Here is a 72,089-nt window from a genome sequence, read left to right as displayed (position 1 = left end):
CATTAACAGTTTTATATCTTTCTTGATTGGAAATCAGTTTAGATATTCTGGTTATTATTGTGGAGATTGATCAGCTCATCTTTTACTTTGTTAATTTTTTTATGTTCTCTTTCAAAGGGCAGTGCATAGAGCTCAGAGCTTGGAGTGAATCTTCCCGAGTTCAAATCTGACCTCAGATACTTAATAATTATGTGACCACCGACAAATCACTTAACCCTCTTTGCCTCAGTTTCCTCATCTGTAAAATGAGCTGGAGAAGGAAATGGGTAACACTCCAGGGTTTTTGCCAAGAAAACCCCAAATGAGGTCACAAAGAGTTGGACATGATTAAAAACGACTAAACAAAAGCTCAGTGTGAAAAACATTCTGGATCCACACCTCATTCATTTGGATGGAACTAATTCTTTAAGTATCTCTTCCAGATTTTTCAGTTGTATTGTACTGATTCTTCCTTTTTACTTCCAACCCCCTATCTTCATCATTTTGTTTCCAATCCATATATGGTTTCCTTCACCCACTACTAGTTTTTGGAATATCTCAATAGAACAATGTCATTATCAATCAAATATTCTCCCTTCTCACTTGGGCACATCTTGAACTATCATAAGCCATATCTCATCCTAACTTTGGAAGGTCTCCCAAAGTGTAATATATTGTCTAGAAAGATAGCGAGTTTCTTCTTACTGGAGGCGTTTAAGCAAAGGCTGATTGAGAATGTTGTAAAGGAGATCCTTGTTCAGGAAGGAGCTGGCTTTAGAAATCCTTTGCAGCATTGAGACTCTGGGACTACCTATGATGTCTTCCTATTTTACAGATGAAGAAACCGAGGGCTAAGCAGGGTAAATGAGTTGAGCTGGTATTCAAATACAGGTCCCCTGACTCAAGGTCCAGGGCTTTCTCCAAAGTTACCAGTGTCTACTTAGTTGTCGAATCAAACAGTTTTTTCTCAATCTTTATCCTTCTTGCAGCCTCTAACATTATCGATCACCCTCTTTTCTCTGAGTTTTGGGGATACTGCTCTCTCCTAATTCTCTTCCTCGCTATCTGAACTGTCTTCTTTGTTGTATCTACATTCACATCATGTCCAATAACCATGAGATCACTCGAGGATCTGTCCTGAGTGCTCATCTCTTCTCCTTCTAAACTCTTTTGCTTGGTGATCTCATCAATTTCCATGGATTTAACTATCATTTTTTAATGAAGGATTTTTACATCTATTTTTCCAGCCCTAAACTCTCTCCTGACCTTCAGTCTGTCATCGCTAACTACCTATTGGACATCTTGAATTGGATGTCTTTTAGACATCTTAAAATCGACTTGTGGGGGCAGCTAGTTGGTGCAGTGGACAGAGCACCAGCCCTGAAGTCAGGAGGACCTGAATTCAAATCTGACCTCAGACACTTAACACTTCCTAGCTGTGTGTCCCTGGGCAAGTCACTTAACTCCAATTGCCTCAGGGAAAAAAAAATCAACTTGTTTTAACTTGTTTAAAATAAGACATTGTCTTTTCCCTAAAACCTTTCCCTATTCCTAATTTTCCTTTTATTGCTGAAGGCACCACCATCCTCCCAGCCATCTAGGCTGACAATAACAATAATAGCACCTAATATTTATATAGTATCCTCTATACTTCACTCCCAACTTCCATGTCCGCTCAGTTATCATATCCTGCCATTTCTATCTTGGTAACATCGTTAGTATATACACCATCCCTCCTTCTCACCTCTGAGATTGTCACCACTTTGGTCCTCAGGCCTGGACTACAGCAATAGTCAAGTTTCTCCTCCATTCATATATCAAAGTGGTTTTCCTAAAGTCCAAGTCTGATGATGTCACCATCCCCATCACACTGCACCATCTCCCAATGGACAACCTCCCTTGGCTCCCTATTAATTCCAGGATCCAATATGAAATCCTATTTGGATTTTTATGCCTTTTATAAGTTGGTATCTTTTTTTAATAATTATAACTTTTTATTGACAGAACCCATGCCTGGGTAATTTTTTACAACATTATCCTTTGCACTCACTTCTGTTTCCATTTTTCCCCTCCCTCCCTCCCTCTACCCTCTCCCCCAGATGGCAAGCAGTCCTATACATGTTAAATATGTCACTATATATCCTAGATACAATATATGTGTGCAGAACTGAACAGTTCTCTTGTTGCACAGGGAGAATTGGATTCAGAAGGTAAAAATAAGTTGGTATCTTTCTTACTGTTGTTAAGTTGTTTTAATCATGAATGACTTTATGACCCATTTGGGGTTTCCTTGGCAAAGGTACTAGAGTGGTTTGTTATTTCCCTTTCCAGTTGATTTTACAGATGAGGAAAATGAGGCAAACAGGGTAAAAGGACTTGTCCAGGGTCACACAACTAGTAAGTGTCTGAGGCCAGAGTTGAACTCAGAGAGATGAATTTTCCTGACTCCAAGCCTGGTGCTCTATCTACTGCCCTGCTACCTTTCTACTTTTCCAATATTCGTGCACCTTATATCTTTCTCCTGCCCTCCTTCCTACTGCCACATGTTGTTCTATATTAACCAGCCTAGTCGCTATTACTCATTCAAGATACTCTCTCTCAACTTCATGCATTTTCATTGGCGATCCTCCATATTTTTCCCCTTTGTAATTAATCAATTATTTATTTATTTTAAAAGATATTTTTGAAGCTTTTTATTTTAAAAACATATGCAAGAACATATTTAACATATATAGGACTGCTTGCCATCTAGGGGAAGGGGTGGAAGGAGGGAGAGGAAAAATTGGAACAGAAGCGAATGCAAGGGATAATGTTGTAAAAAAATTACCCTGGCATGGGTTCTGTCAATAAAAAGTTATTATAAAATAAAAATTTAAAAAAAGAAAGCATATATAATAATAATTTTTAAAAACATATGCAAAGAGAATTTTTCATCACTGACTTTTGCAAAACCTTATGTTCCAATTTCCCTCCCTTTCTCCCAATCCCATCTCCTAGATGGCAAATAGTCCAATATATATTAAACATGGTAAAAATGTATGTAAATCCAGTATGGCATACATATTTATACAATTATCTTGCCACACAACAAGAATCAGATCAAAAAGGAAAAAATGAGAAAGAAAATAAAATTCAAGCAAACAACAACAAAAGAAGTGAAAAATGCTATGTTGTGATCCACACTCAGTTCCCATAGGCCTCTCTGCCCTCTATATCTTGAACTCCCTCTCTTCTCATCTCTGCCTTCTAGTTTTTCTGATGTCTTTCTAGTCTCAACTAAAATACCATTTCTACCTAAAGCCTTTATCAGTCCTTTTTAATTTTTGTGCTTTTCTCTATTAATTATTCCAATTTATCTTGTAATAAATTGTTCTCATATTTAGTTGTTTGCATGTTGTCTCCCCTGTTAGGTTGTTCATTCCTTGAAATCAGTGACTGTCTCTTGCCTTTGCACTTAGCATAGTGCCCAGCATGTATAAGGTACTTAATAAATTCTTTCCACTATACCATATTGCTTTCCATATTCCCTAATATCATAATTATTTACTTAGGTCTTCCCTTGCTGAGATTAATAAATAGCTTAAGAACAACAAGTTCTTTGTATTCCCAATAGTTATCTTTGTATTCCCAGTATCAAATATGATGCTTTGCATGGTAGTAGAGAATTTGAATTCAAATCACTGGGTTTTAGTTTCCTCTTCTGTAAAATGTGAGTGCTAAGGTATAAAATGGATAATTTTGTTTGCATTAATTAAAAAGAATTTGTACAAATAGAACCCATGTAACCAAGTATTAGAAGGAAAGCAGAAAGTTCAGAAAAAAATTATAGATAGCTTCTTAGATAAAGGTCTTATTTCTTAAACAGATAAAGAACTATCTAATTTGTAAGAATATGAGTCATTCCCTAATTGATAAATGGGGAATATGAATAGGCAGTTTTTTGATGAAGGCAGGATATGAACAGGCAGGGTTTTTGGGGGTTTGGGTTTTTTTTGCTGAGGCAATTGGGGTTAAGTGACTTGCCCAAGGTCACACAGCTAAGAAGAGTTAAGTATCTGAGGTCATTTTGAACTCAGGCCTTCCTGACTTCAGGGCTAGTGCTTTTTCCACTATGCCACCAGACAGTTTTTTTTTTAATGAAGTAATCAAAACTATATTTAGTCATATAAAAATGCTCTAAATATTATTAATTAGAGAAATGCTAATTAAAACAACTTTGAGATGTCATCTCATACTTATCAAATTGGCTAAAATGACAGATTCCTTTTAGTTGGGAGAATTACTAAATAAGTTGTGATGCAGTTAAAGGTTCTGATAAAGGTCTCATTTCCAAAATATATGGAGAACTGACTCTAATTTATAAGAAATCAAGCCATTCTCCAGTTGATAAATGGTCAAAGGATATGAACAGACAATTTTCAGATGATGAAATTGAAACTATTTCCACTCATATAAAAGAGTGTTCCAAATCACTATTGATCAGAGAAACACAAATTAAGACAACTCTGAGATACCACTACACACCTGTCAGATTGGCTAAGATGACAGGAAAAAATAATGATGAATGCGGGAAAACTGGGACACTGATGCATTGTTGGTGGAGTTGTGAACGAATCCAACCATTCTGGAGAGCAATCTAGAATTATGCCCAAAAAGTTATCAAACTGTGCATATCCTTTGATCCAGCAGTGCTACTACTGGGCTTATATCCCAAAGAAATACTAAAGAAGGGAAAGGGACCTGTATGTGCCAAAATGTTTGTGGCAGCATTTCTGTAAGAAATGACCAGCAGGATGAATACAGAGAGGCTTGGAGAGACTTACATGAACTGATGCTGAGTGAAATGAGCAGAACCAGGAGATCATTATATACCTCAACAACGATACTGTTTGAGGATGTATTCTGATGGAAGTGAATTTCTTTGACAAAGAGACCTAACTGAGTTTCAATTGATAAATGATGGACAGAAGCAGCTACACCCAAAGAAAGAACACTGGGAAACAAATGTGAACTATTTGCATTTTTGTTTTTCTTCCCGGGTTATTTTTACCTTCTGAATCCAATTCTCCCTGTGCAACAAGAGAACTGTTCGGTTCTGCAAACATATATTGTATCTAGGATATACTGCAACATATCTAACATGTATAGGACTGCTTGCCATCTAGGGGAGGGGGTGGAGGGAGGGAGAGGAAAAAGCGGAACAGAAGCGAGTGCAAGGGATAATGTTGTAAAAAAAAAATTACCCTGGCATGGACTCTGTCAATATAAAGTTATTATAAAATAAAATAAAATATTTTTTAAAAAAAGAAAAAAGAAAAACATAGAAAAGAGTTGCATGAAATAATAAAAAGTGAAACGAGCAGTACCAAGTCAGTATTGTACATAGTAACAGAAATTTTGTCCTAAGAACAACTTTGAATGATTAATTCATCTTGAGTATCATAATTAAACAAACCAATTATAACAAACCATTGAAGGAAGATGCTATTTACCTCTGAAAAAGAATTGATATACAGAAGTCTGTATACATAAATACACATACATACACATACACACACACGAAACACATTTAATTGTAGTCTTCTGTAAGTGGGAAAAGAAGAGAGGAAAGTATACAGAAGAGAACAAAAGAAAACAGAAGAAAGCATAGAAAGTCAGGGTAGCTTTGAAAATAATGTCTATTTTTTATTACATAGTTGGGTTTTTAAAAACTGAATAGTGTGAAATAGAAATGCATGTTTATATTATATGTTGAATCCTCTCTATTTTTGTATTATGTACATAAAGATGTTCTTTTTTATGTTTAAGTTAAAAATGAATCAAAAAATTAAAAAAAATTGTAGAATCTTAGTCCTCGAAAGGATACCAGAAGGCAGCTAACTCAACTCATCCTTGACCAAGAGCCCTTCTGCAACATTCCCAATAAGTCAGGGTGGAATGGGTGACCTCGACAATCTCTTCTAGCTCTAGTTCTATGATTCTATGCAGAAGGTATCTAATACATGTTTATGGAATTAAACGGAATCTAGGCACTCCACTAGATGATGACAAGATGGAGGTGAGAAGACGGTTTCTTGTAAGCAAAGGTTGGTTCCTGAGTCTAGATGGATTTCCTGGGCCAGTTGGCTAGCCAGAGAAAGACAAGAATTCTTGGGAATGGGATGGAGTCAAGCTGAAGCTGAGGTTGTGGCTGGAGCTGAGGGTCCCTGTAGACTCTGGAGCTACCTGTCTGGTTAGCTTGATTAGCTGTATTTCCTCCTCTGGGGACGTGACCTGCTCCTCGAACACCCCAAACCACAGTCTCTGCCCCCGCACCCTCCTGAAATAGCATAAACAAGTCCATCTGCTCTCCTTTTGTCCCCAACCCCCCACCTTCCTAGGCTTCCTCTCTCCACCCCTTGCCTTGACTATTACCAGTGATGCGATCTCTCCATCTCTGTTGCCCTTGAAAGCAGTTATGGAAACCTGCATTCTGTTGCCATGGATAGAGACCTGGCCTTGGGGTCAACAAGACCTGAGTTCAGGTGGGGCTTGTGACACATACTGACTGTCTGACCTTGGACAAATCCAGGTCTTCACTGAGACTATCAGTTGCAAAGAAGAAATTTGCTTTTACATTAGTGAGCTTGCTCATCTAGTAGTTCTCTATTTCAGTGAAATCATGATCTGTTGTTATTCAGTTGTGTCCAATTCTTTGTGACCTTCATTTGGGGTTTTCCTGGCAGACATACTGGAATAGTTTGCCATTTCTTTCTCCAGCTCATTTTACAGAAGGGAAAACTGAGGCAAACAGGGTAAAGTGACTTGTCCAACTCAGCTAAGTGTCTAAAACTAGATCTGAACTCAGGATTTGAATTCACTCTATCCACAGTCCCATCTAGGTCACAAAGCTAGACCCCCTATCCCATAATAATAAAAACAACAACAATAATAACAGTATACATTTATATAGCAGTTTAAGATCTACAAAATGCCTTACCTATGCTATTTCATTTGATCCTCACAATAATCTTAAGATGCATGTCAATCATTATTTCCATTTTACATGTGAGGAACCTAAAGTTGTGAATCCCAGTCCTTCTATTTAAAAGAATCCATGAATCCATATGTAGATGTAGCCAGATAGTATCATTTTAATCACAGAATCACAAAATGGGAAGGCAGATCAGAGAATAATTGATTCTAAACCAATCAGTTCCTAGTACATGTAAATCCTTAATCAATTCCTCTCGCTTGCCTCTCAGCCAAGTAGTGAGCAAGAGTTTGGAGACTCCAATTTAGCCAGCCTCAGCTAAAAAGAAAGATATTTAGTTTAATATAGATACATGTTCTCTGACTGAATACATAGTATGCTTTACCCACATATAAGTTACTATTTTATAAGTGTTTCCTGTGTAGCTATTAAAGGATAATGGAGCTTTAAGTATTACCAAATTCATAGCAGTTTTTCTGTCAATGTGTAGTTTTTTTAACTTAAAAAAAAGTTTTTTGTTGTTAAAAAGTATTTTAATTATGTCCCTCTCTCTCCTCTCCCCATTGAGCAAATTTTATAAACTTAATAAAGACTCATCGCTGCAAAATCCAGCAAAATCAATTCCTACTGGAGCGTTGTTGAAAATGTGGGGTTCCCTGCTGCATTTCAAGTTCATTGGCTCTCTGGCAGGAGGGAAAAGCATGGTTCACCTTCTTGCTCCATTTTCTTTCTTTCGCATTTGTGGCTTTTTATTCAGTGTCTTGACCAGAGTTCTCTTATCTTTGAAAGTTGTTTTTCTCTATGATATACATTATTTTCCTTGTTGGGCTCACTTCCCTCTGCATCAATTCATGGGAGTCTTTCTGGTTAATTCTGATTGTCCATTTTATTTCTTATGGCACAATAGTGTGCCAATACATTCATGGGACAGCCAGATGGTGCAGTGAGTAGAGACTGGACCTGGAATTGGGAAAATCTAAACTCAAATCTGATCTCAAGCATTCACTAGCTGTTTGATTTTGAGCAAGTCAATTGATCTCTGTTTGCCTTAGTTTCTTCATCTATAAAATGGAGATAATGATAGCTCCTACCTACTATGATAGGATAAAATAAGGAAAGGATCAAAGGATATAATAATTGTAAAGCCCTTAGCACACTGCTTTGCACATAGTAAGTGCTATACAATTATCCCTTCCCCACTGCAACTTTGCTTATTGTGGTTTCTATATTGTGGGTGAGCATAAGAAATTAAATGGGAATTTTGGGGAGCTTTGCAAAAGTCACAGACAAGATTCAAGGTTTAGTAGATGATGCAGAAAAAGTTTAGAAACTCAGATAAAGGCCTCATTTCCAAAATATATCAAGAACTGACTCAAATTTATAAAAAATCAAGCCATTCTCCAATTGATAAATGGTCAAAGGATATGAACAGACAATTTTCAGATGATGAAATTGAAACTATTACCACTCACATGAAAGAGTGTTCCAAATCACTATTGATCAGAGAAATGCAAATTAAGACAACTCTGAGATATCACTACACACCTGTCAGATTGGCTAAGATGACAGGAAAAAATAATGATGAATGTTGGAGGGGATGCAGGAAAACGGGGACACTGATGCATTGTTGGTGAAGTTGTGAACGAATCCAACCATTCTGGAGAGCAATCTGGAATTATGCCCAAAAAGTTATCAAACTGTGCATACCCTTTGATCCAGCAGTGTTTCTATTGGGCTTATACCCCAAAGAGATACTAAAGAAGGAAAGGGACCTGTATGTGCCAAAATATTGGTAGCAGCCCTGTTTGTAGTGGCTAGAAACTGGAAAATGAATGGATGCCCATCAATTGGAGAATGGCTGGGTAAATTGTGGTATATGAATGTTATGGAATATTATTGTTCTGTAAGAAATGACCAACAGGATGAATACAGAGAGGCTTGGAGAGACCTACATGGACTGATGCTAAGTGAGATGAGCAGAACCAGGAGATCATTATACACTTCGACAACGATATTGTATGAGGATGTATTCTGATGGAAGTGGATTTCTATGACAAAGAGACCTAACTGAGTTTCAATGGATAAATGATGGACAGAAACAGCTACACCCAAAGAAGGAACACTGGGAAACGAATGTGAACTATTTGCATTTTTGATTTTCTTCCCGAGTTATTTTTACCTTCTGAATCCAATTCTCCCTGTGCAACAGGAGAACTGTTCGGTTCTGCAAATATGTATTGTATCTAGGATATATTGTAACATATTTAACATATATAGGACTGCTTGCCATTTTGGGGGGGGGGGTGGAGGGAGGGAGGGGAAAAAAACGAAACATAAGCGAGTGCAAGGGATAATGTTGTAAAAAATTACCCTGGCATGGATTCTGTCAATACAAAGTTATTATTAAATAAAATAAAATTTAAAAAAAAAGTTTAGAAACTCAGAAATGAATAAATATGTACATAATATTATATAATGCTTTATCTGCTAATACCATAACAATTCAGACTTCCAGCACAAAGAGAGTGCCAAAAATTTTTGTGCAACTTTCCAGATCTTGGAGATACCATGCCTCTAACCTCCATGATGTGGAAGGGATAAATGTATTATTATTATTATTGAATACCACAATTTGCTTACCTATTCCTTAATAGGATACTATTCCCCCTTGGTTTCCAATTTTTGTTTCCCATGAAAAGAGTTGCTATAAATTTTTACACACAAAGATCCTTTCCCTTTTCTGTGAACTTTTTTTGGGGGTAATAATAACAATAGTTACCATTTTATAGCACCTACTATGTGCCAGGGACTGTGCTAAATGCTTTACAAATATGATCCCATTTGATCCTTTTGTCATCTTTATCATTCTGATAGGTATGAAGTAGAACTCAAATACTTTAATTTTCATTTCTCTCATTATTAGTGATTTAGAACAGTTTTTTCATTTGGTTGTTGACAGCTTGGGTTCTTCCTTTTAAAACTGACTGTTCATACTTTGTGATCATTTATCTACTGGAGAATGGCTCAGTCCAATGAATTTGAATCCATTTCTTATGAATCTTGGAAATAAGATTTTTATCAGAGAAACTTGACAAGGTTTCCTCACCCCCAGTTATTATTTCTCTTCGATTTTTCATTATGTTAGGCTGTTTTTTTTTTTTAACAAAACAAAAAACTTTTAAAATTTATGTAGTCAAAATTGTCTACTTCATCTTAGCTAATTCTCTCAGTAACTTGTTGGTTATTAATTGTTCCTTTATCCATAGATAATGAAAAGTAATTTCTTCTCTAAATTGTTCACAATGTGGCCTTTTATGTTTGTGTATTCGTTTGGAGCTTTTCTTATGGTATAGTTGTGTTTTTGGTCTAAACTGAATTTCTATTAGACTGCTGGTTGGTTTTCCCAGAAGTTTTTGTCTAATAGTGAACTCTTCCCCCAGAAGCTGGGGTCTTTGGATTTGTCGAATATTCTGCTACTATTTGTTTGATTCTGTATTACCTAATCTGTTCCCTGATTGACCTTTAAAAAATACTAAATTATCCTAATGATTATTGTGGTTTGAGATCTGATATTGATAGGCCCCCTTCCTTCCCACTTTTTTTTTCATTATTACCCTTGAGAGTCTTGGCCTTTTGTTTCTCTATCTGAATTTTTTTAAAAATTAGCTCTATAAAGTATTCTTTTGATAATTTGATTGGTAAGGTATTGAATAATTAATTTTAGTATATTGATTTGATCTACCCATAGTCAATTAATCTGTCTTTATTTCCACAAATAGTATTTTGTAGTTAATTTCACACCATCCCTGAAGTTAACTATACTTTAATGTGAATCTTGATAGGTACACTTTTAAATACTTCATAGTTTCTCTAATTATTTTGAAAATAATTTCTCTTTCTAGATCTTTTTGCTGTTTTGTTGGTTATATATTGGAATGCTGTATTTCAAGTGATTTCTCATTATTTTTCTAGCATTCTCTAGGTACAGCATCAAGTCATTTGCAAAAAGCAATAATTTTATTTCCTCTTTGTCTATGCTTATTATTTCAATTTCTTTTTCTTATCTTATGGCTATACTGAGTATTTTTATGACCAAGTTAAATAGTATTGATAATAAGGGATATCCTTGTTTTATTCCTAATCTAATTAGGAAGATTTCTTGATTTTTGCTATTAGGTAAAAATTTGCTGTTTTAGATAAATACTACTTATTCTATTAAACAAAGATCCTTTTATAGCTATGATTTTTGGAGTTTATAATAGAAATGGACTTTGGACTCTGTCAAAAGCCTTTTTGGTGATTGTTGATTTAACCATATGTGTTTATGATTTATATTTAAGATGGTATATTATATTTATAGTATTCCTTATGTATGAATCATATATTGCATCAACCCAGCATTTCTGGCATAGACTCAAAATATAGTTTCTCAATCAACATTCACCAGTTTTACAGTGGACATTATGTGAAAGATGGCAAAATTTTTGAGATTATAAAGAAATTGAGTCATAATGATCAGAGCTATAACTTGGGATGGGCAACTAGGGCTTTTTCCAGGGTGCCAAAATGTAGATGGTGTTGATAGCATTTGTGTCCATTAAATAGGTGAAAACAACTGAGATTGAACCTGGTTAAAAAGAATTCATTAAAACAGACAATTATCAGCTTTTTAACCTTAGTAAATTTCTTTTCCTTCTTTGAGCATGGTTTTCTCATCCATCAAATAAGCATGTTAGATTAAACTATTTTAGCAGCACTTATTTCCTTTTCTGTCTTCTCTCATAACCCAGTTGAGCACTAGACTTGGGTAGGGGGACTTGGGGACAGGTAAAAGATTCAAAGTGGAGTGGAAAAGATTGAGTGACTGGTTAAGTTGAATGGTATTGAACAATAGTTTTGCCTTAGAGAGTCTCATCTGAGGACTGGAACTAGGATTTCTTTGTTAATGATGGATGATTTGCATAACTAAGAAACAAACCACAGTCTCCCTCTGGGGGTTCAGAGAAGAAGGGGTGCCCAGTATCTCAGTAGAACTGAGCTTGTAGGTCCATTTAAAACCCATCAGTTGTCCGATACATCCTGTGGAGTTCCTTGCCTCCATTCCTTTCCTACCTCTCTCTTGGGAATCCTCTCATAAAACCAACCCCTTGTCTCTGAGTCAGAACTCAGACTAGAAATGAGAGTTGTGGTTTTCAGCAGAATCATCTCCCCACTTCACTTCCAAGTGTATACGATTGTGGGGGGACCCCAAAAATTCTGAGGAAGACTTCTTAGTCCATCTCTGAGGAAGAAAATAAAAAGAATGTTAGGAACCAACGAAGACAATTCTGGGGCAAAGGGAGATTTTTAATTCAGCTGAACTTCCTTGTCTATCAAGTGTGAGATGGACCCTCAGAATCTCCCTGGGACCGGCTCTTTCTGTCCCACCTGATCTCTACTTACTACTTACGAAATTTGCCTGAGGCTCAGGCAAAAGCCTAGCCCAGGCCAGTGGCCAGAACCTAGAGCTCAGAGTCCAGAACCTAGTCTAGAACCAAAGCAATATCTAGAACTTGGAGCCTAGAGTTCTGGCCATCTAGAATACAGAACCCAGGATCCAGGGATCTGAAGTTAGAGCCCGGTCTTTCACAAACCCTAAACTAGCTTAGCTCAGTGGTAAAAACATACAATGATGAACCGAGGGATGCTTCTTCCCAGAGAGGAAAAAGGCATAAAAGGAGGGGGCTGGAGAAAAGTAATCAGCTGAAAAACTAGGAAGAGTGTAGAGGGAACCACAGGTTCTCATTTGTCCCAGGTGGCAATTAATCTGTCTTCAAGTCCTAGATTTATAACCACTAATAACCAAAGGTGAATAGAAAGTGACTCAGCCTTCAGAATCATCTTTATAGTCTCCCTCCCTCCCCATAGGGAATCAGCTACCAAGCCCATCATTTCCACCTTCAAAATCAGGATCTCAGAGTTGTGATGGCCTTTGGGGACTTCTAGTCCAATTTATACTACCAAGAAGCCCCTCTATAGCATTAAACAAATGACCATTTTTGTCTTGATTCTTTTGCTTCCTCCTACACTTGACTATCACCCTAGTCCCAAACTTAATCACCTATTCTGGACCTTTGTGACAGTCTCTGAATGAGTCCCCCAGTCTCTAGTCTCTCTCTTCTCCAATTCATCCACTATGGGCTACTGGAATGACCTTCCTACATCCCAGCTCTGTTCCCATAATATCTCTGCTCCATTTTCAGTGGTTCCCCATCGCCTATAGAAATCCGGATCCAGGCTGGCATTTGAGATCTTGCACAACCTGAACTTTTATGTTTGAACTCCACCTGCTCCTCTACATAAATCCCAGCTCTTCTGCTTTAGCTGTGTGTAGGTAAGTAATTTCATCTTGGTGGGCTCCATTCTCCTTTGTGATTCATTATCTTCAGTAAATGTTTGGTTTGTATAGCTATTTTATATATCTATATTTACATGGGGTTGTATAAAAAATTAGGGGGAGAAGCGATTTAGGGAAAAGAGGGAAAAGTTTAAGAACTAAGTTTTAGTTTGTTACAAGTTAAAAAATAGACTAGATGACTTCTAATTTCTCTTCCCACTCCAAATCTTCTTAGGATCCAAACTCACGTTTGTCACACATTGGCTTATGTGGATGCTTAGACTATTTCCTTGTTAAAATCCTCCCAGCATGGGGTCTAATCTCATTTTCTCTAGGAAGTCGGCTAGGGCAGCTAGATAGCACAGTGATAGCACACTGGATCTGGAGTTCAAATCTGGCTTCAGACTTTTAATAGCTGTGTGTTCCCAGCATCCTTATTTGACTCAGTTTCCACACCTCTAAAATGAACTGGAGAAGTAAATGGCAAACCACTGCAGTATCGCTGCCAAGAAAACTCCAGAGGGGTCATGAAGAGTTGGACAGGACTGAAACCACTGATCTAAAACAGCCAAAATGAGGAAGTCTGCCTTGGAGGAGCCTCCCTCCCACTCCCCAGCCTTTACATCTCTCTCAATCCTAGCAGATATCTCACCACCTCAGGCCTATACCACATTATTTCCTTAAAGTCAGATTCTTATGTGTCACCTCTTCTCCAGGGACCCTCTAGTTTGGGTTGTTTGGGTTGTTCAGGTTTAGAGAAGGAGTAAAGCAAAGACAGGGGAAGATACTGTGTTCACTTTAGGAAGGACATCTGGAGAATAACAATCACAATAGTGAAGCATCGTAGAGTCCCTAAAGTGGGGTAGAGAAGTCATTCCTCCTTCTGAAGGGCTGTCATGTGCAAGAGGGATTAGGTTTGTCCTGCAAATTTAGGTTCAATGTTAAGAAAAACTTCCCAACCCTTTGAGACATCCCAGCAGGGAATTGGAGGTCTTCATCAGAGACTGGATAACCAGTATTATATATGGTTTAGAGAGGTGTGTTGGAGGGCATGGGTTGGACTAATTACATCTGAGATTCCTTCTAATTCTAACAATTTATGATTATGTTTTTGAAGCCCAATATAGGAGGGGAAATTGAAGGGGGGAAGGAGGGAAGGAAGGAGGAAGGAGAGAGGAGAAGAGAATGAAGAGGAGAGGGAAAAGGAGAGAAAGAAGAAGAACAATAACAATATTAGAACAAGAAGAAGAATTAGAAGAAAAAGGAGGAGGAGGAGGAAGAAAGATGGGGAGTGAAGAGAAGGAGGAGAGGATAGAGAGAAAGGCACCCAGAAAGAGACAAAGGTAGTGGGAGAGAGGGAAAGGGAAAGAAAGGTGAGGGGAGATGAGAAGAGAAAGAAAGGGAAAGAGGAAAGAAAGTTGCTAGCTCTATAATCCCAGTCCAGGAAACAAAACCTAGACTCAGACATATAGTCATTGGAGATAAAAGAGAAAAGAGAGGTTCTAAGTAGGTTCTAGAGAGCTGTGAAGCCCTTCTTGAGATGAAGAGTGATCCACAGTTATTAGATATTTTTGTCTCCAACCCAAGATTTCATTAGTGCGAGCGAGAGACTCCTGGTGAGGAACCTGCTTCCACTGTTGCTCCCTCAATAAATCATCTGCAGTTTATAATCTCAGAGAGCTATTAGGGACATTGAGAAATTAAGTGACATGCCTTCAATCACAGACCCACTGTATATCAGAGGTGAGACTGGAACTCAGGTCTTCCTGATTCAGAAGCTAGCTCTCTATTATCCCTGTACCACCAGTTTACAAAGCAGGGAAAAGAGGAGAGGGGACTTATTTAAGGTCTCATTTGCTGATGGCAGAGCTGAGACAGAATCTAGGTACCGTGGCTCTTTTATATCATTGTCTCTTCTTTTGCATATTTTAAACGGGGATTCAATGTTCCAAAAATACAAGGAGGTTGGGGTTTCAGACCCCCAAGGTTCAGATCTCTCCTGATTCTATCATTTGCCCCAGGCTTCTCAACCCATTTGAGGAAGAAGAGTGGAGGCTGGAATTTCTCAGGCAAGTAATCTAGGTATTCATGGATTCTAAGTGAGGTTACTCTAGATAGCCCAGATGATAGAGCACTGGGCCTGAAAAACCAGAGTTTAAATCCAGCCTCAGATACTTCCTAGCTGTGTGACCTTTGTCTGCCTTAATTTTCTTATCTGTAAAATGGAAATAATAGCACCTTCCCCTCCCCCCCCCAACCCAGTAGTAAAGACTGAAAGAGAACATATTTGTAAAGCATTTAGCGCTGTGCTTGGTACACAGCAGATTTTTAATACCTGTTCCCTCCCCTACTGCATGTATATAGACATATATGTGGACATTCATTGCCAATGTTCACAATAAAACAATCCCATATCAGCATCTTGTGGTCACAACCCCAAGTCACTTTTCTTCTCAAAGCCTCAGTTTCTTCCTCAATAAAAGGGCTGAAGTTTGACTTTTTTCTTGCTTTCCCAGCTCTAAACCATAAGCTTTGTTTTTGCCTAATTATCTGTATATGTGTGTTTGTGTTTACACCCATACCTTCTATGGCACATTTGTACACGCTTGTCACAGGCGTACTGGAGCCAGCTTCAACTGAGTCGGTTGTTAAATTTTTCATTGTGATTGTTTACGCTTAGGAAATAAGCAAAGGCTAAAAAGAAGGGCTGGATTTGTAGTTTTGCTTATTGTTCAGATTTAAATATATGAAGAAAAGTTTAATAATGCAAATTAAACTTCAAAGTGTACTTGGAACTCTTGGAGACTCAGCTGTTAAATAAACATTTACTATCATACCACTGGTCCGTGTGCATGCTTGTCTATGCCCCGGGGGGTGTTTCTGGGTACATTTGGCTCTTTTATGTTGTTGTCTCTTCCTTTACACATTTTCTAGATAAGTTTTCATTATGGATGACACGTATCTCTGTGTTCCCAGGGCGCCTGCTGGGGTTGGAGTGCACATAGTTGTCCCATGAGCACACAAACATGTTCCTTCACAGGGTCTTCAGGAGGCCAGGGTTCTGTGACTTTCCTCACCAGATGAGCCACCCACTCCCCATAGTTGGTCACAGCCCTGAGCTCAGGGTCACAACAGGGATCAAGGAAAGGGCAGGACTCGGTCCTCGAAATAGAGTCGAGTCAGGGATAGGAATAAGGGGAGAGGCTTGGGACAAAGGTGGGTCCTCAGGCCCAATGGAGGGTGGGAGAAGATTAGAAAGCCCAAAGAGAGAGCTTGTTTAATTAGAACAATGGGGCCACCCCTGGGGACCCACATGGGCCCCAGGCCTCAGAGATCCACGTCACTCCCTCCCCCAGCCAGCTCATATCTGTAAATTCTGAGAAATGTTGTCATCACTGTCCTCCTACCACTACCCCACCCTCTCTACACCCCTTTTCCAGCTCCACCATGATTTCACAGCTTCTCCCCCTTCACCCTACCAACCACTACCTCTAGACCTGAGAGGAGGATGGTGTTTCCTGTTTTATTCACTCTTGGCCAAACTGACTGTCATCCCAGATGACACACAGGCAGACCAGTTTAGAAACTCTAAAGTTTCTAGTATCCCAAGCCTCAGTCACCTACCTCTTTCTCTGAGCTGACATCCCTCAGTTTCCCTATAGGTTCCGTTGTCTTCAAGCAGACCTTCTTCATCCTTCCTCTGGGCTTTGGCTAACCTCACACCCAAAGTAACCTTGCTTTGGACCATGGGCTCTCCAACCCTGCCTGGTCTTTTAAGACTTAGCCATGTCCAACCTCCTGGTGTAGAAACTCCCTTACCAGAACAGAATATAGGACAGAAACGACTCTGTATCTTGGAGTCTTAGAGAGATGCTATGGCATTGAATGGGTAAATGTCTTGCAGCAAAGTCACAACCAGAACCTACCTGTAGGTAGCAGGGCTTGAACCCATTTTTTCCTTACTTCCAAACAGGTCCTCTATCTGCTACTCATTTGCATGAATATTAATATTAATATAATTAATATTGAGAATATTAATGCCAATCATGACTAATTTATATAGCACTTACTATGTGCCAAACACTGTGCTAAGCACTTTACAAACGTGATTTCATTGACAACAATTTTGGGAGACAGATGCTATTATGAGCCCCAGTTTTCAGTTTAGGAAACTGAGGCCCACAGATATTAAGTGACTAAAGCACAACTAGTAAGTGTCTGAAGGAACTCAATTCTTCCTGTCTCCAGGCCCATCTTTGTATTAATTCCCACCTGGCTGCTGGAGAAATCCTCAAGAGGCTTAACAAATCCTTGTTGAATTTAATAAATCCTTAATTGAATTGGAACTGAAGACAAAGTTGGAGGGGGAGATCTCTAAGAAGGTCTTATTGGCTGACTTAAGATCCATTGACTGGACCTCATCCAGCAGGATCTGACCCAGTGGCTCTGTCTCGGGCCAGAGGGTATCTCCATGCCCTTCTGGTCCGGGGTAGGGAGAGGCATGAAAGAAAGCCAATGATTCTGTATCTTTGCTGATGATTTTCTCCTGGCTTCCAGGCATCCCTTCCCCCCACGAATATAGACCACTATAACCTGGTCTCTGTCATAGACTCTTTCTTTCACTTTTAGTGTCCCTGCAGCACAGGGCATCTGACAGGGGGTTAGATGATGCATTTCCTCATCTCTGGTTATAGGTATTGTGCTTCTCGAGAGGGCAAACTGAGTCAGAGATTAAGCGAATTGCCCAGCATCACACAGCACTTGCGTATCTGAGATTGAATTTGAACTCAATTCCTCCTAACTCCTGGCCCAGCCCTCTGTCTACTCTAGCCTAGTTGCCCCTAAGTATGTGTAAAAAGGAGAAATCCATGGGAGGAGGACTGTTCAAATGTAGAACTCCACAATGATGGAGATTACTCAGTGTTTGGCATCTGGTTGCTATCTGGCTCACAGCCTGGCATTTGCCAACAAAACCCACTTCCCTTGAGCAGTCAGCATCCCCCCCAGGAGGTGACAGGGGTCAGACTCCATGACTTCCTCAGAGCCCCAGAATCCTCCTTAAAAACAACAGCAGCTGCCATTCTATTTCGCCAAGAATTTTGTAGGCTAGTGAAGCCTATGGATCCCTTCACAGAACCTGGCTGGTTTTTTTAAATGCATAAAGTGAAATATAGAGAAAATACAAAGAAGCAAAAATCTATTGAAACACAGTTATCAAAATATATGTATTTTTCAAAGTTCACAGACTCCCAGCTCAAGCACCATCTGTAAGGTTTGCAAAATGCCTGCAAAATCCCAACTGATTTTTTACCATAATCCTGTGAGGGAATTATCCCCATTATACAGATGAAAGTGGTGAAGATTTAGAGAGGTAAGTGGTCACATGGCAGAAGAATGGGATTAGAACCTAAGGCTCTGCTAACTCCCAGATGAGTGCCCTTTCTACTATACCATGCTTTTCCCCTATGTTAACCCAATGAACATCTTTGGTAGGCTGGGATTGGGGGACCCATCTATCAGGAAGACATTCAGCCTTGAGGGACTGATTGCCTTGTCTGGGACAGAATCTGAATTGTTGTGCTCCAGGGAAACCTTGTGGGGGAAAGAGGGAATATGGTAGGTCTCCTTTTGCTGGCACACCTATGGGAGTCATTTAGATTTCTGCCTCCTCATTCTATTTTTCTCTCCTCTATCTGCCATCCCCACCATTCTCAGGCCCCTTATCCTTCCCCTCTCTCCCTTATCAGGGAATCTCAGAGGGAACTGGAAGGACTGTCTTCCCAGTCTGCCAGAACCCGGGATTTGATCCGAAGTTTATGGGGCAGAGAGGACTGAGCTGTAGTCTTCCATTTGTCCACAGGATGAGGGTAAGGTGTTCCAGAGGATGGTGCCCCAGAAGCAGACTTTGCCACCAAGGGTCCATCATCATTACCCAAGACCCAATGCCCAGAACTCTTTTCCTGCCCAGTTGGCACTGGTGGCCATGGCCCCCACCTGGGTCCAGGGTCCAGCAGAGGCAAGTGGGTGGTATGCCCACCCAGCAGGTGACAGCTGAAGAAAGCTGGGGAGCAGGCAGCTGAGTCTAGATTTTTGGGGTCTGGAACCAATAGCTCATGGGAGAGCCCTGGGGAGTCCAAACCCATCATCTTGTGGGAACTACCAGAATCCCTCCAGACCAGCTCCTTGGGCCCTGAGCTGCCTGGCCTGAAGGAGTCTCCACCTGGTTGGCCCAGTTTCCCCTCAGGACTCCGGGAAGCTGACCAGGGGCACCGCCACAGCAAGGCCTGGAGGGTATGGGGGGTGCCAGGGCCCAAAAGGCCAAAGTGAAGCTTGAGAGCCATCAGTTCAGCCCGCAGCAAAGCATTCTCCTCCTTGAGAGCGGCCAGTCTTCCTTCCACAGCCACATCATTCAAGCGCCGCTTCTCCCGAGATCTCTTAGCTGCCTCGTTATTTTTGCGCCTCTTCTCCCAGTATGTGGTATCTTTCTTCTCTTCCGGCATGAACTCTCGCTGGCGTCGGGTGGCTGGCATGAAACTACTTCTTTGATTTCCCCGAAGGGTCTTGTTTTTGCCTTGTGGCAAATCCATGAGTCTCAGGAGTCCCAGATCCATGATTCCTGCCCAGGGAACTAAGGGACAAGGATGAAATCAGTTACCCAGAATGATCCTGACTGTGATGTAGAATCACAGCCTCCAACCCCTGATGTCAGACCTGCTGCCCAGCTTCAAGATCCCCACTTTTCTTAGGATGAGCCGAGTGCTTCTTTCAATAAGCCCCTGCCCTAGACTTTGTCAGTTCCACACTCCCCCCCAAAAAAACCAATGGATAAGTTTGCTATAGCTTGAGAAATACAAATTCTTAGCAGATGATATGGTCAGGAAATGTGTGATAGCTATTTTTTTTTTCTGGCTAGTGACTAAAAAAAAGAGTCAGAATAGGAAGAAAATAAACCTGTGATAATAAATGGGGTAAGTCTCTAAAGATGCTTCATGATTTTACTGGTCAGATTAATTGAGGTTTAAACTGAAAATGAAAGTGGCAACAGAAGTTAAAAGCCTCAACCCCATTCTTCTTGTCATTAGGCAGATTTTATTGCAGTCTTTTGGACTATATCTCCTAGAATCCTTTAGGAGATGATATCAACTGGGAAGTACTTCTGGATGACAGCAGGGATGTTGGAAAGAGTTAATTGGACATGAACTGAAGGAGGAGAATAGAAAAGACATTTCCAATCTCCTAGAGTTTCTGAGGCTCCTTCTCATTCCATAGAAACTGAATTGTCTTCCTGACCAAGACAGAACTAGACTTTCAAACTTCGATGTGGTCGCATTTAGATGCTTTTCCCCTTCTGTATCAGGAAATAATGATTGCACACCTGAAAACTCAGAGATCTGGGATAGGGGCTTATCATATCCAAGGTGCTTTCATTGTAAATAGTAAATAGTAATGATTGCTAATATATAGTACCTACTACTATATACCACTATTACTACTAGTGTGCTGAGCACTTTACAAATATTGTAAAATGAGCGATAGTGCTATTATAACCCTCATTTGATAGATGAAGAAACTGAGGCAAACTGAGGCAAATGGAGGTTAAATGGCTTTCCCAGTCACACAGCTACTAAATGTCTAAGGATGGATTTGGAATCAGGTCTTCCTTCCACTAGGACCAGCTAGGACTCTCTGTAACATTTAGCTGCCATCCATTGCCAGATATGTTCCTGATATATCTTTTTATTATTAGCCAAGATTGCATTGTGTGCTGATTTAGCACTGTACATCAGGGACAAGCTAGACTCACAACCCTTCTTTTTTGAATATGGAAGGAATTTTTTGAGAAATTAATAATGTGAGTGCCTGCTGTTTATTGTATTTATCTTGTGATTCTATTTTAAGCAAATGTCCTTTTGCATTACTATGATATGAATTTTTTGTCCCTCTAGGAAGCTGAGATTAAAAGGAAAATGGGAGCCCCTGAGCAACAGAATATGAACTGAACAGGTCTTACGTATCTGCAGTCGGTACATAGGACTTCAATATGACATTGAAAGATTATTGGTAGAAAAGGTTCCCAGTAAACCGCTGAAGAAAATAATTGGGACGAGAGCCAGGAATATGACTTAGGACTTTATATGTCTGTTCACCAGTGCTTAGAATGTGACAGCTTGGTGCTGTGAAACATTTTTTAAAATTTTCTTTTCTCTAGAAATATATATATGTATATTATATATATATATATTTTTTTTAAATATAGTTTATCCAGCCTAAAACCTTTTTCAGACTATTCTCTCTAGGAAAGTGGAAAGAACAAAAGTTTAGGTCTTCCATTGAAATGGAAGTTTGGTAATAACCAAACTTAGCTCTTGTCTAGATAAAATCATTGCCTCTCTAACCCATGAAGTGATTGGCCCCATGCTCTACCTAAGAACAATGTTTGCTCTTTTGGAAATTCAAGGTTAAGATATTGATCACAAAGCAAGAGCTCTTAAGGGGAAGTGGTCCAGAGAGGAACTGAGTGGTGACTATTCTAGAATGTTACTGTATTTAAATGTTATAACTGTCTCCTTTTTCAGCATTAACTGTAAACGTTAACTCAAATTGCCGTGGGGCAGAAAGTCACGTGAGAGTACAAGAGGGATCATACCAATTTGAACATTCTCTCTAAGTCAGAAATGACTTGGGTTAATTTTAAAATAAACAAAATACTTTTGGCAGATATAAGCCTAAATCACAAATTATATTGTCTTTTTTTCTACATCAGTTTAATAATGCTATGAGACTCAGATACTGACACTTAGAATAAACCAGCAGAAACCTAGGACTGCTTCTCTTGGAAAGACTTGTTGTTTGTCCTTCCTTCTTGACGATGAGCGTGACTTAAGGGCGGTAATAACGTGACTTGAAAGTGACTTGGATTTAAGTGAGTTAGAACTGTGCAAAGTCATCTGCCACAGTTTCTCTTCAGAGACAGTCCAGTGACAGGTTTTGGATCGGGATGATTAGAGATGGCCCTGGATGCAATGGGAGACCTTGGCCTTTTTAAGGTTAAGGTCTTCAATAGATCTCAGTTTGACTAAGGCAACACCCAGTCAGTGATTTTGGTCCCCCAGCCTTACCTCAAAGTACTAAGGGTCAAAGTGCTCCAGAGACTATTGAGGACGAAAAGATTACTTTTGCCCGGGGTGGAGGAAGGAAGAGGGTAGGGAATCCTTCACGGTAGAAGTGGAACCTGGCTGATATGAAAGACTATTATAGGCAACAAGTAACAATCTATATAAAAACAAAGTGGTGTAAGGATCAAATTAATTAGAAAATTTAAAGAGTTTCATTAATTATCTTTTATCTAAATAGATTATTGCATTTAAGCATTAAAAGCAAATTAAATCAGGGAGCATCTAGTTTGCAGTCTGATCTATCTGGAAGAAAATTATTATTGTTTATAAAGCTTTTAATTTTCAAAAATATGTATGGATAATTTGACAACATTGACCCTTGCATAGCCTTATATTTCAGATTTTCTCCTTCCCCCTACTCTCTCCCCTAGATGGCAAGCAATTCAATATATGTTAAACATGTTAAAATATGTTAAATCCAAAATGTATAAACATATTTATACAATTCTCTTGCTGCACAAGAGAAATCAGATCAAAAAAAGAAAATAAATGAGTAAGAAGACAAAATGCAAGCAAACAACAACAAAAAGAGTATGAATGTTACGTTGTGATCCACACTCAGTTCCTACAGTCTCTTTCTGGGTGTAGATAGCTCTCTTCATCACAAGAGAGAAGAAAATTATTAAAGAAAGCTAAAATGATAGGCCAGAGATGGAGGAGAAAAAAAGGAAAGATTTATATAGTGCTTACTATATACCAGGCACTGTACTAAGTGCTTTTTCTTTTTTTCTTTTCTTTTCTTTTTTTTTTTTAAACAAATATCATCTTATTGGATCTTTATAACCCTGGAAGATAGGGGATACCCACCAGTACAGGAATGTTTAAACAAATTATGGCCTATGATTGTGATGAAATACTATTGTGCTATAAGAAATGATGAATTAGAAGATCCCCAAAAAACCTAGAAAGACTCACATGAACTGATACAAAGTAAAATGAGCGCAACTAGGAGAATTCTGTACAAAGTAACAACAGTATTATACATGATCAACTGTGAATGACAACTGTTCTCAGCAATACAATGATCTGAGATAATTTCAAAAGACTTATGATGAAAAATGATATTCACCTATATATAAAGAACTGATGGAGACCAAATGCAGATTGAAGTATACTCTAAAAAAATTTTTGGTTTTCCTGTTTTTTTTTTTTTGCTGTGTTTTTTTTCATAACATGACTAATATGAAAATACATTTTGCATGATTATATATATATGTGTGTGTGTATATATATGTACATATATATATAACCTATATCAAACTGCGTTCTTTTTCAGTAAGAAGGGGAAGAGAGAATTTGGAACTCCTAATTTTAAAAATGTTTAAAATTGGTTTTACATACAATTGAGGAAAAATAAAAAAATTTAAAGTCTCATTCTCATTTTTTTAAAAAGAAAGACTGTCATAGGCAACTTAGAGATGAGGTATCTTTTAAATCCTTGTAAGGTTTTTGAAGGGGACTTATTCCAGTTTTGCTGATCTCTGATTGGGTTCATAAGACCTGACATTTTGAGCAAAAGGCCAAGTCTCTCAGATACAATAAGGAGTAATTTGTGAGTATCTGTTCATGTCTGTATAGACGGCCACCTCAGCTTGTGTGTCATATATAGCAAGTCTTATTTATATTATGGCGATATAAATCCATCTTTGAGCAGCTTTAAATCACCTACTGCTTGGGACCAACGTAATTTCTGTCAGCACCAGGATGCTGGCAAAAGAGTTGTGTCTAATCCTGTGATTCCAGGTGATGGGTAAGCTCTCCTTCCCTTTTCTTTTCTTTTCTTTTTCTTTTTCTTTTTTTTTTTTAGCACTGGACAGTAAATCTGGGGCACAGATTGCCCAGGGCTAGTGGTTCAGTTCATAAATAAGAACTTAATTGTTCCTTCACTACTCAGAATCCCACAAACCCCATGATTCTCCAGAAATGATGCTTGATAATTTTCTATGTATTGTGATTTGTTTTATTGTCTGTCAATGTGCTCTGTGTTTAGAGATATAAAAACCTAAAATAATAACTAATCTTAATCTTCCACAGCCAGATAGCTCTATAGTTAGAGTTCTGGGCCTCCTATCAAGAAGATCTGAGTTCAAATTCAGTCTTAGCTACTTCCTAGTTATATGACTCTGGACAAGTTAATGAAATTCTATGCCTCCATTTTCTCAATTGTAATATGGAGATAATAATAGCCCTTAATTTCTCAGGGTTGTTGTGAGGATCAAATGAGATAATATTTATAAAGTGCTTGGCAGAATGCCTGGCCCATAGTCGGTTAATAAATTCCTCCTCTCTCTCCCTCCCTTCCTTCTTTTTTTCTTCCCCTTTTTTCCTTCTTCCCTTTTTCCTTCTCTTCCTCCATAGTAAAGGAGTCAGTGACCACAAGATCACAAAGATTCCCTCCCCTTCTCCCTGGAGATCTTGACGTCTAACTCTAGAAATCCTGCTGGCTAAAAATTTTAGAATGCTTGATTTGTTGGTCAATGGATCCACCTTTATGAGAATGACTAACCTAAGCAGATCCTCAGCAATGGGAAATGGGGCTAAAGACAACAACAGCACCAATAAAACACCGGATTTACTGCCAGAAGTATAGAGTTGGACTTGGGCCTCTGCTGGTCAGTAAGGAACTTTGAAAATAGATCCTCCACTATGAACTAAAGAGTATCCAATTTGGGAAAAATTGGAGGAACCTCAGACTGAGGAATGTAGAATAGAAAAATGTCCTTGTATCTGGAGAGGTTAGCATTTCTCTCATACCCACAAGAGAAATGAAATGTTCACATTTTTTTGAACAAAATGATTTGTTAAAGAAAAGGATCCTTGCTTAATTTAAATTAAGTGTACTCTGAATTTTTGTATGTGTGAATGAGCAAATGAATATCGAGAGTAATGAAAATGTTGATTCCTTGTGTTTTGTATGAGTTGGTATTATCTGTTCAGAAAAAAAGGGGGGGCAACAGTTTATAAGCTGAACTGAAGCTGGTTTCAGAGTTTTTCTTTTACTCACTCAAAAATAGTAAAGACAAAAAAGAAAAGTGCTTTTGAGTTTGAAGTTTGAGGCTCAGCCTGATCTGCTGGTTCCGAATTTTTCCTTTTTAACTCCTTTCCAGTTCGGAAAAAATGAGGCTTAATTTAAATCAAAAGGCAAGTAATTTGGGGAGGAAAGCGAAGCAAAATTTCATCTTCTAAGTTAAGTTTACCTAACCACAGCAGACTTTCCTAAATAATTTGATGAAATTTAATTACATAAACAAATTAGAAGCAAAATCACCTAAAAAGCAATTAGAATATGCCATGCGTTTTGATACTCTAAAGTAAGAAACTAAATTGGAAACATTTTCTGGGGCAATATTTCAGCCGAGATCATTTAAAATAAAGTTTTGCAATGAATTTGAAATGCATTTTTTAAAATGGTCTAATTTGCGAAGAAGATTAAAGAGAATAAAATGAAACTAGAGTTGAAAGGAATTTGAAAAATGAATTGAAAGCAAGAAGTGGGAGGTTAAGAAATTGATGGCATTAGAAAGTGAAATATTGAGTCAAAATACATAAAGAGAAATGCAATTCAGTGATTTCTAAGACTCAGAAGAAAAAAAAAAGATAAAAAGAAAATTAGAGATAGTTCACACCAAAAACACCTGCAGCTCAATTAAAGGGAATTCACTGCTGGATACAATGGTATTAATATATGAAAATGAGTTTTAGCTGGCTATTTTTGGATAAAGCTAAAACTGTAACTTTAGCTAGAATGTACATAAAAACCTAGAAACAGATCTTTAGTTGAAAGAAATCATTGTCTTTATGACAGGAGACTTCTGAATCAATTCTAGGTAAGTATGCATTATGAACCCCCATGAAAACTCTCCTCTCCACCAAAAGAACAGTATATACTTCACCAAGATTATGTGATAATCAACTGTGATGGACTTCGCTCTTTTCCACAAAGGGGTGATTCAGATCAATTCCAATAGATTAGTGATGGAGAGAGCCCCCTACATCCAGAGAGAGCAGTATGGAGACTGATTGTGGTCCATAACATAGTATTTTCACTTTTTGTTGTTTTTGTTGTTTGCTTGCTTAGTTTTTTTTTTCCCTCTCGTTTTTTTTTTTTCTTTTTGACCTGATTTTTCTTGTGCAGCAAGATAAATGTGGAAATATATTTAGGAGAACTGCATATGTTTAACCTATACTAGATATCTATATATTACTGTCTAGGGGATGGGGGAATTTAAGGAGGGAGGGAGAAAAATGTCAAACACAAGGTTTTTCAAGAGTGAATGTTGAAAATTATCTTTGCATATAATTTGAAAAATAAAAAGCTATTATAAAAACAACAACTTTCCTCACTGAGACAAGTAGAAACTCTTTAGGGATAGAGCATGGTCTGAAGTCCAAAATTTCTTGAATGACCAGCTGTGGGTCATGTATGGGTCACCTTACTCATCAGTGTTAGTTATATAGTTTGAGGAGTCAAAAATTCCTTCTGACCTACAACCATGGTGTTTTAGCTGAAGGTTCTCAGTTTGGAAGTACAGAACATCTACTTACAATAGTAAGGACCATGAGAAAGGTGAATATAGTACTCAGTATTCCAGTATAGAAACTAAACTCCTCATAGGAGCTTAGTTGGTTCAGAGTAAATACTTCTTGAATAATGCTATATATTTAGTATGAAATATAGAATTAGTGGAATTTCTCTTCTTTACAATCACATCCAGTAGCAATGAACACAATTTTTTGAGATGTAGATGCAGTTACAGTACTTGAGAAGAATTATTGGATTCAGCAAATTATAGCTAGCATATTCTTCAGATGAGAATGATAGACGTATAAAAAGATTCAATAGTCTATTCCCACTTAAGGCAAATAAGGAATCCCACTAAATAGTTGTATTATTTGAATTTGCATTGAAATTTCCATTGAGCTGAAATCAAGATCATATTTTATATAATCATAATTTCAAATAATGTGAATTCAGATACATTTTAACACTTCACAGGATTTGGTGATTGCACTAATAATATGGCTTCAGAATAAGTCATCTCTAATAGCTATAGCTAAAGAGACCAGAATGTCTTCTTGATAGTTAACTAATAGGACAAATTTCCAATGGCCTTTAAACTGGAACAAATTGATCCCAGATCTGCATAGCCTTCTGGCTACTGTTAGAGAGTAAAAGGATAAAGAATTAAGTGTTTGAATATTGATTTACCTTAACTAATGTCATGTGATCCACTTTTAAAGCATTGAGAATAGTCTTTGTCATCTCACAATTTTGCTGCATTTGATGTACTAAAGCAAAAGCAAAAACGAAAAAAAATATTTGGACCAATAAGAGCAATGTAAATTGGTATTGATTAGCAGGTATAAAAGTAAAATCTTAAATTACTAAATATATAAAATATTTTAAACTGTGCAGCAGCACAAAAGGGGGATTATGGAAACAATTGTTAAAATTCATCTTTTTAATTTGTCTAGAAATATTAAGAAATATAATACATTCCACCTAAAACATTTCCCAGACTTTTCCCTTATGAAAAAGTATAAGGAACAAAAGTTAAGGTATTCCTTTGAACTCTAAATAAGAGTAATAACCAAACTTAATTCTTATTGGTAATGATAATATGATCATTACCTTCCTAACCCCTGAAGTGATTGATCCCATAAACCATCTAAAAACAGAGCTTTCTCTTTTGAAATTCAAAGTTAAGATCATAATTATAGGAAAGAACTTTCAAGTGGAAATGGTCCAAGAAGGAAGTAAATGGTTACTTCTGGCATCTTACCATCTTTTTATATATTATGATCTTTTTGTTCAAAATTTCTATAAATGTTATTTCAAATTATCTAGGAATAGAGAATCATGTAGTAGTGCATGGAGACCATGCCGGTTAAATAATTAGATTAATCTTAAAAGGAATAAAATAATTTCTGGCAAGCTAGAGCCTAAATTGCAAAGTACATCATTAATGTTATTCCCTCCCTCCTTTTTGTTAGTACTGAGAGGTAAATAAAACCTTACAAATCTCTGAGGATTTACAGAATATGATTCATTATTAGAATATAGCCTTTGAAAGGATATATATCTTGTTTAAAAGACTTTAAAAGTAGGATATGAAGGTATTTCCTAAGAACATTATTCATGTGCACCTAAGAATTACTCGGTGTATTGGAGCAGTGCCATTGTTGTTGATATTTTCATTGAAGTAGAGTTTAGGAAGCTGCAATTTCAGATCTTTGGGAGAATAGCAGGTTGTCAATCCTTTAGGATTTCTAATGCTATGACTTTCATTTTTGTTTTCATTCAATAAAATGCAATCTAAACTAAGTATGTATGAGTAGGAATTTGAGGTCCTGAGGAGTCAGAAATGAGATGAGAATCTTAGAGGAGCTGAGGGCTGAGCTAGTATAATGAATTATTCATGCCCTTATATTATTCTACTATTCAGAAAAACCCACAAAAGGAGGACCTGGATCAAGGAGATGTCTTCTACACCTGTGTATGTAAAGGGAGGCAATTATATCAGCTAGATCTTGAAGTGCTATCTCATATTTTATGCAGAAGTTGCACTTTGATTAACTATTGGAGCCCCACCTCTGCTCTTAATGCTAAAAAAAAAAAAAAAAAAAAAAAAAAAAAAAACCAGGTGTTCCTTGGGAAAGGCAACATATTTTAAAGTCTACTCTCATGATGGAGAGGAAAGCTAAGGAGTACATGCTGATCCTGTTTTTGTCAAAAATAAATAAATAAATAACCTGTATGGGGAAGTGGACGTGATGGAAACTTTAAGAAACTATTACCGTCCCATCATAGAGTTTGTAGTTCATAAGGCAGGGGTGGTATGGGCTAAGAAATAGAATGTGGATCTGTGAAAAAGATGATTAGGTACATAAAAAACAGTTATGTGTAGTCAATGACAATAATTACCTAATATTTGATAAAATCAAAGATTCCAGCTTTTGGAATAAGAACTCACTATTTGGCAAAAACTTCTGGGAAAACTAGAAAATAATAGGAGACAAAGTAGGTACAGACCAACATCAGTCCAAAAATAAGGTCAAAATGGATGCATGATTTAGACATAAACACCATAAACACCATAAACAAATTAGAAGAGCAAAGTAATAGTCTACTGTCAGATGTATGAGGAAGGGAAGAATTCATGATTAAACAAGAGAGAGAATATTGTGAAATGTAAAATAAATAATTTTGATTTTATTAAATTATAAATAAATGAATAATATATTACCGTTAAGATTATATAATTTCAATTTGTCCAGAAATATTAAAAAAAATAATGTATTCCACCTAAAACATTTCCCAGATTTTTCCCTTATGAAAAAGTATAAAGAACAAAAGTTAAGGTATAGTAAAGAGCACCAAAGCTCTTTATTTATTTTATAATTATATAATCTATAATATATCATATTATACATATAAAATAAATAAAGAGCTTTGATGCTGACAAAACCAATGCAACCAAGATTAGAAGGAAAGCAGAAAACTGAAAAACAATCTTTACAGCAAGTGTAAATACCTCATTTCTCAAATATTTAGAGAACTGAATCAAATTTATAAGAATATAAGCCATTCCCCAATTTATAAATGGTGAAAGGATATGAACAGGCAGTTTTCAGATGAAGAAATTAAAGCTCTACATAGGCCTATGAAGAAATGCTCTATATCACTTTTGATTAGAGAACTACAAATTAAAGCATCTCTGAGGTATCACCTCATACCTATCAAATTGGCTAATGTGACAAAAAAGGAAAATGATAAATGTTGGAGAGGATGTGGGAAAATTGGTACACTAATGCACTGTTCATGAGTTGTGAATTGATCTAACCATTCTGGGGAGCAATTTGGAACTATGTCCAAAGGGCAATCAGCCCATGCATACCCTTTGATCCAGCAGTGAATGCCTCTAGTAAATCTTTATCCCAAAGAAAGCATAAAAGAGGAAAAAAGACCTATATGTGCAAAAATATTTGTAGCAGCCCTTTTCATGGCAGCAAAATATTGGAAACTGAGGGAATGCCCATCAATTAGAGAATGGCTGAACAATGTAATGAAGTACTGTTCTGCAATAAGAAATGATGAACAGGCAGATTTCAGAAAAAACCTGGAAAGACTTGTATGAACTGATACAAAATGAAATGAACCAGGAAAACATCAAAGTATCAGCAACATTGGATAATGATCAATATGAATCATTCGGTTCTTCTCAAAAACACAATGATCCAAGACAAATACAAAGAATATACAAAGGAAAATGCTCTCCACATCCAGATAAAGAACTGATAGACTCTAAATGAAGACTGAAGCACATTCTTTTCACTTACTTTATTCTTTTTCATGGTATTTTTTCCTTTTGTTCTGTTTCTCCTTTCACAACTGTGACAGACATGAAAAAATGTTTACATAGTAACACATGTAAAACCTACATCAATTTACTTACCATTTTTGAAGAGGGATGGGAAGGAAGGAGGGAGAAAAAATTGGCACTCAAAATCTTGTAAAAGTGAATGCTAAAAATTATCTTGATGTGTAATTGGGAAAAAATAAAATGCTATTAAAATATCTACGAACAGTAAAAGAAAAACACATAAAGCAGGGAGTCAGGAAGGGGAAAAGACTACGAGGCATATATTGTCTATGGTTTAGTGGGCATCTTAAACCTTGACATAGTAGATTTCAAGGAATTCATTGAAAATATAAGCATGTTTACACAAACTGATGCCGAGCGAAACAAGAACCAGGAATACGCTGTATACAATAACAGCAAGAATGTGCAATGGTTAACTATGAAAGACTTGGTTCTTCTCGATGGTTCAGTGATCCAAAGCAATCCCAGTAGATTTTGGACAGAAAATGCCATCTACATCCAGAAAAAGAACTATGGAGATTGAATGTAAATGAACACATGCTATATTTACTTCTTTTTCCTGTTTTTTTTTTCCTATCCCATGGTTTTTCCCTTTGTTCTGATTTTTCTCTCCCAACATGATTCATAAAGCAATGTGTATTAAAAAATAAACAAATAAATTCTAAAATAAAATAAATAAAACAATAAAAAAGAACGAGATCAACAAACTGTACCATAGAGCAACCATTAAAAAATACATATATAGTGTAGAAGAATTGCACAACTTCAACATATATTGGATTACTTGCCAACTAAGGGAAGAGGGGTGGGAGGGAAGGGAGAAAAAAAAAATTGGAACACAAGGTTTTGCAAGAATGAAAGTTGAAAACTATCCATGAATATGCTGTGAAAATAAAATTAAAAATGAAATGTATATGTATATGTGTTTATAAATATCTATGCATATGTTTTGAAAATAAAAATGAAATATATATGTATACAAGTATTATCCTTGATCTCTGGCTTTGAAAGGGAAAGTTTTAGAGAGATTGGAAGTTTCAAGAAGGTAATTCTAAAGACAAAATTGCACATGAGCAAACATATCATGTAATCTCTCTAAGTATCAGCTACCTTATCTTTAAATAAGTAAACTGTACTAGACAAATCTCAAACATCTCTTCATCTTTCTTTTATTCTGATGAAAAATAAAATGGGGAGGTATCTACAGAGTTTCATGAGTCACACAAAGAGCTCCCCATTAAGTTCAGATTTTAAAAGGGCATATAAAAGAGGTAAAAAATATAGACAAGTAACTGAGAATGAATGCTAAAATGTGACCTAGTCCTGTCAGAATAGTGTCAGGATGGCTAAAACCCAGAAGATGTTAAAGCCAATGATAAATGATAGCAGTGATAAAATACTGAAAACAAGAAGGAAAAAAACCAGAAAGATATGACCCCACTGATCAGTCTAGATAGTGCACTGATAACAGATAATGGGGAAATAGTAGAAAAACTAAACTTATATTTTTGCTTCTTTTCCCCCCGCTATCAGGGAGAATAATCTTCTCAGTGGGAAGAAAAGAATAAACATGGTTAAAGTGACTGAAACCCAGATAAATGAGGAGATATCTGATCTTGAGTTAAGCTGCCAACAGTAAGTTCAAGTCACCTGGGCTAAGTGAATTTCATCCCAAGGCACAGAAAGAATTCAAATGAAAATTCAGTGAATATTATTAAGAAATTACAGGCTAATAAGGATCTTTTTCTCCTTAGTAAATTATAGAATGGATGATTTGAGGAGTATTTATAAAAGAAGTCAACATGGGATCAAGAAGATGAATCAGATCAGACAAACCTCATCTTTGACAGGATTATTAAGAGATAGATTAGAGAATAATGTAGACATAATATACCCAAATTTTACTAAATCTATTATTTTAAAAAATCAGGAAGGTGAATCAGATCAGACAAACCTCATCTTTGACAGGATTATTAAGAGATAGATTAGAGAATAATGTAGACATAATATACCCAAATTTTACTAAATCTATTATTTAACAAAAATCTCTTAAAATATCTATGTGGATAAGATGAAAAGTCATGGACTAAATCATAATAGATTCACAGCTAGTTGAATGACTAGACCCAAATAACATTAACTCATTTAATGCTGTTTAATGTTGACTGGGTAGGAGATCTATTGAGCTCTTTCTCCCTCACCTTGTCCTGTTCAATATTTTTAGCTATAGCTTGAATGATAACTTAGAGCACCTGCTTATCAAATGGTAATTGATAACAAATTGAGAGCACTTGTTAACACATCGGGTATCAGAATCGGAATCAAAAAAGATATCCATAGGATGGAATGATGGCCTAACTACAAGAAGATGAAATTTAATACAGATGGATGTAAAGTCCTTCAATCAAAAAAAAAAAAAGTCCTTGGCACAAGCATAGGCCCTAGAAAGCACTTCACATGAAAACATTCTGAAAGTTCCAGTTGACCACAAACTCAACATGAGTCAATAATATGAGGTGGTATCAGTTTAAGAGAGGCACTGTGCCCGAAGCAAAGAAGGAGATAGCTCCATTATCCTCTTCCCAGACCAGATCCATTTGGAAGATTGTGTGCAATGCTAGGTGTTACATCTTTAGGGAATGACATTAACTAGGCAAAAGAAGATGACAAGGATGCTGAAGGGGTTTGGAACCAAGATTAACCCTGCCATTAAGCCCTGCTGTCTTGTCAGAGAGCTTGCCCCTTAAATTGTCCCCTCTTGTTCCCTAATTTTCAATCTTTTCTTATTCACAATTCCTTTCCCTCCTGCCTAGGAAAATTTCCAGATTACTTCCATTAAAAAAAATTCCCCTGACCCTATGCTCTTCAAATACCAACCTATATCTTTCTTCCCTTTTATAACCAAACTCTAGAAGAGGAGGAGAAGGAGGAGGAGGAGGAAGAGAAAAAAAAGAGAAGGAGGAAGACAAAGAGGAGGATAAAGAAAAAAAAATCTGTGTATGCTCATTGTTTCTACTTTCTCACCTCCTACTCATTTCTCAATTTCTCATAAACTGGCATCTGTTCCTATCACCTGTCTGAAACTGCTCTGTATATCTGTCTCTTCCCCTCTTATTACTAGTGATCTTTGCCAAGCCCAGTGGTCTTTTCTTAGAACTCAGTCATTCTGACCTCTAAGGCATGTGACACCATTGACCACTTTCTCTTACCAGTGTTTTCGTAACACAACTTCATCATAGATTCTCTTTCTTTATGTTGGACCAATCCTATCCATTGTCCATTGCAAGATCATCATCCATGGCCCACTTTTCCAACCCCACTACCCTATGCAAATGTATCCCCCAGAACTTAATATTCTGGACTCTCACCTTTTCTACCCTCCTAATCAGTGATCTTATCAGCTCCCTTAGATTCAATTAAGATTTCTATGCAAAAGCCTCCTAAATCTATACTTTTGTCTCTCATTTCCCTTATAAGCTAAAGACTTGCATTTCCAAGTATTTTAGAGACAATTCCACGTGGGTGTCTCATAGATATCTCAGCTTGAACATGTCCAAAATTGAATTTGGTATCTTTTCTTCCTAAATCCTTCCTAACTTCCATATTTCTATTGAGGGCTGATAACTCTTTATTCTCCCCTATCTCCCACATCAAGTCTTGTCAATTCTGTGCCATCAGCACTTTTCACATCTGCTTCTCCCTCTCCTACTCACACTACAACCATCCTAGTTTAGTCACTTAATACCTGTTACCTAGACTCTTGCAAAGACAATTAGGTGGAGAAGTAGGTAGAGTGCTGGGCCTGGGATGAAAAATACACCTTTGTGAATTCAAATCTAACTTTAGACATGTACGACCTGTGTGATCCTGAGCAAGTCATCTCTCTCGTCTGTCTCAATTTCCTCATCTCTTGTATTCTTGTACCTAATCTCTTTCAGTTTGTCCATTTTTTGCACAGTTTCCAAGCATAAATCTGACTATGTCATTCTCTTGCTACAGAAATGTCAGTGGTTTCCTGTTACCTCTAGGATAAAATATAAATACCTTTGACATTTAAAGTCCTTCACAATCTACCTCTATCTCTACTTCTCCAATAATTCCCCCTCTATTTGCTAAACAAGCTAGCCTATTTGCAGGTTCCCTGCCTGATAATCCATCCATCACCACCCCCATGCCTTGGTATAGTTTGTCTTCCAAGGAAGATTCTCCTTTCTTACTCAGAGTTCTTGGAAGGATCTTCTTTTGCACCCAGAACTCTTGGAATTTCTAACTCCCTTTGAGACTCAGTTTAATATCCTGCTTTAAAAGGCCTTTCCTGATTTGTTCTTAGTATGCCCTCCTCTATCCCTAAAATTTCTGGTGTTTATTTCATTCATTTATCTGTAAACATGATGTTTTCCTTAAGGAGAATATAAACCCTTTGAAGGCAGGAGCCATTTCACTTTTGTTCGGATATTCCTTGTGCCTAGTCCACTTCTTGATACATAGTAAGTGCTCAGTAAATGTTTGTTGATTAAGTGATTAACTGATCAATCAACTGAAGAACCTAGGACTATTTTAATCGCAGAAGGGAAGGCTTCTGGAGAAGGCATACAAATATTTTCAAGGCTGTCATGGGGAAAAGAAGCTAGACTTCCAGAGGGCTGAACCAGGATTAGCAAGGTAAAGTGACAGGCAAGCAGATTTCAGTTCGATTCCAACAACTAGAGTTGTTCAACAATGATTAACAATGATCACAGATTCAGACAGAGAAGCTTCGTGAAGGAGGACAGTGTGGGGTGAATGAGCCTAATTACCCTTCAGTTTTAAGAATCTCTACCAATTTTGGTTTTGCTCACTGCCCAGAACTGGGTATTGATACAGGGAAAGAGGAAAGATTGGGTTCAGAATGAATCTGCTCTCTCTTCTTTACCTTCTCATCTTTCCATTCAATCTTTCTTCTTTTCCAGCCCTAACCCATCCATTCTTTCTTCCCTCTTCCTCTTCCATCCCCAGACAGGGCAGGGTAAAGAGAACAGAGCTCCCTGTGGGAACCTTGACTCAATCAGAATTCAATCTCCCTGAAATTTTCAGTCCAAGCCCTTGTGGTTCAGTACTGACATCATCAGCCAAGGTAGGGCGTTGTTTTGTACCCACAAAAAATGTTTTTCTCGTTGATTTTGGCATGGGAATTAGTCTATTACTGAGTCAGGCATTGGGGCTACTGTTGTCCTTGGGGGAATGAATGAATTGGGTCTAATAGCACAGTCGGGGAATAATGAGTTTGGAATCAGGGATTCTGATTATCTAGATCCAAGTAGGGCCTTGCTAAAAGGAAGAAATGGAGACTAGGGAGCTGGAGGTCAGAGAATGTGCCATGTTCAGTTATTTCAGTCTTCATGATGCCATTTGGATTTTTCTTGGCAAAGATACTGGAATGATGTGCCATTTGCCATAGATTTCAGGAAGGAAGAAAATACCCCAGACCTTTAGCATCTTCTCCCTAACCATCACTCCCTATTACAGAATAGCCTAGGTGAGGTTATATTGAAAAGTTTCTCACCCTACCTCTTAGTGAAAATTATATTTGGATTTCTCACAAATAAGATACCACTTCAGGATTATAAATCTCTTCTCTCTCTACTCCAACCTCCATAGAATTGAGCAACTAGGCCACTCCCTTACTCAAGAAACCCTAGGGGTTCTCACAAAATTCTAAGATCAAATAATAACTTCTCTTTGTGGCATCTAAAACCCTTTTCAACCTGCCCCTCCCTTTCCAACCTTATCATACCTTATTTCCCTGCCCACGCTTTAGAGTCACTTTAGAGTCCCTGCACTTTAAACACTTTAGAGTGTAGTCAAAGTGATCTCTTTGCTGTTCTTCACACAGGGCTCTCCAGTTCCCATCTGCATGGGATTCCATGATACCAGGAATGTCCTACCTCCACTCCTCTGCCTCTTAGGATTCCTTGCTTTCTTCAAGAAGAATCTCAGACACCTTCTACACTGGTTGGTTATTGTCCTTTTTTCTTAAAGAGTTCCAAAATGACACCACAATGTTAGAATCAAGTTAATGTGTTCGACTGTGATTGATCAGACAAGCTCAGAATGCTCTATCACAGGTCAGACACAAATAGTCCCTATGAACATTTGGAGTGACTTCTCTAACTTTGTGCATCTCACATTTCTTCTGAGCTAATTCAATTCTGCTTTGCTCATAGAGCACAGCACTTTCTCTGATGAGGGTACGCCATGTTGGTTGGTGCTATGACAGCATATCCCATGTCATACAATCAATTTGTGATCTCCCCATCTGCTAGTGCCTTCCTCACATGCAGATTCCCTTGTTTTTATCTTGAATATACTTATTATTATCATATTATTATACTTAATGATATACTTGAATACACTATGTATGTCTTATCTGACCAGATAGAATGTAAGATCCTTGAGGGCAAAGATTATTTCATTTTTGTCTTTATATTCACAAAGTTTAGTATTACATCTGGTACATGCTTACTAAATGTTTGTTAATGAATTTATTTTTAAATTATAAGATTTATGGGTAGAAGGAAGATTATCCATCCAACCCCCTCATTTTACGGTTGTGGAAACTAACGACTAGTTCAAAGACACAGAGGCAGTATATGGTAATATTGAGAATCTGAATCAAATTCTTGCCAACCTAATCTTTATAACCCATTTTTGGTTGGGCTTGTGTGGACAGAGTTTTAGGGAGAAGATTGATCTTTTGTATTCTTAGTTATCCAAGTCAATTTGACTCCACTGGGGTTAACAGCTACTTCTATATATCTAGATTCACAAAAGAACTCATAAAAGACTGTCAAGTTCTAAAGGAAGATAAACAATAGGTGGAAAAATACCCTGGCTCACCAAGGAACCTGCCACCTGCCATCTGAAAAAAAGGTTCAAATAGTGAAGGTCTCAGGATACGGTTTCCAATCTAGGACTTGTGCACCTCCAACAGATACAAGAAGGTTGTCAAGGGGGCATGGGAAATATTTGGTAATTAAATCATCTCATTGAAACATTCCAAAAACAGTCATGTTATTGACAAAGTGGGGCAGTTAGAGAGAGAAGCAAGAAGAGAAACTTAGAGTACAATTGCAAATTTTGGAAGAGACAGTTGAAGGAATATTTTCTACTGACTAAACCAAAAGAATGAAATTTGGACAGGAAACTCTTTTCTTACTGAGTTAGAAAATAATCAGCAACAGAAGCCATTGAAAGCTGACTAATGTATAACCATTCCAAATTGGTTTCCACTCCATCCAAGCTACCAAATTTTTGGTAAATTTTGGAAAATGGAAAAATCCATTTTCTTCTTTCTAAATATGCTGACAAGGCTTTAATTCTGGAGCAGTGGATAGAACACTGGTCTTGGACTAAAGAAAACCTAAGTTCAAATTCTGCCTTTGAAACTTTCTAGTTGTGTAATCCTAAGGCACTTAACTCCTCCCTGATCCTATTTCTTCATCTTTAAAATGGAGATAAAAGTAGCCTTTACCTCATAGGGTTGTTCGGAGGATCCAAAGACCCCAATACACCTGAAGCACTACATAAGTCTTATTTTTTATCATCAGCATCCTCGGGTCAGTTCCAATTAAGTCCAAAGCAAATTAATTAATTAGAAGCTAAACATGTATTTTTACCTTCTGAAACCAATTCTCCCTGTGCAGCGGGAGAACTGTTCGGTTCTGCAAATATGTATTGTATCTAGGATATACTGCAACATATTTAACATATATAGGACTGCTTGCCATCTTGGGGCGGGGAGGGAGAGAGGGAAAAAAACCGAAACATAACTGATTGCAAGGGATAATGCTGTGTAAAAATTATCCTGGCATGGATTCTGTCAATACAAAGTTATTATTAAATAAAATTAAATTAAAAAAAAAAGAAGCTAAACATGACAAATGAAAATCTAAAAATCTATGCTCAATATAAAATTATCATTAAGCAAACCTCTCACTCACACAATAAACAAAACACAACAGAATTGAGGGCTTCATTAATTAGTCTGACCATGTTCTAATAAGCATTTATTACCATGAGACTAAAAAAATTACATACCTAATGTGGTTTTCTTTATGAAAAATGAATCTATTTTGTTTCATGTATGTATATGAATGAAAAAATGTCAGAATTTATTTCTTTTCATATTGAATAATGATTATGGGAAAGTTAATGCACACTTCTCACTTCTGCTTCTTTGACTCCCTAATTTTCTTTATGATTCAGCAAAAGAACCGTTTTCTATATAAAGACTTTTTTAAAATTTTTCAATAGTATTTAATTTTTCCAACTACATGGAAAGATAGTTTCAACATTCATTTTTGTAAAACTTGTATTCTAAAGTTTTCTTTCTCCCTTCCTTTCCTCCTTCCTCTCCAAGATAGCAAGTAATATGATATAGGTTAAATTTGTACAATTCTTTTAAACACATTTCCATATTTGCCATGTTATGCAAGAAAAATCATATCAGAAGGGGAAAAAATCACAAGAAAGAAAAAACAGCAAGTAATATGATATAGGTTAAATTTGTACAATTCTTTTAAACACATTTCCATATTTGCCATGTTATGCAAGAAAAATCATATCAGAAGGGGAAAAAAATCACAAGAAAGAAAAAACAAGCAAATAACCAACAACAAAAAATTACTATATATATAGTAAATACAAAAATACTATATTTTGATCCACATTCACTCTCCATCATTCTCTTTTTGGATAAGAATGGCAGTTTCCATCCCAAGTCTATTGGAGTTGCCTCAAATCACCACATTGTTGAAAAGAAGCAAGTCCATCACAGTTGATCATCACATAATCTTCTTGTTACTATGTATAATGTCCTTTTGGTTCTACTCACTTATATGAAGCCTTTCTTGATACACTTACTAAAGTCTTCCCTGTCTTTACCATCACCAATGCACTCTAGCACCTTTTATCTATTTTGCATCTATTCTTCATATTCCTATATAGGTACCAGTTATTCCCCTGGAGAGAATATGTAGCAATAAGAAGTAGCATTTACCTAATAAATGCTTTTTGATTGATTGGCTGGTTCATTTCTTTGCCCTCACTCTAAGCCTGTTAACTCTAATCCTGGAAGCTCGTTATCCTTGGTTCTCAAAGAGAACCAAATGACTTCACCAGAATCAAGTTATAGTATGTCTGATCAGAACAATACAAGCTTGGGAAGCTCTACCACAGATCGGACACAAATAATTCATATGAACATTTTTAGTAGAGGTCTTCTAAATTTGTACAGCTTATCCTAATTCAAACCCTAACTTAAATTTTGATCCTGAATTTTACCTTTCTAGGGATCTAAAAATCACTCAATCAGTTGAGAAATCTTCTCCAATCTAGCTGGGCAATCATAAACAAATGACACAACACTTTTAGGTTGGAACAAGGTGGGGTGCCCCCTGTGAGAGGTAGAGAAGATCATAGTTCCCAGACAAGTGCCAGAAGTAACTCAGAATTACTCAGCCTACAATTCCTTTGTATGGAGGGTGGGGATCATCAGATAATGGAAGCAAAAGTAAGGATCTGAAAAGGGATCGACAGAGTCCCTTCCACCACCACAGTAAAATCAGCCCTAACCCTCCCCAATCCCTCTCTTCCTCTTGCTCTCTCTCTCCACAGTACCATCTGGATTCTTCTCTCTCTTTATCCCAGAACTCTTTCTCTCACATTTATTCCAACTTATGGTGCTTAAAAGACACCACTTGTCTTGGCACTTTTTTTCAAAGATTGGCTATTCTTTCTCCTTAATCACGGGGCCAAGTAGAGAACTTGGCGTAGTTCGTACTTCTCTATTGCTACTTTTAGGCCTGTCTGCCCTCACTCAGAAACTCCATCCTGTTCATTGCCTTGTTGCTACCATCTATGGACCTTTTCACTCTTCCTCCTCACCAATAAACTCCATACCTTATACACCTCTCTCCAATGTGTCCTCTCCCATCCCCAGAGGTTCCAACACTACCTTATATTCAAGTTCTCAGAGAACTCAGGAGAAGAAGCAGTTCAAGGTTCCCTTAGGAGACCAGGCCAGGGACTAGGCAGGGCTTCCCATTGTTAGTGGCCAAGGTTTGTTGGCAGTACCGCCCCCATGCCCTCTACTGCTAGGGCCAGGCCTGGGGTTGCCCACATCATAGAGGGATAAACAACATCCGTTCCCATGTGGATCCTGTGCCTGACTTCTTCCACCCAGCTCAGACACCTATGCCCACATAGAGCTCAGCAGGAACTGGGAGGGGCAGGCTAATCACGAACCAGCTCCCTAGCCCCTCACCTGCAGCTGTCCCCACTTACCACTTTACTCAGTTGCTTAGGAGACTGGGCAAGGCTGTCATTCATAACCTCTCTGGACTGTGAGAAGGAGACCTCCTTCTGGTTCCTACCTTTTCTTTTTTCCCCCAAATTTATTTTATTTAAAGAAACAGAATAAGAAAAAAGAAAAGGAGAAAAGAAATACAAAACAAAAAATGAAACAAAACAAAAGATAATACTGTCATGTGCCCAACAGAACATCAGGGAGGATTCAAAATATATAACAATCAGCCTTTTCCAATTCACTGCTTCTATGGCCCCTAATATTGTCCTAATAAACAGCTGTAACTGTGTCTCTCTTTTGATCAGTGGAAATTTGGGGCAATCTGGTGAAACCTACAAACCTTTACAGAATAGTTTTTTAAATGACAATAATATTGAAGTAAAGATAGAGTTTTTCTTCATCAGATGTCATAGATGGTAAATTAAGAATTCCTAGAAAATAGTATAAAACACAAATATCTCAGTTTAGCATTCAAGACTTCCTAAAATCTAATTTCCTTCTACATTCTATATATCCTGGCCAATTTAGTCTCCTTGCCATTCTTTTATATCAACCTTTTCTTCAAATGAAACAACTGCCTCCATTTCTTAAAATCTTTTTGTTACTGTTATTCAATCATTTTAGTCATGTCTAACTCTTTGTGATTTCATTTGAGGTTTTTCTGGCAAAGAAACTGGTGTGATTTGCCATTTCTTTCTTTCTCTGACTCATTTTACAGATGAAGAAACTGAGGTAAACAGAGTTAAGTGAGTTGCCCAGGATGACATGGCTAATAAATGTCTGAGACCAGTTTTGAATTCATGAAGATGAGTATTCCTGATTCTAAGCTCAGTGCTCTATAATCCACTATCAAAATCCAGTTCAAGCACATCCTTCTTTTGACAACCTTCCTGAAACTCCCCAATCAGGATAAAATTCTCTCAGCATTAGGCTTTCACTTCGGCTACCCCTCTCTAATACACATATCCTGAGAAATTTGCAGCCTTGGTGTTCTAGCCTTTCACAGTATATTGTAAGCCACCAAGGGCAAGGATGAAAATTGGTCTCTTCTTGGTACTTTGTACAACCACTCCCTATTCCTACCTTCACAAGTCACAAGCTGGGTGCTTGATGAGAAAGGGACAGGCTCCCTGCTTCCCCCTCAGTGGCCCTTAGGCTCCCAGGCCCTATCTGGGGAGCAAAAGAAGGCCCCTGGAACCTCAAGCTGCTCTGGTCTTACAGGAACTATTTTGGTGGAGAGGAAGATGGTGAGGGAGATAATACGACTTGAGTTTATTTTGAGATATTGGCTCTCGCCTCTGCTCAGCTTGGGTTCCTAAGCTGGGCCTTCCTGTGGTCAAGGGAAGTCTCAGGGCAGGTCATGAGTTGGAGGATTTGGGCAGGGAGGAGGAGGAAGAGGGGGCAGGGAGGCCACAATGTGTAAGCCATTTCCTTCCCCTCTAGTCATCCCAACAACTCTGTGCCCCAAAAAAGGGGGAGTGAAGATCCAAGCCCCAAGAGAGACCCTTCCAAGATTACACAAGAGGAATTCTTGATGGCTGTGCTCCCTTCTCCAGAATAGAGATTATTTCTGCCCCCTCTCCACTTTTCCAGATCTCTAGGCTTCATATATCTTGTAGCCCTTCCAAATGAGTCAGATCCCCTTCATTTTATAGATGGAGAAACTGAGATCCAGAAAGAAAATGTGATAAGTTGAAACCAGGGATCTACCTCTAAATCCACATTTTTGGTTCCTCCACATCACATGGCCCCTTTGTTATATTACAAAGATCATTCTTTATTGTGAAAGTCATTCTTCTGAAAGGAGGTTGAAGATAAAAATATAAAAAGCTTCAAATAAGGTCAAAATTCTAGTTTCCTGCTCCATCCTCTGATCTTAGTAAATCAATTCCCTTCTCTGTAAAATGGAGATAATAATACTTGCCCAGATTGATTGCAAGAGAGCCTGAGAGGCATTTTTCTTTGTGCTGGCCTTAGTGACTACAGGATTAGATCCCGCTTTCCCCACTGGACCATTAAGCCATAAAATCAATTAAGGAGCCAGGTCCTGAACTAGAGGAAGATCAAAAGACATTTATAGGAAGGGAAATGTTTTCAGGGGACCCTGACTTGAAAATGAAACAGCTTCAGGGAATGGGACATAGCTAATGAAATCAAGCTCCTAATCTGGACTCTGGGTTTACCCAAATTAGTGGACAAGGCCAGGTCCCTCTCTTATATACCCTTGACCTGTTAAGCACTTAGCATCTAAAACAGAGATAATCAGAGCTGGAAGGGTCCTTAGAACACAGGATGTCAGAGCTGAGAGGGTTCTTAGAACAGAAAATGTCAGAGTCAGAGAGATCTTAAAATATAGACTATCAGATTTTGAGAGATCTTAGAATATAAAATGGGAGAGCAAGAGGGCCTCTATAAGATTTCTGGATGGGAAAATTAAGGCTCAAAGAGGAGATTAGTCTAAGATCTCATAGACAAGTAATTAGTGTCAGAGTGAAGGCTAAAATCCAGACTTCCTCTCTTAGGCTTTAATTTGGCATCTAAGAGGCAATTCCCCTAGAAGTACAGCCTGAGAGATAGGTTTTTTGTCACTTTTTCAAAGGGAGGAGAAAGGGGAAATGTGGGGTGAGAATGGCATCTGACATTCCCAAGACCAAGTTCGAAAGCCTAGAACTCCTAACCTGGAGCTGACTAACCCTGGAAATGGTGGCCTGAAGCTATTGTCCCTGAACAGAGGATGGAGTATGTTGTGGCTACCTTTCTTCTTTCATGGTTTTTTCTTTCCTTCTGAACTCCTACCCCTGTATTGGGAGGCATCTCTAGCCCTCTATGAAAAGGACTCTGATCATGATGGTGGCTGGATGGACTTACAAGTTGCTCTGTGTGGATATCTCTTCTCTGAACACAGTAGTGGTGGTGGTGGTTGTAATAGTAGGAGGAGGAGGAGGAAGGAAGGAGGAAGAAGAGGAAGAGGAGGAGGAGAAGGAAAAAGAGGAGAAAGAGGAAAAAGAGGTGTTAAGCAGAAGTAGCAGCAAATAGTAGTATTAATACTACTATTAGTGATAGTAGTAGAAGTAGTAGTAGTAGTAATGGTAGTAGTAGAAGTAGTAGTTGGTACTAGTATTAGTATAAGCAGGTAATACTACTACTAGTAGTAGTAGTAGAAGTAGCAAAGACAGCCGCATTTATATAACACTATGTTCCATGTAAGGCTCTGTGCTAGGCATTTTACAATTATTGTCTCATTTTATCCTCACAACAACCCTGGGAAGTAGGTACTATTATTATTCCCATTTTTTGGATGAGGAAACTGAGGTAGGCAGAAATTAAGCAACTTGTCCAGGGTCACACAGCTACTAGTGGCTGAAGCCAGATTTTCAACTCAGATCTTCCTTATTCTGGGTCCAGTGTTCTATTCACAAGCCACCTAACTGCTTACCTTGGGGCTCTTTCACCCAGTGGTTTTAGACTTAGAAAACATGGATCTAATTCCCATCTCCTTCTCCTCCTCCTCCTTTTTTCTTTTCTTCCTCCCTCTATCTTTTCCTTCCTTCCTTTTTTAAGTTCTTTCTTTCTTTCCTTTTCCTCCCGATCCTGCTCCTCCTAAAGAATCCTTTACCTGTGATTTCCTAAGAGTAGGAGATTTCTGGTAGAAGCTTTCTCTCCTGATGTAGTCAAGTCAAGCATTTGTTAGGTATCTAATATGTACCAGGTATCACGAAAAGCATTAAAGAATACAATGAAGGCAAAAATAGTTCAAGACTCACACTCTGCTAGGAAAGACAACATAAAAACAACCATAGGCAAACAAGACATAGGCAAAATAAATTGGATATGGTCTCAGAGGAAAGGCATTATTAAGAGAGATAGAGGGTGCCTGGAGTATGGAGATGGAGTATTTCATACAAAGAATCATAACGTGATCAGTATATCTAGACTGCCATATCCACAGCGGAGAGTACAGTGTGAAAAGAGCAGAAAATAGAAAAGATCCAAGTTATGAAGAGCTTTAAATGCCAAAGAGATCATTTTATATTTGATCCCCAAAGTAAAAGAGAGCCACTGGCATTTGTTGTCTAGAGTGAGGACATGGGTCAACCCTTGGCTTTGGGAAGATCACTTTGATAGCTGAGGAAAGGTTGGACTAGAGTGGGAAACGAACCCACAACCTCCATTGTGTGAGAGCCTTAGAGAGTTGGCCCAAAGTTTTGAGAAGATGTGACTTACCAAAGAGCAAACAAACTAATATGTATCAGAGACAGAACTTGAATCCACAACTTTTCCTAACTCCAAGGCTGATCTTGTACCCATGCTTCTTCTTTAAGCATCTTATTGCAAATAATTCCCCTTCACTCACTCTGCTCCATTCAAACTGATCTATTCCTAAAATTACCATGTCTAAAACTTAAAATTTCAAGATCCTCCTACATACTTTTGCACAAGTTGTGCCCCTTGCCTGAAATGCATTCCCTATCCCTTAGAATTCTTAGCCTTATTCGGGAAGCAACTCAAGTAATACTTTCTACCTAAAATCTTTCCTGACCCCCTAGTATTTAATGATATCTCCCTCAACTTATCTTGTATTTAATACATAGAGTGGATTGTGGTTCACCACACATACATAATAAAACCAGAGCAGGAGGAGACAATGACCTTGCCTCCTACTCTTTGTTCTTGCGCCTTCCCCCCACCTCCCTCCATTCATTCTGTGAAAAATCATAAGAATTTGGAAATTAAAAAACTGGGGATTCGTGAACCCCAGGAGTCCTTGATTAGAAAGGCCACCTCTACATCTGTGTTGACTGGATAAAGTTTAGCAATTCAAAATTGATGAGGTACAAGGAATTTCTAACCTTAAGTCAAAGTGAGGATTTTTTGGTTGGGTTTTGCTTGTTGGTTTCTTTTTTGTTTTTGCTTATATCTTTGTCTCAGAGCTTAGCAGAATGCCTGCATGTAATAAATGCTTGATACGCTCTTCCTTCTTCCCTCCCCTTCTTTTTCTGTCTCCCTTCCTCCCTCCCTTCCTTATTCCCTCACTTCTTCCTTCCCTTTCTTTCTTCCTTCCCTTCCTGCCTTCTTTCCTTCCTCCTTCTCTCCCTCCCTCCTTCCGGCCTTCCTTTCTTCTTTTCTTCTTTCCTTCCTTTGAGAATAAACTATCCTTATTAAGCTCTCCCTAGTAATCTCTGGGGTCTACCATAGTGCTTTGTATATAATAGATACCTAAAAGATGTTTATTGAATCACTCCTGCGATCCTCTGCTCTCCAGAATTTAAATGCTAATTCAGCATTCTGCCTCAGCCATTAGTGACATATAGACTCTTCCAACAGCCTGCCTCCTCAATCACTATTATCCTTACCCAGACAAACACCTTTTCTATTATGCCCCTGAGATTCTCATCACCATTAGTCATTACTGATTCCTAAGCATCCAAGTGGTCCCAAAACAGAACGGACGTCTGGATTTAGAGCTGTAAGGGATCTTAGAGATCATTTGGTATAGACCCTTCTTTTTCTAGATATGTTCACTAAGGCCCAGGCATGTGAAATAACTTTCTCATTACCACACAGATAATAAATGTCAAAGCTGGGGCTCCTGAGGTGGTTTTTGTAGTCTAAGTCTATGGAAGACCTCTCCACCAATTTCTTTTCCACATGTCATTTAAAAATCAAAACCTTTTTAAACCCCACCTCCCTTCCATCAATAATGAGCTTCTGTTTTCTTTTCTCCATGGTTCAGTGTAGAAAGTTGAACTTGGAGAGGAACAGGGTTGAAGTCACAATTTGACCATTTATGAGCTATCAGAAAGTCAATTCCATTTTTTAATTTTTAAAATGGGATGTGTGCATAAGTGAGAAGCCGAAAGGGGAGAGAAAGGCTGTTGGACTAGCTGACCTCTAAGATCTATTCTAGTTTAAATGTACCCTCTTTATGTCATCCCTTACTTAATCATTATTGATTTTAAATTTCTTATCCATGATCCTTCTACTACCTGGAGTGCAAGTTCCTTGACCTCCACAAATGTCATGAATTTCCCGTTCTACTTTATTTTAGCCTCCCACAGGGGTAGCCTCACCATTGGCCTCATGGAATGACTCCATTTTGTTCCACCTTCAAGATCAAGTGGTTGGAAATTCCCTTTTATGACCACAACATCTTATCCTTCCACCTCTTCGACTCCCTCGCTGCTTTCCACTGCCGTTGTGACATCTGTCCTTATTGTCCCAATCTCTCTATCTCCAAGGTTTCTCTTTGCTTAGCCTAGAGCCCATTCTGACTGGCCATTTCAGTTAGCGGTTTCACCCTAAAAAATCCCTCATTTCCCCCTCTATATGTTGCCATTTATACCCTACTAATCTCAGATCTAAGCAACACATAATGGATCGTATCATTTTCAAGTTGCGGGGCCATCAATTCCAACTTTCTCATTCTATACATAAAGAAACAGAGGCATAGAGGTCCACTTGTATGCAGCTCACATAGCTAATAAGTGACTGAATCAGTTTACCTCTTTCTGACGTCAATTCCAGCATTTTAGCATCGTAGGGCACTAATTCTTATCATCTGTGTTTTATCCTCCAAGAAATTTCACTGTGTGAAGTTATAAATTCATAGGAAATCATGTCCCTGTCTTTAGTTAGGCCCTCTTTGAAATGGAGATGGAAGGCGCAGTGGATGTGAATTCAAATTCCACCTTTGAATGGTGGCCTTTATAATCTCTGTGACCTTGGGCAACCTCTTTGGACCTCACTTTCCTCATCTGTAAAATGGAAACATGGAACTAAATGGCTTTTGAGATTTCTTCCATCTCTATATGGACTTCCTTTCTTCCTAGACAATCCATTGTACTTTCGTGCCTTAACCTCCTACAGATTTAGGTGTTACAGACAACCCTCTCTTGCTTAGAAATCCTCTTCTTTTGTTTCCATGACATTGCTCTCTCTTATTTTTATTCCCACCTTTCTGATTTTTCCTTCTTAATACTATTTGTTTTATCTACCTCCTGAGTCCTGACCATGAGTGTCCCCAAGGACTGTCCTGGATCTTTCTTTATACTTTCTCCTTGGGTGATCTAACCAGCCTTCACGGCTCCAGGGGTCATCTCTATACAGAAAACTGATGGCTTTCAAACGCACAATGTGCATAGCCCACCAACAAAATTTTGTACCTAATCATCTCTTGCCAGGACTCAGTAATAGCCAATTAATTTAGCTCCTTGCCACTTTCTCCCCTCTAATTCATTCTCTATACATCAAAATTATTTTCTTTTAATCACAGGTCCTGGTTCAAAAACCTTTGTGACTCTAATGCCTTTAGGGTAAAATACAAACTCCTCAGTCTAGCATTATAATCTCTCCCCAGTCTGGTCTGTATCTATTTTTCCAGTCTTATTTCATGTGACTATATTTATCCACTCCATATGCCAAAAATAATTGGATTCAGCTTTCCTCAAAACCTCCATGAAGCCTCAGTCAAATTGTTCGGGCTCCTCCTCAAATAGCTTTGGACAAATGTCATCTGTGTCTTTGGCATAGAATGTAAACTCCTTGAAGTCAGGGACTGCTTGGTTTTTGTTTCTTCATTCCCAATATTTAACTTATTCTCCTGTATAGGGTAAGTACTTAATAAATGCTTATTCAATTGAATTGCATCATTAGGATGCTCAGAACAGAACCTATAATTGTAGATGCAGTCTGACTAGGAACAAATTCTCGGCACAGAATCTTTTTTGATGCCATCTAAGAGCCCATTGGTAGTCAGGTCACAGTTGCTGACTCATGTTGAGCTTGCACTCCATGGAAACCCCCAGATCTTTTTCATATATAAATCAGTTGATCAATTTCAAAAAAAAAAAAAAAAAAGGAAGAATAGAAAGAAAGGGAGGAAAGATAGGAAGGGAGGAAGGAAAGATGAAAGGAAGGAAGGAGGGATGGAAGGAAAGAGGGAAGAAGGGAGGGAAGGAAGGAGGGAGGAAAGGAAGGAAGGAGAAAAGGAAGGAAGGGAGGGAGGGAGGGAAGGAAGAGAGGAAGGGAGGAAAGGAGGGAGGGAGGAAGGAAGAAAGGAAAGAAGGAAGGGAGACAGTGAGGGAGGGAGGGAGGAAGGAATAAAGGAAAGAAGGAAGGGAGGAAGGGAGGGAGGAAGGAAGGAAGGGCAGAAGGGAGGGAAGGAGGAAGGGAGAAAAGGAAGGAAAGAAGGGAGGGAGGGAGAGAGGAAGAAAGGAAGGAAGGGAGGGAGGAATGGAGGGAGGGAGGAAGAAAGGGAGGGAAGAAGGAAGGGAGGAAGGGAGGAGGAAGGAAGGAAGGAGAAAAGAAGGAAGGAAGGAAGAAAGGAAAGAAGGAAGGGAGACAGTGAGGGAGGGAGGGAGGAAGGGAGGGAGGAAGGAAGGAAGGAAGGGAGGGAGGAAGGGAGGGAGGGAGGAAGGGAGAAAAGGAAGGAAAGAAGGGAGGGAGGGAGAGAGGAAGAAAGGAAGGAAGGGAGGGAGGAAGGGAGGGAGGGAGGAAGAAAGGGAGGGAAGAAGGAAGGGAGGAAGGGAGGGAGGAAGTAAGGAAGGGAGAAAAGAAGGAAGGAAGGAAGGAAGGAAGGAAGGAAGGAAGGAAGGAAGGAAGGAAGGAAGGAAGGAAGGAAGGAAGGAGATGCCCTCCCTTCCCAATTATGACTGATTTGAAGCTTTTTTCTTTTTCAGTTTATTTTCACTTGACCAGGAAGTTGACCAGGAGGTCATAGAATGTGAAAGCTTGGCTAGATCTTAGAACTTAGAACATAAGAACTAGGAGAGACTTTAGAACATAACTATGCCAGAGTTGGACAGTGTCCTAGAGACCATCTAGTTTAGGATTTAGTAAATTATTAGAACAGTGCAGTGGACCATCAGCCCTGGAGTCTGGAGGACCTGAGTTCAGATGTGACATCACACTTATTAGCTGTGTGATCCTGGGCAAGTCACTTCACCTTGTTTGCCTCAGTTTCCTCATGTGTAAGAGGTGCTAGAAAAGTAAATGGCAAACCACTCTTGTATCCTTGCTAAAAAAACCAAATGGAGTCACAAAGAGTTGGACATGACTGAAAAATGACAGAACAACAAAACTACCAGAAGGGCAAGACGCTTATTTTTGCCTTCAAGCTTTTGCATTTTTAATATAAAGTTTACATTATCCCTGTAAACAGCTCTCTGATGTTTTTTGGACATCTAATATACTCATGATGTAATATGTTGTAGTAAAAAGTATTTAGAGTTACATCCCAGAATGACAGAAGAGCTCAATCAAGGCAGTGATATCTAAACTTTCTATCTTCCCCAGCTCCTGGAATAGGGTTCTGCACATAAAAAATATATGAGAAATATATAGTGTAATCTCTGCAGAGCTTGGCAGAAAGCCAGAGAGGAGAGAGGGGAGTCCCTCTCTTCCCCCCACCTCCTCTTTTTCCCACAGGCCCCATCCCCTAATCTTCAGGTTTCCCTTTGACTCAGCCTGGGTGGAGGGAAGGCTGGAAGAAGATGCTGTAGTTCATAACTCCTGTTCCTCAGAACTCGCTGTGACCCTGTCCGGCCTATGCTCTCATGGACTGGAGCTGCCCACAGCATTCTCGGTCTGAGAGAGATTTCCTGAAGCTGGATAAATGGGTAATAATTACTTCCTGAAAGAGCTTCTTCATAGAAAACTCACACACATACACACACACCCCTACCTCAAACTCTTCCCACCAGATTGATCCCACCTTTATCTGCCTTATATTTAGATCCAATGACCTTAATGACCATTGACTCCAAGAGCCTCATTTTACAGATGAAGATCTGATACCAGGTGTATTTACCACACGATTTCCCTTTCTAATGAAGCAAGTAGCAGTTGTTTCCCAACCTTTTTTCTCTAAACTCCCTAGGAAGGGCTCTCAAAAGGCAAGAAGTAAGTGGGGCTGCATACCTTGGTGTAATCAACTGGGTTTCTGGGTGACTGGGAAGGTCAATTCCAAAGATACGTTTCCAAGTTTCTCCCCTAGCCCAGCTGCGATCTTCCTCAGAGACGAAAATGAGAGGGATATGGAATAGCTTGGGGTCCACCCTGGGTCTGCAGTTAATTAAAGTTGATCTCAAAATATCCTGGGTTTGTATTCAAAAGTCTTAGATTCAAATCCCAGCCCTGGGTTTTTTTTTTCTTCTTTCTGGCAATGGAACTTTGAACCTCTTTGGTTCTCCAATGGAACCACTTAACCTCTATATCCCAATTTCTTCATGCAAGATTGGCAAGGGTTTTGAGTTCAAGGGCTATGAACAACAACAATGGCAATAAAAAGCAACTTTGAAAGAATTGTAAAGTATTAGCAACCATGTGAGAGACTGCTCCAAATCACTAGTAGTAATAAGAAAAATTCAAGTTCTGAGATTTCACCTCAAACCCAACAAACTGGCAAAGATGACAAGCGACAAAAACTATCAACGTCAGAGGAGTTGTGGTGAGACAGGCACAGTAACACATACTCTGTTGGTGGAACTGTGAATTGAGACTATTTTAAAATTGTGGCGGAGCTGTGAATTGTGTCTGATTTGATTCTAGAAAGCAGTTTGAAACCATGCTTTAAAAAAATGACTAAAATGTCCGTACCCTTTAACCCAGAGAGTCTGTCAGCTAGGTATACACCCCAAGAAGTCAAGAAGTTCAAAGAGAGAAAAAAGTTGAGACAAAAAAAAAATGTGACAAAACATTCATAGTAGCACTTTCAGTGGTAGCAAAAAGCTTGAAATAAAGTCAGTGCCCATAAAATGGAGAATCATTACACATGGCTGCAGTGGAATTTAACTGCTTGGTAAAAAAAAAAACAACAACAAAAAAAAAAACAAATAAGAGATGTGTGGGACATTTACGCAAGTAAAGAACTGTAGCAGCATGATATTTGTGTAAATGGAAAGAATTGCAACAACTAAGAATGCTTCATAATTATAATGACCAAGTTTGGCCCCAGAGAAGTGTTCGAGAGAATGAACCTCTCTCCCTTTTTGGAAGAAGTGAAGCACTATGGGGATGGAACGCTACCTAGAAGATACTAGAATGCTCCCTATGTTCCAAAGTTTTACTAGTCTGCACATATTCTCCATCTTTGGCTTTTTCTTTTCTTTTTCACTCTCCCAAGATATCTTGGAATTTACTGGCTAAATTTCTTTCTTAAGGACCATGCTTTAAACCAAAACCAACCTGATTCTCATTGACTACCAATAGGTCCTAAGCCAAGCCCTGGTTGGTCATGGTTTGGGTCCCAATGGACTCAGATTGAATATAAAGAGCAATCATTTCTGCTTTGGCCAGAAACCCTGAGAGCCTTCCCCTAGCAGATTCATTCATTCATTTATTTATTTGGGGGCTAGGTGAAAGTGGAGATTCTTTGCTTCAATTGCTACCTAACCTTAATCATTGAAGGGTGACCTCAGTCAAACTGAAATCTGTTGAAGCTTAAAAAGGCCAAGGTCTCCCATTGCATTCAAGGTCATTTCCACTCGTATTGATCTATCTCTGGCCACTGTTTCTGGAGGGGAAAGTGAGGCAGTTGATCTTGCACAGTTTTTCCTCACTTAAATCAAATTCACTTGCTTGTCATGGCATCTCCTCTCTGACATCATGGCCCTCTTCAAGAAGGAAGGACAAATAACGACAACAACAATGGTTTAACACAACAATTCTGAAGAACTCATGATTTTTAAAAAATGCTATTCACTTCTAAAGAGAGAATTCCAGATAAGAACTCTGAGTGTAAAGAGAAGTATACCTTTTTTTTTGGCTTTCTTTTCTTGTCCTTTTTCATTTTTACAACATGGAAATATGTTTTGCATGATTTCACATGTATAATTGATATCCTGTTTCTAGCTTTTTCTATGGGGAAGACAGAAATCAAAACTCAATTTTTTTCCAAAGTTAATTTTAAAATAAATAATTTTACTTTTTAAAATCTTTTTTTTATATTTTTACTTTCTATTTATTTTTATACTTTGTTAGAAGGAATGCTATATTAGGAAAAGAAGGGATATAGTCAGAAATGAAGGTCATCTAAAAATAGAATATCAATTTTTTTTGTTGTAAAAATAGAATATCAGTCTTTTTTTGTTGTTGTTGACACAACTCTGAGGCTTCAACTCACAGAAAACCAGTATAGATGTCAAAAAGTGGAAATGGTCAATGTCGGAAGGACCATGGGAAATTTTGCCAAACATTTTTTCCTTTAAAATTTTTGTTATAAGGAAAGGTTCAGTGGATAAGAGAGAGGGGGCAGTATATGTTCAGAAATGGTGTACTGTAAAACCAAAAGATATCCATTAAAAAAATGAGGAGATAAATGATCTCTAATGTCTATTCTGATGTTCTATATTTGCATAGGATTGCATAGGATGGACCTGGCTCAGAATCACCCCTTATCTTTTGTCCAGATCTCAGATACCCCCTCCTCAAAAAAATGATGCACTTCATGGGAGAATCCATCAACCCTTGTCTGGGAAGAGCAATGGGCTTTAAGTGGCCTAGGACTTCCCAACAGTGTGTTCTACCAGCCCCTATAGAGTGGCTGCCCCATACTATGGCAGAGGAAAATATAAAGAACTATTAGGTTGAGTTGTCCTTGAGATTATCATGCTTACAGCCCCATGGCCAGATGCTTCTGTACAAGAAAGGAAAGACCAAGCCAGGTGACTTGTCCAAAATTAAACAGGTAGGAAATCCAGAATACAGCTGCAAATGGATTTTAAATTCCTTAAAGACAAGAAAAATTTCATTTATATAACTGTATCCCCAGCATATTAGCACCTGCCTGCCTGACACAGAGTCAGCTTTTACATGTTTGTTGATTGAATGAAGGTTTTAAGGGAAGTCATCTAATCTCATCTGCAAACTAAGGCAGCTATGAACTAGTATCTCCTGATATTATCTCCAAGCTTGGCAGCCTGCCCCACCAACCCACTGAAGAGTAGAAGCCAAATGCAAAGTTACATCCAGCCTCCCTCTGCCTCTAGGATGGACTGTGCCTCCATCCTACTAATATCCAGTTTTCTTGCCTTTTATCCCTTACATGAGGAGTCTAACTGAACCTCTACTATATAGCTCTTCCCAACCCAAACCATACCCAGAAGCACATTGGGGGCAAGCAAGACTGGAGCCACAGACACAGAGAGATTCTAGCTGGGCTGTCCTTATTCTCCCATGGCAAGGCCATTCCTGAAATCCATCTTATCTCTCCTCTCAGTCCTCTGTCCTCTCTCTCCATACCTCCTCCTTCTCCTACCAGAGGCAAACAGTACGGTAGAAAGTGCCTCTGAGCTCAGAAGGTCCTGGTTTGATTCCCATTTCTGAAATGCGCTACCTATGTAATTACTGGCCAAGTCACTTAACTATTTTGGGCCTTCTCGTGAAATGTTCTGTTCTAGCTCTGTGATCCCAAGGCTGCTTTTGTTTCTGGATCAGAGGGGGGTCAGTGCCACTGTGGAGAGGGGAATTGTTTAAGTCCTACACCCACACCCATACCCTATCCCCATGCTCCATTTTACTTTATTTGTTTTCCTTTAATGGAGTAAAATTAGTGTCTCGTCCTTGTATTAAAATGCATTTTTGTAAAAGATTGCTCTTTTGGCCATGACATTGTGCAGTAATATTTTAATACTCCAAGGGAACACCTTGTGATTAAGTTGCCTCAGGGTCCCACTGTTATTAATCCTCCCAGAATCCCAGAATGTCACAGCTGGAAGGATTCAGAATATATGTGAGAGATGGAAGAGATTTTAGAACAGAGATTGTCAGATTTGGGAGGGCTCTTAGAATACTTGAATGGATAACGCAGCTCTATAGTGGAATCTAGGGAGGGAAAGTAGGGAGGTCTCCCTGGCCCCCCTAGATGAAAATGAAGGATGATAAGTCAGGGAGAAAGGGAAATACCCTAATGTGTTTGTTGCAGAGGCAGAGGACACACTTAGAAAGCCCAGACTGAAAGCAGGAGGTGCCTTTAGAACACAGGTTATCAGATCTAGGAGGGCCCTTAGAACACAGCATGTCAGAGGGCTCTTAGAACACAGAAAGTCAGATTGGGGAGGGGCCTTTGAACATAGAATGTCAGAGCTGGGGGTGGCTTTAGAACACAGAGTTTCAGAGCTGGCAGAAGCCCAACAACTAGAACAATAATAGTAATCATTATTAAGAATAATAGTTGGATAACATTTTCACTTTTTCTGTTATTGTTTGCTTGTACTTTTTGTTTTCCTTCTCAGGTTTTTTTTTCTTTCTTTCTAGATCCATTTTTTTTTGTGCAGCAAGATAACTCTACAAATATGTATACATATATTGGATTTAACATATATTTTAACATATTTTACAAATATTAGACTACCTGCCATCTAAGAGAGGGGGCAGGGGGGGAGGAGGGGAAAATTTGGAACAGAAGGTTTTGCAAGGGTTAATGTTGAAAAATTACCCGTGCATATGTTTTGTAAATAAAAAGCTTTAATAAATAAAATTTTAAAAGAATAATAATTGGCATTGAATGGTATTTATACATTACACACACACACACACACACACTATCTGATCAGATCATTACTATCCATCCTGTGAAGTCTCTGCTGCAGACAATGTTACTGACATTTTACAGATGAAGAAACTTAGACTCAGAGGGATTAATTGACTTATTCATGACAGCAGGATTCATATCTGGCATTTTCTGACTCTAAACCCAGCATTGTTCTCCCTCTGCTGAATGGCCTCTCTTGGACTTAAAGAGACTTTAGAACACCAGAGTTACTCATTGTAACACAGTCAGCTTGTGTTTGTATTCACTTTGACTTTGTTTCCAAGTTTTATCTGCTACTCACCAGAAAATTCATTTTAAGTCATCCTGCCAAACTTTATGAAAAGCTCATGTTCCTTGAGAAGTTAAAAAACCAAGGATCATGCATCAATGTTAGATTTTAATGTATATTATACTTTTTAAAATTTTTATTCAATATTTGAAGATGTGCCTTTTTATTAGGTAAGGTTATTTTGTGATTGTAGTAAGTAGCAAAACCATAATGGGTGCAGCAATTCTAAAATTAATTTTCATAAAACCCCAATTTGATTGTACAATTACTATATATATATATATATATACATATATATATGTATATATATATATACACCCGCATACAAACACACACACACACACACACACACACACACACACACACACAGACACGTTGCTAAGTCAAAGTACAAAGACTTTCTATTTAAAGCTACTTCCAGAAATTGCCTTTGGCTTTGTATGTTTTAAATGTAATATAATGTCCACTTGGAGGCCAGGGTACTGCATATCACAGACAGGCTTAAATAAAAAAGATGATGTTGTAAAGGAGTGGAGACTAGAGGACTATATCCAATTATCTGTCTGTGAGAAGCTGTTCATTTTTTACATAAATCCAGAGATTTTCTCTGGGAAAAATTATTTTTGTTCCGTTTTGCATTTTGTAATTTAGAAATGACTACAGAACATTTCTGAAGTATAAATGAGGATAAATTATTATGATTTTCATAGTTATCAAAATTACATGTATAATGAATATACTAATAATTTCGATTTCTCAGAGCTATCTCTTCGGGCTTGGGAGTCAGTCTTACAATGCCGCTTGAAATGATTCATCAGTTCTTGACAATGCTCTCTTGTGTATTTTAAGTGAAGTAAATCAAAGATCATAGAACCTGTTTCCATCACAGAACTCTGGTCTTGTCCCACCATCAATAATAACCTACATGATTTCAAACATACACTTACAAACTATTCCCACAGGACTGGAGAACACCCATATTGTCCTGCATTCATGATTTGTCATGGGCAACCACTGAGGCCCTGAAAATGATTGTATTATAATCTACCTTCCCTCTCTCTTCCCACTTAGGATTTGTATATTAAATCTTTACCTTTCCTGCAACGGATGAGCTCTCCTGCCCAGGAGAACTTTCAGTTTGCAAACTATACTCCTCACTCTGACAATGATTAATTTAACAGTTATTTAATTTTTAAAACCTGTCTTTGCTTTGTGCTGCTCCAGCTATCCACAGTTTAGAGACCAAGACAGTAAAATTCAGTTAATATAGGAAACCAAAACATACTCAGAAAGAATAAATACATGAAGAGATGGGGGGAAGAACACCAGAGCTGGAAAGAAACTTACAGATCATTGAATCCCATATATTCATTTTACAGATAAAAAACTGAGGCCTTGAGAAGAAAGGACCTGCCCAAAATCACATAGCTGGTAAGTACCCAAGTCAGGACTAGAACTTTGGATTCTGAATCCTTGCTCAATCCCACAATGCCATACTTCCTTCCTTGTCTAGTTGGAGTGCCAGTCTGGGCTTTCTAAGTGTGTCCTCTGCCTCTGCCCCAAACACATTAGGGTATTTCCCTCCCTCCCTGACTTATCATCCTTCATTTTCATCTAGGGGGACCAGGGAGACCTCCCTACTTTCCCTCCCTAGATTCCACTACAGAGCTGTGTTATCCATTCAAGTAGCTGAATCCCAAGGGCAGCTAGATGGCTTACTGGATAGAATGGAGAGCTTGGAGTCAAGAAGCTCTGAATTCAAATCTGGTCCTCAGATACTTAATAACTATATGACCCTGAGCAAGCCACTTCACTGTTTGCCTCAGTCTCCTCATCTGTAAAATGAGCCTCGGGCAGTTTCCCACCCTCTTGGGCCTTCACCTCTTACCCAAGGGGCTGTATAGACCAGTTGCCACTACTTTCTCCCACAGAACTTCCCCCCAAAGTTGGACTATTTAATAGTCCCTGTCAGTCAATCTTCTACTCTCCTAGACCTGAGCCCTGATTCCACTAGCCTAGTGTAGATAAATCAGTTCTGAAATGAAGTCCAAATGCATCTGAGCCCCAGCTTTGTCCTTTGGACAAGGCACTCTCCTTCTATGGGACTCAGTTTTCTCCTATGTAAAATAAGAAAGTTAGATCAGATGCTCTCCAAGATCCTTTTGACAATTCAAAATATTATAATTATACACACAGGGGACCTGAGCAAGTTGGACTGTCAATCAATACCCCTAGCTAGGATAGCACCCTTTATCTACCTTGCTTGGAAGGCTCTATACTTTTCATACCCTTGGTCTTCCCATCTGTGAAATGGAGCCAGGATATTCCAGATGGAGAGCTCTTCAAAGTAATTTTCAGGGGGCAGGAAGGGACTATTCTTATAGTATAGAAGAACCAGAGAAAGGAATCTCCAAGTCCAATGTCTATATGAAGGACAGAGTACACAGGATAAAGAGATGTTGTCCCCAGAGGCCTAAGCCCAGGTCTGTGTCATGAGTGTGAATGCCTCTCTGCTCCCCAGGAGGAAGAGGTGGGCAGAAGGTCAGAGAAGTTGTTATTATTCATCTATTCTGGTCAGATGGGGAGGTGTAGAGGAACAGCAGCAAAGGTCTGGGGGCAGATACTATCACCAGGCCCTGACATCTGATTTCCAGTTTCCCAGGTGGCTCCTCCCAGCCCTAAGATGGGCCCTGAGGCCCCTTCTAGCTCTTAGAGAGATAGCCCACATCCAAAGAAAAGGAGACTCAGAAAGGACTCAGGCCCATAGAGGTAGATGAAAGGAACTTCAGAGAAGACCAAGGGAAAGTGAGGCCCAAAGAACTCATGCTATTTGTCCAGCATCACACAATTAGTGTCTGAGGTAGGATTTGAATTCACATCTTCCTGACTCCAAGTCCAGAGCTTTATTCATTAAACCAAGCTTTAGTGGAATCGGAGGCCAGAGGACAGGAAAAGAGATGTTGCCCACCTTTGACCCAGCAGTGCTATTACTGAGTCTCTATCTCAAGGAAATCATAAAGGAAGGAAAAGGACCCACATGTGGGGGGAAAAAAAGGTAGCAGTTCTTTTTTGTGGTAGCAAAGAATTGGAAAAGGACTGGATGCCCATCAGTTGGGAAATGGCTGGACAAGTTGTGGTATATGAAGGTAATGGAATATTATTGTTCTATAGAAAATGATGAATGAGCTAATTATAGAAAATCCTGGGAAATTTTACATGAATTGATGCTGAACGAAATGAGCAGAACCAGTAATACCTTGTACACAATAACAGCAAGAATGTGTGATGAGCAACTATGAAAGAGCAAATGGATTACCCCCAAAAGTGTTAAGTGGTTTAGGGATCCAAGGCAATCCCAATAATAGACTTTGGATAGAAGATGCCATCTGCATCCAGGAAAAGAACTAAGAAAACTGATAGTAAATCATCATATGCATATGTTCACTTCTTTTTTCTGGATTTTTATCTCTCCCATGGTTTTTCCCTTTTGCTCTGATTTTTCTCTCCCAACATAATTTGTAAAGCAATGTATGTTAAAAAATAAATAAATTTACCAGAGTAAAAAAAAAAAATAATAATAAACTAAGCATACATTCCAGGCATGAGAGAGAGAGAGAGAGAGAGAGAGAGAGAGAAGAGAGAGAGAGAGAGAGAGAGAGAGACTTTAGAGAGACTTACAGAGACAGAGAGATAGAAAAAGAGAGACACGGAGAGAGAGATGTTAACCAGTGTTCAAAAATTCACTATAGACTTTTCATAAAGCTTCTTCCCACCTGATCTTAGAAGCAAACAGATAGCTCTCTTCCAGCCTCAAGTTTTCAATATTATCCTATGCCAGCCTTCTCCAATGTGGAATCAAGTCAAATCAAGTCAATAGGGATTTAATCAAGTGCAAAGCTCTGAGGATACAACACACTCTCTCCCCTCCACCCCCTGCAAAAAGGAGAATTCTTGTTCTCAATAAGGCTACAGACTAATTAATGAAGAAAACAACATGTAAACATCAATGTAATTTTTAAAAATCACTTGCATTTAGACAATGCTTTAAGGTCTGTGACACACTTTACATATGTTATCTCAATGGATCCTCTCAACAATCCTAGGAGATAGAGGCTATTATCATCTCCATTTTACAGTTGAGGAAACTTGAAGCAAACAAAGATTAAGTGACTTGCCCAGGTTTACACAACCAGCATTTTTCACAGGTAGGATTTGAACTCAGCTTTTCCTGACTCCAAGTCCAGCATTTGACCCACTGTACTACCTTGCTGCCTTCCAGACAAGATATAAACAGGATAAATTTGAGATAATCTTAGAGGGAATGGTTTCTTGTCAAAGGTAGGACTTGATAGAAGCTAGAAGGCAGAGATAAGGAGGGAGAGCATTCCAGGTATGTGGAATGGCCATGGAAAATGGTCAGAGTAGGGAGATGGAGGGTCTTGTTGGAAGCAAGGTTTATTGGATCAGAGTATGGATGGGAGCAGGAAGGAAGTAGGAGGTAAGAAAACTAGAAAGGTAGAAAGGACTTCGAATGATAAGCAAAGGATATTACATTTGATCCTGGAGAAAATAGGGAGCCATTGGAGCTGACTGAATTTGGGGAGTGGGTGATGGTGACATGGTCAGACTTGCACTTTGACACTTGAGTAGAGGGTGCACTGGAAAGGGGAGAGACTTGAAGCAAGGAAATAAACCAGGGGGATATTGCAGTAGTCAGAATCTGAGATCTGTACCAAGGTGGTCTCAGTGTCAGAGGAGAGAATAGGGCTTATAAGAGAGGTGTTAAGACAGGAACTATATGACTTGGCAACTGATTGGATATAAGGCAGGGTAAGGAATATTGAGGAGCACACTGAGAATGAGAACCTCACAGTGAACCCAACAGTAATAGGGAATTTAGAAAGAGGCAGGGCTGTGCTGGAGTCAGCCTGAGCTTGAGAAAGCAAATTATTAAAATTTCAGCTCAGAAATCAGCAAACACTACAAACTGGGGCTTGACTTAATGTTCTATGAATTGTCTAGCCTTAAGAGAGTGAAGGTGAAAATATTATTAATTCAGATTAAATTTTTAAATGTGTCATTGGTACATTTTTAAGAGAATTGGTTTTTAAACATTCACCAGCACACCCATAGGAAGAAGGGATGATTTTAAGGAAAATATGGCTTAATTTTTGGGCATTTTGAGCATAGAATGTCTACGGGACATGTAGTTCAAGATGTCCAATAACAGAAGATGGGACTGCAGGTCAGGGGGAAGTTTAGGACTGGACAAATAGATCTGAGAATCATCAGCATAAAGATGATCATTAAATCTATGGGAATAGATGAGATTGCCAAGTAATAATATAGAGGGAAAAGATCAGGGGTTCTAAGGCAGAGTCCTTGGGGACATTCCCAATTTTCAAGTATAACTTAGATAAAGATTCCTAAAAGGAGACTGAGAAGAAGCAAGTGAATAAGTAGTAGGAGAACCAGGATAGAATAGTGTCCCTTGAGAGAGAGCACCTTGGAATACCCCCAAAAGTGTGCTGGTAAATGTTTAACAACCATTTCTCTGACAGATATAGATAGATAAATAGATAGATAGATAGATAGATGGATATGGATAGATGAATATGTATGTGTATACATATACACACATATATGCACATAACAAACTTTTAATTTCAATTTGCAATATTAAATTTTTCTCTACTTTCTTAAGTCTAGACAATAAAACAGTTAACAAATAGTGATTTGTAGTATTTGCTGATTTCTAAAGTATATTATATTTATAGATAATATAATATTTATGTAATATGTAACATAACATATATAATTTATATGATATTTGTATATATTATGATGGCTAGCATAATATACAATATTTAGTATATTCATATTCTCTGGAGTCTGAAATACCAGAGACACCCAATTTGACATGATGCATTGACTTCTTGAACCAGGCTGAAATCTGGGACCTGAAACTCATACTTTCTTTCCAGTAATTGAAAAAGTAGAGGCTTAATAAGCTGACAGTCACTGTGACATTTCCCCTCCATGTCACTTTGGCTGGTTTCTTCTTCTCCTTGGATCATTGAGGACTCATCCACTTCATTCTCATCTACTGCTATCTAAATCAAAGAGCTCCTCAGGACTTACCTAGAAGTCACTAGTGTCCCTCCTCTAGTAAGGCATTCAAGTCACTAAGGTTTCTGCAAATTTCTAGCTTCTCCTAATACCTACATTGTGATTTCAGCAAATCATTTCATATCTCCAAAACTCTGTTTTCTCGTCTATAAAATGAGTATAATTATCCATATCTATCTCACTGAACTCAGAGTTGATATGAGATATCCTATATGTAAAATGCTATACACAATGATGCATCCTTCACATACCTGAAAAATTGATTTTTTTACAGCACAAAACTAACCAGGTCACTACATTACTCTAGAAAAATCAGTGAGTCTTTATTACCTTTAGAATAAAATACTAACTCTCTTCAGCCTGGAATTTAAGTCTTTTGAGGATTATGCTACATTACTGCCCTTTGTCCACCCTTTTCCCTCTCAAGTCCATCCTCCACAAAGCTGCCAAAATAATATTTCTAAATTATTATTTTAACTGTGTTCGCTCCCTTGATTAAAAAAAAAAGCTGCAACAGTTTTTTATTGTCTCTAGAACAAAATATAATCCCCTCTGAAGGAACTGAAAGCCTCTCATTACTTGTCTCTAACCTACATCTCCAGGCTTATTTCTTATTACTCCCCTTCATACCTCATCATTATCTTTTATTGAGATCTGGAAGGTTTGCAATGTGCTTTAAGTTTTTTATACCATTTGGTCTCTTTACATTCCAGCCAGACTGTCCTACTTCCTGGGAGAAAGAGATATTGCACCTCCCGCCTCTGGAAGAGGCACAGATTGTTCCTTGTGCCTGGAATAGCTCCCTCATCAGTCTTAGAAGCCCTGACTTCCTTTGAGCCTTATATCATGCATTGTCTCTTAGGAGAAGCCTGAATAATCTGAATTATCAACAGATAAACAGGAGAGAGAGAGAGAGAGAGAGAGAGAGAGAGAGAGAGAGAGAGAGAGAGAGAGAGAGAGAGAAGAGAGAGAGATTGAGATTTTGTGTGTGAGAGAAAGACAGACAGAGAAGAGAAATAGATACAAAGAGACAGAGAGAGGGGGTTGGGATATGTGCACTGTGTTAGGCACTGGGTAAATCAAAGACAAAAATAAAACAGATCTTGCCTTTAGGGAGCTTGCAATCTTTCAGGAGCAATGGCACCTCCATCCATCCAAATGTATAAAAGGAGATACAAAATGATATATACATATAAATGTAGATGCAGAAATGGATACAAAATGATACATACATATAAATGCAGATACAAAAAATGGATACAAAATGATACATACATATAAATGTAGATGCAGAAATGGATGCAAAATGATACATACATATAAATGTAGAGGCAAAAATGGATACAAAATGATACATACTTATAAAAGTAGAAACAAAAAGATACATACAGAAAAAAGTAGATACAAAAAAAATGCAGTCAACAAACATTTATTAAATACCTACTATGTGCTAAGCACTGTGCTAGGTGTTGAAGACACAAAAAAAAAAAAAAAAAAACAAAGACAGTCCTTGCCTTTACAGAGCTTAATTGTCTTGCCTTTATAGAGTCTCTATTTGGAAAGATTGTGAGGAGACAAATATGTACATTAAGCTTTCAGTCAATTTTCAATTATGTCTGACTCGCTGTGACTCCATTTGGGGTTTTCTTGGCAAAGATACTGGAGTGGTTTGCTGTTTCCCTCTCCAGCTTATTTTACAGATAAAGAAACTGAGGATTAAATGATGTGCTCAAGGTCACACAGCTAAGAAGTGTCTGAAATTAGATGTGGACATAGAAATATGAGTCTTTCTGACACCAAGCCTGGCACTTTATCCACTGCCCCACTAGCTACCCCGACAAATAAGCGACATACAGGCTAAATATTATCCCATTAGTTGGTACTCTTTATCTCCTCAAGTTAGAAGGTATATGTATATTTTTTCTTATTACTTTTTATGCCCTCTCCAGGAGAATGTAAGTTCTTTAAGGGGAAAATGGTTTGGGAGTTGTTGTTTTTTAGTATCTCCAAAACCTTACACATAGTAGGTGCTAACTTATTAGTTGGATTAGAAACAAATATCTACCGTTAGTCATTCTTGTTATCCCTTTTGCCCCTAGTCTCATGTTACCCCCAGAACATTGTGGGTCTCCTCAGCTTCCCCTTGCCTTTCTTCCATTCCCCTCTGAGCTCCATATAAGATCTTTTATGGAAAGAATCCTATACTTCTCCCTCTGTTTTTTCTTTCCTCCTCCAGGATCATCCCTCTCCATCTTCCTCTCCTGACCTCCCTCTTACTTTCCACCTGTCCCTAATCTGTCATCATAGCACAACTTGGGAAAGAAATGCCACCAGTGAAAGGATAATGGGACCAGGAGATTCACAGTGAGGATTCTGGCAAGAAGAGATTTGGGCAAGTCAGAAGGAACAGTAGTTGTGTGGTAGGACAGGGCCTGAAACTATTCTGTTTCTCCCCCCTACCCCAGCTCTTAACTAGCTTTATTCTGATCCAGTGCAAATTTTATAAAACATATCTGAAGCAAGCAATATGAAAGCTGCCCTCCAATAATAAGTTCAAAAGGAAAGGAGTAAGAAAGGGGCCTGAGGACAATGGCTACCCTGGGTGGAGAGAGGGCACAGCAAGATAGCTCAGCCTTGTGGAGATGCTGCTCACCTAGGTGAGGAATCACCAGGTACTGAGCCCAGTTGTTTGGAGGCCTGTGCTGGGTTCTATATATCTGGAAGAGCTGAGATGGGAGGCAAGGAAGACACGAGGCCTGAGCTTACCCCCTGAGTCAGCTTGTGATTAAAGCTGCTCTGCTCAGGCCATGGATGGGGGCGGAAATGGGGAGACAAGGTGAGCCGGAGGCCCTGAATGTTTCAGACATGGGGCTGGATCAATTAGAGTGGGGTGCTTAACCTGGGATACAGGTCTCTTTGAATTGTTTGGAGGAAAAAATGACATCTTCATTTTCACTAACCTCTAACTGAAATTTAGCATTTCCTTCTATTAAACTTTTTAAAAATGATTCTAAGAAGGGGTCTCTCAGCTTTGCCAGACTGCCGAAAGGACCCTGACCTGCAAAAGGTAAAGAACCTCTGGTTTAGAGTGGTTCAGTTGGGGCCACAATCAATCTGTAGTTATTTCTTTTATTTTTCAAAATTCATAATTCTAACAGCATTAAATCAAATAAGCACGATAGTTACAAATTTTAAAAAATAACAAAATTAACTGAGATCTATTCAGCCTTATATGAGTGAAGTTTCTGAGTTAATCCCAACCTGACCTTGAATTGGGTATAGTGGGGAATAGTGTCAGATTTGGGGAGCTTGTCAAAAAAGCAAGGGTTAGACCAAAGGAGCATGTTCTTTCTTGTGAGCTCCTCAACACTGAGGAAGTATTCCAGTGAAGGGCAAATGGCCCCGTCCATGACAGAGAAGTTACAAAGTAGGAATTCCTGCTTAAATCAGAAGCCTTCTGAGATATCTTCCAAATCTGAGAGTTCGTCTTTCTGTGGGCCTGAAGGTGTGACATGAGGACTGAAAGTGACTTGGTTACTTATACCCTGCCTCCCTGTCCCCTAGTGCTGCTGATTCCCCTTACCAAGGGACAGAGAAGGAGGCAAATGTCCAAACTGGAAGAGGAAGGAGGATGGCAAAACCTTCCTCTCAAGATCTGAAGGTCTTCCTCAAAGGCATATTTTAGTCCCTGGAGTCACTCAAGTATCCCCAACTCTCTTTCCCCACATCCACCCCTCAGAGCTGAGTGTCTCCTTCCATCCACAAGCTGCTCTCAGGAAAGGACTGATCTTTCCCTCAGAGGTAGAGGCTTCTGGGGAGTTGGAAGGATGGACCCCAGTGTCCTTGTCTCCCCAGCTTCAATCACAGCTCTTCACCTTCTACTTCCCCAAACTTCTAACAAGTAGGACCATAATAAAAATGACTCCCAGTAGAGTCTACTCAGGGAATCTTAAGCTAAACTAAGAGAGTGAAGCTTTAATGTTGGAAGCTGAGGTACAAGGTAGTGTAGAAAAGAGATTTCAGGGGCCCTAAGCCTCCTCCCCACTAAAGTGCCTATTTCACCAGGGAAGTATGGGGTGGATCCTCAGGGTCAGAGATTGACCAGAACTCTCCCACTCATCTCCCTATCCTCTGTTCAGTCTCACTTTCTCATCACTTTTCTCTAACAGGGCTCCACTGAGATCTCAGATCTGCATTCTCTCTAGGGTAGCCCCCCCATATTTGTTCCTCCAGTTAGAAAATGGAGTGGGAAGAAGATTTCCATCAAGCTAAGAGTCTCCTCAGCTGGTGAGGATAGCCTTGGGACAGGGCCAGATCTTAGTGCAGTCAGAGATGGCTCCCAAAAAAGACACCAAGAAACTCAAATTCTGGAGGCCAAAAGACTCAAGGAAAGAGAGGATGAGAGAGACAGAGATCCATGACCTGAGAAATGCTATGTTAGAATGTGATTGAAAAGAGGACTAGAGAAGAGGATGAAGAGGTAGGGGATGAGAGGGCCAAAGCCAAGGGGACAGACTCTGGGGAGACGTAGAGGGAGAAAGGTTGGGCAGCACAAGGCAAGATGCTTTGTTTCCCAATCCCAGGAGCCATACTCTGGGGCTGGTCCCTTACCTTCTGGCTGCAAAGGCTTCTGGTCACTTCAGGGTCTTGTCACTGGGGCCCAGAATGACTTGGACTCTGTGCCTTACTAAGGCTCAGGAAAGTGAGAAACTTAATGAGTGTACACCCACCTCAACCCCACTGTCCCGCCCCTGCCCCGCCTTCCTTCTCTCTTTTCTCTAGCAAATGCCCCCTGAAGTCTGCTCCCCTTTACTGTTCTGGGAGGCGTGGCCCGGTCCTGCTGAGAAAAGCACCAACTTAAGTGAAGGTCACAAGGAGGTGTCAGTGGAACACAGACCAATAGAGGTAGCCACTTCAAGCTGCCACAAAACATAAGATGAGGTCTAGATTCTGGATGGATTGGACTCTGGATTCTGGGCTCCCAATTCTGGGTAAATCACTAGGGCACTGAATTATGGATTCTGGGCTAAACCCTGAAGTTCACTTTCTAAGTTCTAGATTCAGGATTGAAGAATATTCTGGCCTCCAAGATATTGATTCTGCCTAGAATGGACATTGCCCTATAGAGATCTGTATTTTAGGCTAGATTCTAAGCAGTCAGATCTGAGCACTGGGTTCTAGATTTTGAGATAGAATGGATTTTGGAGTGGACTCTGAATTCTAGGCCCTGGATTCTGGATCCAGAGGATTACACTACACGTTTTGTTCTGGAATACAAGTTCTGGACTATCCTGAATTTGAGTTTCAAGATCTGGGTTCTAGAATGAATTTTATACTGATATTGTTCCTCCTGGAGAAGTATCTTTCAGGAAACAGTGGACAGTCTCCCAGGAAACAGTGGGCAAGGTAAGGAGGAGAGTTTCCTATTTTCTTTCTTCTTCCTCCTTTGGGAAGAAAAAATGAGAAACCCTAAATAGCTAGAGCCTTAAATGAACATAATTTCCCAAATCTTTGTATGTTCCAGAGCTTAATACAGGTCAAAGCACAAAGTATGTGAAGGTAAGAAATAAAATAAGAGACTTTCAAGCAGTTGGCACTTAATAAATGTTTATTGAATTGAAAGTAAACTGAGTTTTGAACCAGAGAATTTGACTTCAAATTCCAGCTCTGTTATATTCTGCTACTTTTTTCTGCTGTGATTTTGGACACATTACTTTCTGTCTCTGGGGCTGTTTCTCATCCATAAAATTAGAGGACAAAGAAAAAGTGCTGAGGGGACTGGATCATGTCCCAGATTTCTTCTAGCTCTGAATCTTAGACGTCTTTTCTAGAACACCTGGATATAGCTGCAGCTGGGCTCCCTGGGTTTGAGGTTGTTTTTTTGAAATCAGAAATATTGACTGTATTCATCATATTGGAGATCCAGAAGACCACCTCAATTGTATCCTTGTATGTCCTGTATGTCACCAGCACAAGATGGTGAAGGGTTCAGCCTCTGGCATCTTATAAATCCTCTGCCTCACCTCTTTGTCACTCAACTTCCAGAGCCCACATCTTTGCCACCTGGCCCCCAAATGTCACTGGGGCTCCTCTGTGGCAACACCTCTCCCCCCAGGTGAGATGCTACAAGAAATGATGAGGAGAGGGAGAGAGTCACTGAAACCGGTTGGAGGCTGCGGCTGACTTCTGAACTGCACTTGGTAACAGTGACTTCCTGTCTCCCTTTGCTAAATTAAAAACTTAGATTAAGTAAAGAGATTCTGGGGTCTCAGAAATCTTTACTCTGAGTTCTAGGACTAAGTTTTGGCACCCTCTGGTGGACACTCAATAGAACCCCCTCCAACACACCCATTTTCTAAACTAGCCCAAACCCTGAGATTCCTGTGGCTAACAAGTGCCAACCTTGACCAATTTCTTGAAAATACTAGTAGTCTAAATTACTATTGGTCAGAGAAATGCAAATTACGATAACTCTGAGATACCACTACACACCTCTCAGATTGGTTATGATGACAGGAAAAGACAATGATGAATGTTGGAGGGAATGTGAGAAAACTGGGACACGATGTATATTGTTGGTGGAGTTGTGGACAGATCCAGTCATTCTGAAGAGCAATGTGGAACTATGCTCAAAAAGTTATCAAACTGTGCATACCCTTTGATCCAGCAGTGTTTCTACTGGGCTTATATCCCAAAGAGATCTTAAAGGAGGGAAAGGGACCCATATGTGCAAAAATGTTTGTGGCAGCCCTGTTTGTAGTAGCAAGAAACTGGAAACTAAGTGGATGCCCCTCAATTAGAGAATGGCTGAATAAACTGTGGTTTATGAATTTTATAGAATATTATTGTTCTATAAGAAATGATCAGCAGGATGATTTCAAAGAGGTCTGGAGAGACTTACATGAACTGGTGCTGAGTGAAATGAGCAGAAACAGGAGATCATTATACACTTTAACAACAATACTATAGAAGGCTCAATTCTGATGAATGTGGCTCTTTCCAACAATTAGATGATTCAGATCAGTTCCAATAATCTTGTGGTGAAGAGAGCCATCTACACCCAGAGAAAGGATGTTGGGAACTGAGTGTAGACCACAACATAGCATTTTCACTCTTTCTGTTGTTGTTTGCTTGCATTTTATTTTCTTTCTCAGTTTTTTTTTCCCCTTCTTGATCTGATTTTTCTTGTGCAGCAAAATAACTATAAATATGTATACATCTATTGGATTTAAGATGTATTTTAACATATTTAACATGTATTTAATTACCTGTCATCTAGGAGAGGGGGTGGGGGAAAAGGGGAAAATTTGGAATACAAGCTTTTGCAAGGATTAATGTTGAAAAATTACTCATCCATATGTTTTGTAAATAAAAGGCCTTAATTTTTTAAAATGCTAGTAATCTATGATTTTTCTTTTGCAACTTTTGCCCTCCTTTTTATTTTTTAAAACGTTTCCATATGATTCATATTGAAAAGAAAAATCAGAATAAGAGGGGAAAATCACAAGAAAGAAAAAAAAGCAAAAAGATGAAAATGGTATGCTTTAATTATAACATTTTAGGCTTGCAAAGAGCATTGTATATACCATCTCATTTGATCTCTACAACATCCTGTAAGGTAGGTGCTATTATTATTCCCATTTTAAAATAAGAAAACTGAGTCAGACAAGGGTTGTCACATTACCAGTATGGATTTTTTCTCTCTCCCATTGAATCCATTTCCAAAAGGGAATTAGCAATGTGTGCATCCAGGACAAGCAGCAATAGACTCACTTTCCAAATAACTTTTTAAGACATTCATTTGAAAGTAGGGAACACTGTGGGGAAGATCCTAGGACACCAATCCTCATAACAAAATTGTTAAATGCTGAAAATGAACCTTAGGAATCACTTGGATTAAGAGATCTTAATTGGGGGCCAAGAATTTGATTTTGTTCTATTTTTAAATATTATGAGAATTCTATTTCAATATCTTTGATTTCTTCTCTAAATTTATGTTATTTTATTTAATGCCTTTAAAAATTTATTCTGAAAAGAGGACCATAATGCTCAAAAGAGTCTGAGATACCAAAAAAAAAAAAAATCTAGGAAGAATCCTTGTTCTAGAGCAATTCTGTCTTTATACAGAAAAAGGAAGGAATTGCCCAGAGTCCCAGCCAGTAAGCAACAAAACTGAAGATCAAACTCTAGTCTTCTTGTTTCAGAGCTAATGTTCTTTCAAAGATACATCTCCTAATCTTCTTTGCAGAGTGGGGAAGGGTTATGGGTGTTGAACATTGCATACACTGACAGATCTGGTTTATGGGTTGATTACTTTTCTGAATTGCTTCTTATTGACTCTCAGGGAGGGGGGGAAAGAGGGGAAAGATATTTTTGAAGATTATGATGATATCAAAACAAAAATGTATCAGTAAAAAACTTTTTAAAACTTTCTACCATTATTATTATTCTATAAGAAATGATGAACACGCTGATTTCAGAAAAGCCTGGACTTACATGAACTGATGCTAAGGGAAGTGTATAGAACCTAGAGAACATTGTATACAGCAATAACAAGATTATGTGATGATCAACTGTAATGGACTTGGCTCTTTTTAACAATGAGGTGATTCAAGACATTTCCAATAGCCTTGTGATAGAAAGAGCCATATGCATTGAGAGAAAGAACTATGGAGACTGAATATAGATCAAAGCATAGTATTTTCACCTTCATTGTTTTGTGGTGGTTGTTGTTTGTTTGTTTGTCTTTTCTTGTATCTTTTTTCCTTTTTGATTTGATTTTTCTTGCGCAGTTTGATGAATATAGAAATATATTTACAAGAATTGCACATATTTAACCTATATCATGCTTGCTCTCTAGAGGATGGTGAGGGGGGAGAGGGAGGGAGAAAATTTTGGAACACAAAGTTTTGCAAAAATGAATGTTGAAAATTATCTTTACATGTATTTGAAAAAATGAAATGCTATTATAAAAATAAATATAATTTTTATTTATATTTATAAAAAGTTTTATTTATAAAAAATTTTTAAAAGGGAAAAAAGTTTTCTACCTTCTCATTGTTGGGAATTTCTATATTGGGAGGAAATTATTGCATTTGGACAGACCACTGGCATTTCCATTGCCAGGAAAGATCCAGAGGCCATTCCTGACAATGTGCTTGCTATGTGTTATACTGTAAGTAGCTATGTGTTCCATTAGGAAATCACCTATAGAGGAAGTAATAACAAGACCTATTTCCAAAGTCATAAGTAAGGAGGTCATATCACTACTTGTCTTTGACTCTTTGGGTAAGAATATAGTGTCCAGAAGATAATGTGAAGTGGGAAGAGGGACTTGGAGATAACTTGGCTTTTTTTTAACAGCACTCATGATGGCCTAATCTATAAATAGTTGGAATCTATAAATTTCTTTTTGAACTATAGCAAGCATTTTTGAATAGGACTCCATGTCCCATAATGCCTTGGCTCAGAGCATTACCATTCATTGGAAAAAATTCTTAGGACTCCATTTCTCATAATGATGAACTTGAGGATTGTGGGGCCAGGATGAGCACTCACATGGAAAGAGAAAGAAAGGGTCTTTGGAACTGCAAGGGGGTGGCATCCAGGAACCAAGTATCTTGGAGTATCCTGGGATCCATGGAACAAGGAAGAAGATATCCAAGCTGGAGGAGTTGTAGGGATGGATTGTACTTTATTTGGGACAAAGTTTCCCCCTTTCACTTCAGTTATAAAAAGACCTCATACCTGTCTTTTCCTCTGGAGTAGCAAGTTTGGAGTCATTTGTTTTCCAACCAATCAAGGGAAAGAAGGGAATGAGATTTACTAATTCTGGAATATGATTGTTTCCCTTAATGTATTTTCCATGTTAGCCCACTGATCTCACCCAAACTAGGAATCATTTCAGA

At 38.5% G+C, this 72,089-nt stretch overlaps 1 protein-coding gene across 1 annotated transcript; it reads right to left on the bottom strand.

The window, feature by feature from the left end:
- Positions 1-18,581: 18,581 nt before the first annotated feature.
- Positions 18,582-66,869, bottom strand: NFILZ (NFIL3 like basic leucine zipper). Its single transcript, XM_051972494.1, has 2 exons — positions 66,793-66,869; positions 18,582-19,956 (listed from the first exon to the last, which is right to left on the bottom strand). The coding sequence occupies exon 2, from the start codon at positions 19,937-19,939 to the stop codon at positions 19,082-19,084; it is 858 nt and encodes a 285-aa protein (XP_051828454.1). The 5' UTR covers positions 19,940-19,956; positions 66,793-66,869; the 3' UTR covers positions 18,582-19,081.
- Positions 66,870-72,089: the final 5,220 nt, after the last annotated feature.

The sequence above is a fragment of the Antechinus flavipes genome, chromosome 1 (assembly GCF_016432865.1).
Source record: "Antechinus flavipes isolate AdamAnt ecotype Samford, QLD, Australia chromosome 1, AdamAnt_v2, whole genome shotgun sequence".
Lineage (NCBI taxonomy): Eukaryota > Metazoa > Chordata > Mammalia > Dasyuromorphia > Dasyuridae > Antechinus > Antechinus flavipes.
Note: the sequence above shows the minus strand (reverse complement) of the source record. Positions and strands in the feature narration are given on the sequence as shown.

Bases quoted from the DNA above. Each gene is read 5' to 3' on its own strand.
- NFILZ (XM_051972494.1), bottom strand. From the start codon at position 19,939: ATGGATCTGGGACTCCTGAGACTCATGGATTTGCCACAAGGCAAAAAC.